The sequence below is a fragment of the Phragmites australis genome, chromosome 22, assembly GCF_958298935.1.
Source record: "Phragmites australis chromosome 22, lpPhrAust1.1, whole genome shotgun sequence".
NCBI classification, from domain to species: Eukaryota; Viridiplantae; Streptophyta; class Magnoliopsida; order Poales; family Poaceae; genus Phragmites; species Phragmites australis.
In genome coordinates, this window is record NC_084942.1 from 17,104,402 (window position 1) to 17,175,682 (window position 71,281).

Below are 71,281 nucleotides of genomic sequence, written 5' to 3' on the forward strand. Positions count from 1 at the left end.
ACTTCTTGCAAGTATTCTCAAAAATAAGGGGAGAACATCCTATAAGACAGTAAATACAAATAAATATTAAGTTGATAAACACCTTATATATATTCTTCATCATCCATATGCCCAACACAAATGTGTACACAAATTCAGGTGCTGAGTCATAGGAACACCCTAATTCCATTGTTTTGGGAAATACTCGGAGTTAACTAGGATAATATTTCCACAAATTATATTGATTCTATAGAATCAATCAATACTAAAGACTACAGATTGTCAATATATATTTCTCCTCAAAATGGCTATACAGATTGTCGACAGAAGGCTTACTCCAATTACAATGATTGCATATGTGTGTTCATAATAAAATCCCAATTGGAATTTGTATCATCTTCAACTACACATAGCAAAGTATGTAATCATCTTATGATAAAATCTAATATGAATGATTTGGTTAAAACCAAATTTCGCTTAAGTCTACAACTTGAGCATATTCCTTTAGGAATATTTATCCATCGGTCTATCAATATCCAAATAATATTGAACAATCATATCCATCAAAACACTTATAATCATTCAATCCCTAAATATAAATCAAGATCAATTCATACATTGGGTTGACGATGAAAAGATATTGAACTTAAAGTTATATATCTTAGTGCCATTAAAGCGCTCATGTATCTTGCAAACCGCAATAGGTCTGATATTGTATTTGCAGATAACTTGCTAGCTTCAATAGCGCAGCTCTAACAACACCATTAGGTGGGACTAAAAGAAGATATCCACATATATCTTTATGACCATAGTGGGATATTCAGATATTGGCTATATAACTGATCCCCATAACACCAAATCACAGATTGATTTTATGGTGATATAGTCTTCTCATAGGGGTCATCAAAACATATTCCAGTGGCTACTTCTACCTATCATTCTGAAACATCACATACATGTGTATGACTTCGTAGAATGATCAACCACATACAACAGTCATATGATATTGGTTCTATTAAATCATCAACCATTATCTATAAAGATAATGTTACTTGTGTTACTCAGATGCAAACATATTACATAAAGAGCAATATAACTAAACATATTTCCCTTAAATTGTTCTATCCTCATGAATTGCAAAATAATGAGGAGATAGAAATCTTGCAAACTAAATAATGTGATAACCTCGCTGATTTATTCACCAAGTACTTATCAACTTCCACATTCTAAAATATATTCATGGAATTGGTATGCAACGACTACGAGATTTGCAAGATTCAGGAAGTTGCACTCTTTTCCTTTATGAGTTTTTTCTATATGGTTTATCATATAAGTTTTTTAATGAGGCAACATATATCTTATTTCTCCTATTTTCCCAAGTGGTTTTCTGGAGGTTTTAATATGACCATAGATCATAGTTATTGTTCTCTAAGCTCACAAATGAGTTTTTCCTATCTAGATTTCTCATATAACCTTCAATGAAGCAATAACCAATATATGTCATATCATTTTCTTCTTATATTTTCTCATTGGGTTTTAAAAGAGTTTTAACAGCATATCAACATATCAACATACTATTTTTCATCATATTTTTTTACAGGATTTTGGAGGAGTTTTCAACAAGATGTTTACAATTAGGAATAATTGATCAAAGGGGAGTGTTGTAATACATAATAATGCTCAATTATCATATAATTAGATGATTAACTGCCTTAAGCAGTTATCCATATGAACAGATGTTTGTTGGTGTAAAGACACATGTTCGTCACCTATATATGTAAACATTCTCATCAATGAATACAAGATTTTTCACTCTCTCTCTATTATGTCTCTATTCTCAATAGATGTTATGGTATATTGAGAAGTAGTTGTGATGGTTGATGATGAGTTGAGATGTTTCAAGTTACATATATGTTTATGTTGTTGATCTCAGGTTAGAAGGGTATAAGCAAATTTTGCTTTTGCATATAAATTCACTTAACCTTATGGTTGATTTCTTGCTAATTCATTCAGATGTATTATCCTAGGAGTCGGGTTATTATATGTACCCATTATGGATTAAGCCTTGCGAGTACCTTTGTACTCACGTTATTTTGATGAGTTTTGCAGATGAGGAAGAGGTAGTTTTTAGTTACTTCACACCCGCTGATGTTGACGACGGGCGAGAGTAGTGCCTTCTACTTGGGTGATGTCGTTTTGAGGTGGTGTCTCTGGGCAAAGGCTCCACCTATCTTTTGTTGTAATAGACTTTATATTCCGCTGCGTAGTTATCTTTTGTCCAAAGGGATCCACATCAAGTCTCCCTTCGGGGCTAGTAGCGAGTTCCTTCGGGTTATCTTCTTGTTAGATTCTTGCTAACCCACATGTTCCTCTTAAGATAGGCATTCGTTCTCTTATTGAAGGTCTTTATGTCGCATCCCTTCGTTTTCAAGGCTTCATTGTATCCCTTCGTCCTCCGGGCTTCATCGCATCCCTTCATCTTCAGGGCTTCGTTGTATCCCTTCATCCTTCGAGCTTCGCCACATCCCTTTGTCTTCAGGGCTTCGTTGTATCCCTTTGTCTTCAGGGTTTCACTGCATCCCTTCGTCTTTAGGGCTTCGTTGTATCCCTTCGTCCTTCAGGTTTCGCCACATCCTTTCATCTTTAGAGCTTTGTTGTATCCCTTCATCCTCCTAGCTAACTCTAGTCCTTTGTTGTACACCGTCCAGCCTAATCCACACAGAGCATATAGGAAACATCTCTGCTCGAGGTTAGTCTTGCTACTTTGCCTTTGGGGTTGGTTGATATGGATCCTCATGCCAGAAGACTAAAACTGACGGAAAACACAATTACTCAAAGGCCAAAAGCAAAGCATGTGTACTCATCTCCCATTGGGTCATACCAAAAGCTTATCAACTTTAGTATCTCCTAGCTTTCCTTCTTCCCAATTATTATGTAACCTAGTCCCCAGGTACAACTTTCTGTGATCTCATGGTGCCCAAAGTCCATGTCTCTACATGGGGCAAGTGGTAGCAAGTAGCAACCAATTTTTCCCAGATCTGAGTGCATGGATTGGATTGGAGGCTATGAATAAAGGTAAACCAAAAGCTGGTAGAAATCACTGAATTTTTTTTCACCACTCACTCACTACCAGACTGGTGACTTCTCCAAGATGATCTGGACATGTATATAGAAGCATGCTCTTCTGTTGCTTTGCTTTGGAATCAAGGAAAGAAGCACTTGAAATGGTGGGCTCAGGATCTAAACAACTGACCCAAATTGCTGGCAACTTTAGGTGACATGTCAGAATGTGGATCTTGTCCTTCAGATGATTCAGCTGCGGTCACTGGAGTGGCTAAAATTATGTACATATTAAATGCCGAAATGCTGCATGATTTTTAGAATACTATGTACCTGATAATTTATGATGAAAAGCCTGCTTACCTGCAAATTGTTTCACCCCTATAAACATTGACTTCTTGTGAAATACCACTTCAAGTATCTGAAGAGCATAAGAAAACAACAAGACAATCTCAATATAGAACATAATGTTGTACTTAGCAAGTATATATACTATATAAAGCAAGCTAAGTTATACATTATTCATACAAGAAAAAAAATCTTATAGACCCTTCTGTTCCAATTATTTACAAATTGGCCCGCTTAGCAGTCTGATGGACCTGATGCACTTCTAAGACTAATTAACAGCATCTTTGTCCCCAGAACCAGCAATTAACCCTTATAAAGATAAAAAAGGGACAAAAAAATCGAGAATTTATCGATGAGCATCACCATCATGAGATGTCTGCGCTCTACGCTCTAGCAATTAAAATTGCGGGAAATTTTTTTCAGACTCTCAAGTCCTCCTTGCTTTCCAGCTCCAGCTCCAAGAGGTCACAAGAATGGCTGACCTTGCAGGTCTGGTAGACCATGCTGGTGACGACAGTGTCAAGGACACAAATCATGGCGTGGATGTAGGCGACGAGAAGCCCCTCGAAGACCATCGCCGCGGTCACCTTGCCCGTGGTCGTGTACGGCCGCATCACCCTGAGCTGAAACAGCGCCTCGACGGCGGCGGCGGCGAGGCTGGCCGGCAGGGACGCGGCGACGGCAGTGGCGGCGTTGCCGGCCCGGAGCAGCATCAGGAGCGCCTTGAGTATGGCGCTGGCGCCGCCCCGGCCCTCAGCGGCCGCGACGACCGTGGCCAGGTTGCACACCGCGGCGGCGTTGGCGAGCGCCACAGAGTAGACGATCACGCCGGCAGCCGAGAGCGCGAGCACGGCCCTGCCACTGACGCCGTCGGAGCCGGAGCCGGATCCGGGGCCCAGCATCTGCAGCGCCTCCGCGGCGTTGAACGCGGCGAGCAGCGCGGCGAACACGACCGCGTTGGCGAGCAGCAGCGCAAGGCAGTTCACGAGCTGCGTCCGCGCCATCGCCGGGTACGACGACCGCAGCACCTCTCGAATGACAATCCCCGCAGGCGCACGCCGCTGCCGCTGCCGCCGCTGCAATGGCATCGAGCAGCAATGCACGGCGCAGGCCTTGGCGAGGAGCAGGAACGAGAGCGAGAACGGCAGGGTGGCGAGGAAGGCGCACGCGCGCTGGGACAGGCGGTGGCTGAGGAGCAAGAGGATCTGGGACGCCGGCGGGAAGCCTGCGGCGGCGAGGACCCGTCGGAGGCGCCGCGACAGGAGATGGGACGGCCCGACCAGTGCCGGGTGCGAGCGCGAGAGGAGCTCGGCGGCGGAGAAGGGCAGCGCGAGGAGCGACGCCGCGGAAGCCGCCGGGTGGTAGTGCCGGAAGAAGGCGTGTAGCGCCGTTCTCGTGATCTTGCCGGCGCTGCCCATTGCCGCGCTTTCCTCCTCGTCTCCTTGCCCCAGGCGCTTGCTCCTTTTGTATCGATGCGTGTGTGTATATCTATCACTGGATTTGTGACGTTAGCTAGTGTGCTTTGATCTTGCTCTTGATCTTTATATATGGTGTTGGGTTGCTATGAGTTTTTGTTGTAGAACTTGAGATTGGTTTGGGTTTGTGATTGTGGAGTGTTTTTGGAGGTGTTTTGGAGCGGTGTGCGTGGTTTGGGTGTTTGAATGTGGCTTCGTGACTTGTGAGTGGAAAGGGTGGAACCATGCATTATTTTTTTCTCCATTTACGTGTTGGTGGGATGTGGTATTTTCTCTATTCACGATTATAGATGAACCATTTATACCCTCACTTCAAACCCACCATAATATTTATGGTTTTATTCACCTAGCTACATCAAAAAATTTCTATATTCGTGCCACCATTACTTAGCTATAGTCGGCAGGAGAGAAATCCCCTCCCCAACCACTCAACCTAACCAATAGCCACTGCCATTGCTTCACCACCATTCAGGATTTTAGTTACCGTTTTGCAAACGGTTACCGGTCCCCGGCGGTAACCGCGGTTACCACAGTAACCACACAGTATCCGGTGGAATTCGGTAAAAACCGGTCGAATTTTGTCAATTTTTTTTTTAAAAAATTCAATTTTAAATTTAAATTTATTTAGTAACCACTCGGTTTATAAAAATGGTGCGGATCGAATCGTTCAAAAACCGCAATAAACAGGCGATTACCGACAATATTTATAACCGTGCCATCGTTATTGGCAATGAGGCGTAAATTGGGAACTCGTCATTGCCACCCATGTTATTCACTACCCATGGAGTTTGGCTCAGGAGCAGGGCGCGCCCTGCACATAGCTACGTGCAGGGCCAATCACCCCCTACCACGTGTCCTATTAACACATGCAGTTAACTCATGATTAATTATCAGGAATTATGGTGATTCATTAAGTGATACAGAAGGTAGCCATTCTTCCCAAAAGCTCGCGCTCTCCTTTTCTATCCCGTTCGTTTCCCCACATGAAGATTGGGAGTTCGCTGGTGCAAAATAATTAATCCAATATTTATAAGTCAATTTTTGAGATGTTATTCACTGTGTTCATTGTGCTGATTGTTCATTCAGTTGCTTTTCCATCAAATCAGTTTCCCTCTAGATGTTTGACCAATCACTAATGCAGTCACAAGGTTCAAAAGTTACGATACCTTCAGTGTTTCATTACATCAATCCAGCAGCAAAACTTGTTTTTGGCTCATTTTGCCATCTGATTACTCCGTCTTGCCCCTGACCTTCTTGTGGAGGAGCTCCACGGCGTCCTACCTTTGAAGGCATAGGCCCTCACCGCTGACGAGGTGAGCTCTTCCCCTCCTTCGGCGACCTCGTGCTTCGTCGGCGACTCCGCTGCCATGGTCATCCACGGCCATGGCACCTCCCTCCCTATCACGATCGATTTCGTGGTTGAGCTCTGCTGCACGTTGCACACGCGCCCAAGCCGCTCCTCGTTGGAGACCTCCCCGTCGTACGCTACGAGATCTCATCCGCGTTGGTAAGTGCAGCACACCATGCAGGGTCCTATCTTTCTTCTCCTCAATCTGGTTCGTTACAATCCAAATCATTCGATTTGGCTCATGTTTATCTAGATCTGTAGTCTAATTGGATTTGAAAGGAGAAATTTTAGGTCTGATTGCTTCTCTTCTGTCGTAAGAGACTTGGGGATTTGTTTCTTCTTATCATTCCAGATGGTACCCAAACAGGAATATTAAAATTTGAATCCAATTTCTGCTGAGTTTGATTCATCTAGAAATGGAAACGAAATCCAATTTTTCAAATTCTTGGCATCCAAACAGGCCTAGAGGTAATTGCTCCGACTTACTCCTACTTTTAATTGGCATAACACGTGGCAAGGGGATTGGACCTAGACGTAGCTATGTGCAGGGCACCCTGCACCTGAGCCAAACTCCTACCCATGTACATGGAAATGGGATCCCCTGACTTCACCAACAGTGAATAGTTGGTGAAGTCAGACGACTTTAAATTAATGTGAACCGTTGGATTTGATGTGGACGAATTAGATCTGATGTTACAGTACCATTACAGTACTAGTGCTACAGTGGTTACAATCATGATACTGTTTGTCCTCCCACATTTCACTGTTTATCTATAACTTCATCGTGCTGAAGTCAGAATTTCGATCCACATAGGAATGGGGAATCCTGGTATCGCCTACCTGCTAAATCAACAACTCCGACAATCCATGCTTGGATAGAGAAAAAAGGATGATTTTTAATTAGTTTTCTATTCTTTTTTCCTATTTCCTTGTATAGGCCCCTCACATTATTTCAAGGCTTTTGATGACTTCGGCCTTTTGATATCCACGAGACGCTGTGCTCTGAAATTATATGAAGAGTACTCTTATACAAAAACTATATGATAAGCTAAGCAGAAAAAAAAAAGATAATTAGTCCTCTAAAAAGAAATGGGAGTGTTCCAAAAAGGAAGAAAAAATGTTGGAGTGGGTTCCAAGCACAGCAACATAAATCTATGCATTGGGTAGCTTCTGTTTTTTTTTTTCAGACAGAAGATTGGGTAGTTCCCTGGCCAGTGTAAGTAGGTGCATTTTCCCAGTCCACTCAACCACACTGAACACTGATTCGGTACCTGATCTGATGCACAAAGGAGCAAATATAAACTTTAAGGGAAGTTTTATAAACTAAAAATGTAGCGCTGCTATGAGAGTTCAACTTTACTGTAAAAAAAGTGGTTGATTAGTTTGAAATTTAATCAAAATTGAAATATTGAGTTTTCATATGTCGACTTTACTTTAACAAAACCAGGAACGGCTTAAGGCCACGCTACTAGTGCCATATCAAGTATTAGCAAAGAAGCCCTACAAAATTTAAAAAGTGTCAACCAAGAATGAAAACAACTGGAAAAAATGGAAATCCCTACCGCATAGAAAAATCTTCAAAATTAACCTAAAAATATCTACATGTAACCAAAAAGACGTTATTGTGTTCGCACCAACTCCTGTTTCTTATAATCTTATTTGTCCTGGATCCTCACCATTTCATCTAATTTTCAACTTTTCTAAATACAGAAACTTCTCACATATTTTACTAGTAAAACAGAAACGATAAACACTCATTAAAAAATATTCGAAATACATGATAAAACTAGACACGCTGCGTTTATATAACGGAATCAAAGAGAGCGAAAAAGTCTAACCACTCTTCTGTAAAATCAATAGCCAATAGCTTCGAAGCAGTGGCGGATCCAGCTAGGTGGCATGGGCCATGAACCATCTAAAAATTTGCACCAGCCTAAGACCCATGTAAATGTGTAAGTTTTTTAAAGCAAATTTCAAACTTAATTATATTAGGATGTTAAATTACGTTAAGTTGAACCACCTTTACCTATAATCCTGAATCCACCACTGCTTCGGAGTTCTTCATCGGTAATGTACTAACGTACATTCATCATTGCATTTTGTAACCACCTAGATTGCACATTGTCTTGCTCTGGTACTTCCTTACGGATTGGCGAGCTGTTCTTGTTAATGAGTTTGAACACCTCGCGACTAAATCACGTCGGCAAACGTACAAATGCACCTCAAGATACGTCCTCCCAAAAAGAAAACGTCCGTTGTAATACCCCGAACATTATGAGCAATATAACCTGAATATTATAAAGATAGACCGTTAGCCGATCAAAGCTCAGAGTAGGTGAAAATTTGACTTCTGATCCGTAGCTTAGATGGCGAAGATCACGGATGTGAAGAACTCATTAAAATGCTTCCCTTCAACTATTTAAACACCCCTTTTAGACGCCGGGTGAATCCGGTGAATGCGTCCGTGCTGTTTTAATAAAAACCACCTAGTTTTTCTAAGGTTGAATCTTGTTCTTTAACTTTGGCTTACTCAAGTTGGGAAGCACTTCTGGGGAACATGACTCTTTAGGTGTGTTATAGCTTATGGGGACACACTTGCGTGTGGCATTAGTGTGGTGTACATGCTAGTCTTCCTTGTAATCAAGAAAAAACTTTGCTGCCCAAGTTTTTGCTAGGCTCCAAAAATGAAATAAGGTGTCACGTAAAATTTTGGCATTGAACCAAACAGGAATAAAATCTGATCAGAAATGGCAAATTTTAGTAAGATAGACTTCGGTTCTCATGGGCATAAAACACAAGGAGTCCAAGAAGACTTCAAAATACACGCTAAATAGGTCGGCTAAAAAACTACGTGAGATGAGCACGTTTTGCAAACAATTAGAAAAACAAAGTGCTGTCAGTTGCATTTCGATGACAATTTAAAAAGAGCTTGATAAAAAAATAACGACTTCAACCAGAAACCAGTGACCAGTCGTTCTCAGAGGCCATCCGCTCAGAAAAGATGACACCAACTTCATTCAATCCCTACGCGACCACAACTGAACGACATGTGCTCTGATCACCGACGCACAGAAGTGTTGTTTTGGTTGTATACAGTTAACTGTTTAATTTTTTACCATAAGTACCTCTTTGAATATTTTAATTGAACTTTTAAAAATAGTATAGCGAAATTTGTCTTGAAAAGTAGTTTCAAAATGTTACAACTTTAGAATATTTTGCATATATCATCTACTAGTATTAGTAGTTAAAGTAGTGTATTGGTGAATGTGTCAATATCCAAAAACCTCTTTTGTGACTCTGAGAGAGTATTAATGTGATAGAAAAGTGTCATTTTGGTACATGACATAATACCTTTGGGAGAACATTGTTCAAGACCCAGGTGCAAATTATTTGTTCTTCACATTTCACCATCACACAACATTCGGTAATTGAATGGAAGAACAACCTAAGCCGTCTGTTTTCGAAAATTAGATGCCCATCCTACGGCTAAGTCGCATAGAAAGTTTCCCAGCAATTCCACGGAAAGATCAAGCGACGAAACAGAAATTTCATGGCTGATTTTTGATGAAACGAATAATAGGTAGGACAAAGACAACAAGATTGGTTGAGGGAAGAAAATTCTATAGGACCTTCCTACGAAAGATCTCCGTGAGACCCTGATCCCACCACACATTCTCTGATTTAACGGCTGGACTGAAGAAAAGAGAAAGGGGAGGGAACACGTGTCATCATAGAGGAGGTCTTTTATAGAACCTGATCCTATAAAATTTGCTTTCTTTGTTAGGTAATTACCTTGCACGAACGTAGGAAAGTAGAATGATCACTTACCTTAACAAATGACAAGCCTCTGCACCCTCTCCAAGCAGGATTTTTATGTCAGTACCATGGAATCTGTTGGAAACCACAACCTGGAGCATGTGAAGCAGCCCATCTGTTCAAGGACGTCCTATAATTCTGCATGGGAAGCCTGGGTTGCCATCCATCCACAGGTTCAAAATGTAGTGAACAAGGAGGGCCCTGCGCCAAATTGTCAAAGATATCAACCAACTTCAGAATGCGACGCACCAGTTGGCGTCGACATGAAGGAAGACATTCTCTCTTGGGCTTGAGCTTAATGAGGGGCTTCTACAGATAAATCTTTGATACTCTGTCATGCCAAATGAACAGTTTTCGAGACAATCATAGATCAGCGTGGCTATTTCAGTAGTGCAATCATTAGAAAGCCAAAGACAAGGGATCATACCTTTCCTTACTGTAGACCCTGGTTGTCATAGACTAAGAAAGGCTAAAAGGCATATAACAAGCAGACGAATGTGTGTTAGTTGTGATCTCATAAGGCTAACTGCCTTGACCAGATCCACTTCGAAGGGAACTGATAACCCGTCATGATTGGTGGCCTAACCAAATAGGTTAGTTGAGTTCTAACCCACCAGCGTTACATTAAAAGGAGAGCTGGCAGCTTTCTCTATTAACATAAATGAGTTTTTACAGGCGATTCCATAAGTTAGTTGAGTTTCAGATAGAAGAGATTAAAAGAATTGTATATGCTATTAGTATCACTAGTACTTCTGTGGTAGGATGGTAATGACGTATCGCACGAGCTAAGAGGTTATAGATTCTAGTGTACAATTGCAACGGGGTGTGTGGTCGGGCCAAAAAAAACATCGATTCTAGGATCAATTACCAGAGACGGTTCGCTTAAGGAATTGTCTATGGAAACCCATTAACAGAGACAGGCTCTCAGGTGGTTCCACAAGTTGGTTGAGTTCCAACCCATCAGCATTATAGTAAAAGGGATACAATTTTAATATAAAGTATGTACTCGTCTGACTTTGTATGAAAAAATTATAATTTTTTTAGATAAACTGTCAATAATTATCAGGGATGGATCACATAAGAAATCGTCTGTGAAAATTATCCTATTTTCAAAGGTGCTTCACATAAAGAAACACCTCTAAAAATAACCTTTTATACATACGTTTCACATAAGGAACCGCATGTGGTAATTATCCAATTTTCAGAGGCTGTTGTTATAAGCAACCGTCTGTAAAAATTTGTTTCCACAAGCGGCCCGAAACCGCAGAGACTTGCTCAGCCGGTTTACCATATGAACCGTCTGTGAAAAGACACTTTAAGTGTTTAAAAAAATAATTTTTATAGTAATGGATTTTTTCGGTTTGATGGGCAACAGAGCTGGCTCGGGTGCTTTAGGGTTTTGGTTGGACGTCGCTGAGCGATTCTAGCTGTCTGATCAGATCTAACTGCCACGTGCACATAAATGGGCTGGGAATGCATAGTGGGCTGGACTTAGTGATTTTGGGCCGCATAAGAATATTAACTCTGAGGGTCATTTTCTCCTTTTCTTTTCTGTCTTTAATTAATTTATGTACTTATTTACTATTGCGAGTTGTAACTATGAGATAATTCAATTTTCTAAGTATTATTTATCTCTAATTAAAATGGAACCAACAATAAGTTTTTATTAGAGATTTATATAATTTTGAGGATTTGTGTAATTTAATTTTTAATGGGCATAGTTATATTCTAATCAAACGTTTATTATAATTATGCATCATTAATTAATTTTCTGCTTAATTAAATAATTCTGGTTCTTTTCATTTCTACCCAACGGTTATGTGAATTTGAATTGTCATTAGCATGTTATTCATTAGACCAATATAGGGTTAATTTCATGCTAGACGCTTTTTATATGATTACTGATTATATTCTATGATTATAATCTAGCAATGAATCCTTCAGCTATCTCTGGGTATCTGAATGGTATTGAGTAGCTTACCGGGACTATCTTTCCCTCCTGGAAAGAGTAAATCTTAATTGTCCTTGGAGTGATGGATCTCGATTACGCTTTACGAGAGATAACTCATGTTGAGCCTGCTTCTAATGCTATGGACCTTGCTAAGCAAAAGAGGATCTATGAGACAGCTAAGAAAAAATAGGAGCATTCTAACAGAATGTCTGTCATGATAATAAAATGCACCGTTACTATAGACATAGTTAGTCTCAATAGAGGAGCCGTTTAGAGGCTCCTCAAAGGTTTATGCCAATACTTTTATCATGAAGATACTGATAACCAAGTATGATAGGATTAGCTGTGTGAGAGAACATGTCATGATGTTGAATGACATGGCCGCTAAACTTAAGGGCATAGATATGGAGATCTCAGAGGGCTTTCTGGTCCACTTTATAATGACTTCCCTTCCTTCTGAGTTTGGACCCTTTAAGATTAACTATAATACTTAGAAGGAGAAATGGACCATGAGAAAGCTCATTGTCATTGTCATGTGCGCTCAGGAGGACGAAAGACTTAAAGCTGAAAAGAAGGATTATGCACATCACATTAGCTCAAGCCCGAGGAAGAGGAAGTTCAAGGGAGAATTTAAGGCTAAGAAGAAGTTGCACTGTACATCGAAGCTTGACAAGTCAGAGCCTAGTAAGCCCAAGCCACATGCAGCATCTACACCTACAACACCTAATTACCCAGAATGTCGCTTCTACAAACAGAATGGACATGTGATGAGAAACTGCAGTGGGTTTAAGGAATGGCTTGCTAAGAAGGGTAAGAATGAAATTTCTATAATTCATAAATCCTTCTTTGCTATTTTTTTTCTTCTGATTCCTAGTGGATTGACTCTGGTGCAACTATGCACGTATGTAATTCATTACATGGATTCCTTTCCATGGGAACACTCCGAATGGGGGAGAAAAGTCTTAGAGTGGCTGATGGAAAGGAGACTGAAGCCGAAGCAATAGGAGATCCTCCATTAGTGCTGCAAAATGACTCTACCCTTCATTTGAATAATGTACTCTTTGTTCCCACCTTAAGTAGGAACCTCATTTTTGTTTCTCTTTTGGATGATTATAATTTTGAATTTACTTTTTGGAACAAAAGATGTATAATAAGATATGGCAATAATGATATTGGCTTTGGTTTTTGTCAAGACAAGCTCTATAAATTTGAGTTATTTCATTCATTTGAAGCCCTGAATGTGTGCAACAAAGTTAATAAATGTAATGAGACCTCACTGAAATCGTGGCACTGTCGATTAGGCCATATTTCGAATGGGAGAATGGAACATCTCATTAAAGAAGAGATGATCCATTCCCTTGACTTCTCTGACTCAGGCTCCTATATTGATTGCATCAAGGGAAAATATGTTAAACAAATTAAGAAAGGAACCACCCGCGGTACGAGATTATTAGAATTGATCAACACTGACATATGTGGGCCTTTTCCTATTCTGAGTGTGGATGAATATGACTCATTCATCACATTTATTGATGACTACTCCTGTTACGGATTCATCTTTTCTATTTGTGACCGTTTTGAATCACTCGCTAACATATTTAAGACTGAAATAGAAAATGAACATAACTTAAAGATTAAGGTAGTGAGATTAGGCCAAAAAGGAGAGTACTATGGTAGACATGCTCCCTATGTTTAGATCCCTGGTCCTTCTACACTGTACCTTCTGAAAAATGGTGTAGTTGCACATTACTCAATGCTTGGCGAACATCACCAAAATGGAGTAGCCGAAAGGCATAATCTTACTCTTATGGATATGGTGTGGAGCATGATTAACAACTCTAGTTTGTCAAATAACTTATGGATGAAAGCATTAAAGACAACAGCTCCCATACTTACTTGGGTCCCCGGTAAATCAGTGTTGAAGACACCTTATGAATTATGGACTATGATGAAATCGAGCTTAAGATATTTATGTGTGTGGGGTTGTCTAGCTAAAGCTAAAGTATTTAATTCACACATTGGAAAATTAGATTCTAAGATAGTTAACTGCCATTTTATTAGGCACCCTGAAAGATCTAAGGGGCATCACTTCTATTGTTCAAACCGTACCACTAAGTTTATAGAAATGAGACATGCTAAGTTATTAGAAAATGCTGAAATTAGTGGGAGCTTTGAGGAGAACCAGGTTTATGTTCCAATCCTGATTATCCGAGAGGCTAATGTTCCTGCACCTCATGTTGTTGCACCTCCAAATGTTCAGCCTCAAGAAGAGGATTCTAGAATCAGTAGTGCAACACCTAATGATTAGCGTCACATAAACAAGCTTTTTGCGATCATTAATGAACCCTTAAGAAGATCACAATGAGAAAGAAAGCATGCTCTTCCAAATGACTATGTCATGTACATGAATGAAAGCACAAATAGCATAGGGAAGGCAGATAATCCTACCTCATTTAAAGAGGTCATGATGAGCGAGTATTCGTCCAAATGGGGTGATGCCATGAAGGATGAGATGGAGTCAATGAGTTTTAATAAGGTATGGGATTTATTAGAAATTCTTGACGAGTCAAAACAGTAGGTTGTAATTAGGTCTACAAAACTAAGCATGATTCTAAGAGAGGGGATCAATTATAATGATACTTTCTCTCCTGTCTCAAAAAAGATTAATTAAGAATTATTATGGCGCTTGTTGCTCATTACGATTTGGAGCTACATCAGATAGATGTTAAAATTGTATTCCTTAATGGTGACTTGCATGAGAATGTGTATATGACTCAACCGGAAGGTTTTGTCATGGAATGCAAGGAACACATGGGATGTAGGCTTAGAAAATCCATATACGGGTTAAAGCAGACGTCTAAGCAATGGTACCTTAAATTCAATGAAGACATAAGAAAATTCGGCTTCAAAGAAAATAAAGTGGATAATTGCATTTATATTAAAGTTAAGGGGAGTAAATTTATTGTCCTGGTACTTTATGTGGATGATATTTTATTGGTCAGCAGTGATAAGGATATGATGTATGAGACCATGAGATTTCTATCATCCAACTTCAATATGAAGGATCTTGGTTAGGCCTCTTACGTTTTGGGCATTGAGATTTACCGAGATATGTCCAAAAGGGTATTAAGTCTATCCGAGAGGGCTTATATTGACAGAGTGATCAAAAGGTATAATATGCATAATTGTTCTACATCACCTACTCCTATTGTTAAAGAAGATAAGTTTAGTTCATTTCAATCCCAAGGAATCAATTAGAAATTGATCAAATGAAGACGATTCCTTATGCTACAACAGCCGGGAGCATTCTCTATGCTCAGGTTTGCACACGCCCTGACTTAGCTTATATAACAGGGATGCTACGTAGATATCAGTCACATTAAGGATTAGAGCACTGAAAAGTTGTCAAGAAGATCTTGCGTTATTTGCAAGGCACTAAGAACTTCATGCTCGCATATAAGAAGTCTGATAATCTTAATGTTAAGGGTTATTCAGATGTGGACTTTGCGGGGTACATATACATAAAGAAGTTAACTTCAGGATATATTTTCACCCTCGTGGGAGGATTCATTTCTTGAAAGATGTCTAAACAATCTCTTACTGCATCTTCTACGATGCAATATGAGTTTGTGGCATATTATGAGGCTACCAGGCAGGCTGTATGGCTTAATAATTTTATCCTGGGACTAAGAGTGGTTGATAGCATAACTAAGCCGCTCAAGATATACTGTGATAACAAAGCCATTATTTTCTTTTCGAGTAACAACAAGTCAAGTGGTGCTATCAAACATATTGTCATCAAGTATCATGTCGTGAAAGATAGAATTAATCTAGGATCGAACCATTGGGGTCGAGCATATAAGTACAAAGCTCATGCTTTCTGATCCACTAACTAAAGGCTTACCACCTAATATATTTAAAGAACATGTTGTTGGCATGGGTTTAACTGATAGACTATAATTCTAAGATTATTATTTTAAGATCTCAATTTCATGATCCTGGGAGTAAAGGACCATAAGCAATAAAACCAACTCCTAAGGCATAAGTAGATCCATATCAAGATGAAATTGTATACTATAGATTATGAGGTCCAGTGACGTTTTTTATAGCTATTGTGATTGCATTATCTTAGTGTGCTATTTTGTTGAGTATGAACTAATGATGTTAGCCATTTGATCAAGTCAGAGAATATTAGTTATGATCTCATAAGGCTAATCGCCTTGACCAGATCAATTTCAAGGGAACTGATAACCCCTGTGCATGTGCCATGATTGGTGGCCTAACCAAATCGGTTGGTTGCGGTCCTACCCACTAATGCTACATTAAAAGGGAGCCGACAGCCTGAGTTTCAGCTGTTTGCCCGTGCTCATTACTCCCCTAACATATCCCGATCAAAACAGTAACGCTAAGGTGGTCAAAGACCGCTGACCATTGCCGGGCAATTCCGGATGATCTACTACGACACTGGCGCGATCAACATCAATGCCAGAGACCGTACTTTGTCATTGCTCTTCACTAACCCGTCATGGCTTCTCCAAATCAAGGTTAATTACTTCCGTTGCTTAATGTTAATTGGTGTTTAGTGTATTAGGTTAAGAGATCAGTGGCTAATTAGGCAAATAATCTTTAACAATGTGACGATCCACCACCCAGGTCTAAGATACTAGGCGCATAGGATGGAAGCATAAATAATCAAGGACAAATAATTAATGAAGAGCCAAAAGCCAGGAAACCATTTACTGGAAATACTAGATGAAGGTGTGTCATCACAGAACACATTTCCATTGAACTAAAAAAAGTCATTTCCATTATAAACCAGCATTAAAACCAGGTTCAGCTAAATATACTGACACAACAATCAGTGCTAGTGCAAAAAAGCATGATCTACATAAACCCTGTCATTTCTGAAAGTGGGGACTGAGCAGCCCAGAGATTTCAAGAAATCCAACATGGTCACGTCCAACAAATATCTTCTTCGGTTTCTCGTCACAGACGATTATCTTCTTGTTATTTGGATCCCGGTTGCAGAAACATATAGAATAAGTAACTGTTTATTCCATTAAGAAAGAAAATTTCATAATGCTATTGAGATATATGTGCTACAAGAAAGCTGCATTGTTAACTGGTTGAAAATTGAAATACACGGGTCATAGCCACAAGCAACAACACATGCATGAAATAGAACCAGGCAGTCCAATTACCATCATATGGCACTGCAGTAAATTGTCTTGCTGAATATACAATTAAATATTGTCTTGGGAAATTTGGAAGTTAATACATAACTCTAAATTCAGATCCAAAATGGTTATTATTCTAATTGTCCAAGGAACAACAATTAATGTCACTTCATGACCAAAACACAAGTGCAGACGCGAGAACTTTCAGGAAAAAAAAATGATAGCTAGATTAGAATGCCAGGTGAGTTATTGATTAGGTATCACAACAAACGGCATGCTGTGTTTGTGGTCCATACAGCTTTTTCTGCAGGGGCATCTGTGATTGTATGTGGCCGTAAAATTGTTCCTGGTGCAGGGCGTTCTTGAAATTTTTACAACCCATATTGACCAAGGATTGAATAGATTTGAAAATTCAGTAATCCTTAGTAGTTTATTTCTGCAGAGAAACTCCACTCCAATCATACAGCCTGCATGCAGATTGAAATGTGCCTCCACATCTCTACAGTATGACTTGGCAATCGCCATACTACACCACTCAATTGTCTTCGACAGAGTGTGTGCCCGGCTACCCGCTCGTAAACAGTTACTCAAGGGCACTGGCTAATGAGCTACCCGTGATTAAGGTTTGAAGATTTAGTTCAGTAGTTCAGATGACCATGTAAAACAAACAAGGGTGTAATCAGATACTATGGAAACATTGGCATTATCACCACTCGATTGTCTTCAATAGAGTGTGTACCCGGCTACACCCTATAGATTAAAAATTAATAAAAATAATAAGGTACAAAGAATAAGAAAGGAAGGAAACAAACAAGCAAAGAAAGAAGAAAAAAGCAAAAGAACTAAGAGCCGAACTGATCTATCCATTAGCGAATGAGTGGGAAGTTGTCGAGGGTTTTCTCTGACAATATATCTGTAAGAATAACGGGATTGTCGTTGTGATCCAGGAATCGAATAAGAGACGAAGCACATACGATGTATATAGGTTTGATCCTCGATTGGAGTAATATCCTACGTTCTGTGTGATTGATGATGTATATGTATTCACTCGAGTACATGCAATGTGTCTAGATCTGTTACAAGGAGTATATGAGATCTAAACTAGACTAATGACGAAGTCATCGAGTATCTCCTGTGGCCCTAGCGCTTGTGTCGAATCGCAGATGAGTTGAGTTTCTCCGAAAAATAGAGTCTCCCTTCGGGAGTCTAGGTCCCCATCTTATATAGGGGCCTTATATTGCTTCCTATCTCGTCGTAGTCGATAGTGAGTCCTTCATCTTATCCACCAAGAAAGATCTGATAAATCCGGCTGAGATACTAGTTGTTCTCTAGTTGGCTAACCAATCGAGACCTTCTTAGTATGTGCCTTCTGGATCTCTAGAAGTATCAGGTACTGCAAATTCGATTTCATAATATACGGAGTTATTAAGCATGCACACGACGTAATTATCCGTATATGGTATACTCTTTATGCGTATATACCCCATAGTTAGATATTCGACAACCCCTAACTCTGCTTGGGAGGAAGGGTTTATGCAATTTTCCACTCGAGTACCATCAAGTCTAAGCCTGGTTGAGTAAGATGGTTCAGGCTTGCAGTCAAGAGAATCGAGTAAGAATGGATCCTATTCCAAGAATCGAGTGAAAACACAATTGGGTCGAGCATCCTACTGTTAACCGCACTCAAAGCTCAAGAAAGGACTAAAGCTTGATTAGTCGACACCCGATTCTAAGTAGAGTTAAAAAACCTTTCGAAATTTGAACATATGGGTATAGGCGCATTTAATGCGTGCAGATATTTGCATGATGTCATCACTCCGCCTTCACGCCAATCGAGGCACCATAGAGACGTGAGTGGTTGCCAAAAGACAGTAAGTTTTTGGGCTATTTACCCGTACTAGCCGAAACTGTAGCAGTTATTCCTTGCTCTTATCGCTAGCCTTCTTGCAAAAGCCTCCATATTTCTCCTCCCATACACTCATCGCCGCCGGGAAACCATGGATTTCGGTTCTCCTTTTAAGACCCCCACTCCCTCCTCACAGGAGGAGGAGTCTGACGTGAAGCTCGCCGATGCGTCACCCAAGCAGTTTGACGAGACAGAGCTCCTGACTGAGATATGGTCGGCCTCCTTGATGCAAGAATCAAGGCTGAAGGAATAGTTCCCCATCGCGATTTGGTTGAATGGAGGCCTGCATCTGGTGAAGAGTTCCCAACCTGCAAAATTGATCACGAATTCGTGGTTTTTGAATCATTTTTCTGTTGTGGGTTCAACGCCCCTCCTTCCAAGTTCTTCTTGAATGTACTCAATTGGTACCAAATCAAGCTTCACCACTTGAACCCGAACTCCATCACCATGCTTAGAGTTTTTGTTCATCTTTGCAAAGCCTTCCTCAGCATCGAGCCAAGTTTGAATATGTTCCAGTACTTTTACCGGATGAAAAGGTTTAAGGAGAATAAAAGTGTTAGGGGATGTGGTTTCCAACTGAGATACGGAAAGAAGAATTCGTACATCATAGTTCTCCTAATTTCCTCCTGGTCGAGAGATTGGAAAAAACTTTGGTTTTATGTCTCTAATCCTAATCCAATCGAGTTCCCTTAATTTGTAGAGGCCTTTTCCCCCATCAAATCCTACCTTGGATGAAGAAACACCACAAGACCAGCCACACCTCCTACTATGCCAATCGAATTGACATGCTCAAGCAATGTGGCCTAACTAGGTGGCATGTAGCCAAAGATTTTATCAGTCAAAGATTGAGTCCCTTGAAGGTGCGGGAACACTTGGCTTGGGAGGACAATGGAGTCAAAGATTGCTCCAGGGATGCGACTAAATGTAAGTTAATTAGCACTCTGCTGCATTTGTTATTGCAGTCGAGCTCATTCGAATGATTTTCCTTATTTCTTTTTTAGCTCTGTCCTTGCAAGAAGTTACTGTTTGTCTGAACAAACTCTTCTATGACAAAGCGCCAGAATGTTACATTTTGCCCTACTCCCTTACGAATCCTCGACCGGAGGTGGGGATTCATTAAGTAGGAAAACAGGGCTATTTGTTGTTTGCTAGATCTGACTTCTTGTTTTTTATCATAGGATCAAGTCTTCCGTCAAGAGTATATCCTCACAAATGAGGTCCTTGATCTTGATGACACTCCTTCAGGTGCTAGCGACAAGAGGAAGGAACCAGTCACTCAAGAAGACAAGGGGTCTCACTGACCAAAAAGATCGTCCTTGCCGTTTGATCCACTGTATGATCCAAACCCTCTCAAGAGCAAGCAAAGAAGTCCTCTGGTATTAAAATAAAATCTTCCAGTAATCGATAGTTTTTCTGTTATCGAGCAAATGCCTGCTAATACCAGGTTTACGTGGATGGTCTTTTTCAGGGGACATCTGGTGCATCCTCGCAATCACCATCCTGAGAGACCGCCATGCCCTATGACTCAACCAAAGGGGTAACTGAAAGTGCATCTAGCCCCTATGACTCAACCAAAGGGGTAACTGAAAGTGCATCCATAGGAGATGCATAAATGATGAAGCATGGATTCTTTGAGAAATGCCATGAGTCCAAAGAATTGCATAAAAAGTCATTGAGATTTTAGTGATGCTCATAAGAAGAAGAAGAAGCTCAACAAGATTAACAATAAGCTTGAATGCTAAGTTACTTGTGGAGATCAAGTAACTAAAGGTATGACTTGTTAATAGAGTTTTATGGACTAATCCGTGTGCTATGTGTTTAAGAATGAGTGGGGTTAGGTATTATATGAAGATTGACAATATGCATGAAGGCTAATAAGTTACTTGTGGAGATCAAGTAACTTAAGATATAAAAGTTGTCATTTAGGTTTTATGGACTAACCCATGTGCTTTGTGCTTAAGAGTGAGTTGGGGTTATGATCCATAAGAAGGTATGGAAGTTGGCAACCCTCAAGGTTTGAAAGAAAGAAATGGTACTTGAAAGTTTTCAAATGCTCAAAGTGGTTCAAACGAGTTTTATATTTGAATTTGAGTATAGGTATGTTGCACTATTAAGAGGGATTCAACGTAAGCTAATTGTCGTGTCTTAGTGCGCAAGAGTTTCTAACTAAACCCATAGTGAGAGTTCTTTTTAGAAATCTGGAGCGGAAAGTATGGAAGTGTCCGAATTGTGTTTTGGAGTGTTTCTAATTTGATCCTATATGTTTTAGGTCATGAATTCATTTGGAATTTGTAGCCCTTTGAATAAACTTTCCATAGAGTCCAAAATCGTCGAAATCGGACTCCAGGATCAAAAGTTATCGCCATTTTTCAGAGGTCAGCTGTGCTGAACCCGGATATTCCGGGTTGGGCCGGATACTCCGGGTTGTCCAGAGTCTCCGGGTGAGGCTCCGCTAGAGAGTCTCGGATTGGGTTGTTTCAGTTGACCCGGATACTCCGGATTACCCCGGATACTCCGGGTCAGGCCAGAAAAGTCTCCAACGGCTAGTTTTTTGGAGGTGGGTATTTATACCCTCTCAACCCCCTCCTTTGGGGACTGCTGAAGCACGAAAAAGAACACTTCTTAGAGCCAAAAGAACTCCTTCCCACTCCATTTTAGTGAGAGATTTGAGAAGAAAAGTGAGTTGGATTGTGAGATTGGAAGATTGGGTGCAAGTGAGCTAAATCCAATCTTGAGCACTTGAGTTCATCGGCAAGAAGTTTGTGAAGCATTTGTTACTCTTGGAGGTGAAGCCTCCTAGCTGGCTAGGTGTTGCCCGGCAAGCTCCCGTACTTGTGGTGAGCCGCGGGAAAGTTTGTAAAGGCTTCGATTTTGCCTCCTCAAAGTAAGAAATCAAGAGTGGAAGTCAAGCTCAAGTGTGACCGAGCTTGGAGAGGAAAGTGGTTGAAAGAGACCTGACTTATTGGAGCTTCCTCAACAGAGATGTAGGATTCACGGTGGTGAATTCGAACTTCGGGAAATAAATCTTGTGTCTCCTCTCCTGTTCCCTTTCTTTTGAGTTCTTGCTCAATATTTGTTCATATTGCTCGATCTACTTGTTCGTGAGTATTTGATTGTAGGTTCTCCGTGGATCTACGTGGAATGATCACTTGGAATACACGATATCACTTGGTTTGAACTAGAACTCTTTACCCGTACTTTAAATTCAATTTCAAGCCCAGTTCTATACAGAACCCGGAGAATCCGGATCAGTCCGGAGATTCTGGAACTGTACAGAATAGTGTTTTCAGCCTCATAAACAGTGTTTTTAGCCTTTTTCAATTAATGTTTTCTTGCATATCTTTTGCTAGAATTGAATAATTGTTGTCACCTTAGGATTGTAATTTCCACACTTATTTAGGGTGATTATGCACTAGTTGAGCCTAGCATATTTAGGTTTTTCACTTGTGAAAAATCCATTAATTTATAATCTGCTGCAAGTTTAGCCCAAAGGTAAAAGGGGAGGAATTTTTGTAAAAACACCTATTCACCCTCCCTCTAACCGACATCATTGTCCTTTCAATTGGTATCAGATCCAAGTCTCTCTTTTCGGGCTTTACTGCCTAGAGAGTAAAGATATCGACTAGCGGATTAGTGCACATAGAGCCACTCCTATTAGATGGTCCTGATTACTTTGAGTGGAGTACTCGCATGCTTAATATCTTTAGGACCATGGGTACTCAAATAGAGCGAGTTGTAGATGTAAGCATTTCTCCTTCTAATGATAAACTCATATCATCCGAAGAGGAAGAGAAATGCATATATCTCAATGCTTAAGCTACTAATGCTTTATTCAATGCTTTGAGTATAGATGTTGTTGAATCAATCTTGCCGCTTGAAGACGCTCATCTCATTTGGACTACTCTTAAATAAAGATATGACAAGCCCAAATGTGATGAAGAAGAACTTCTTTCAGAGACGTCATTTGTAGAATGCTCTACTTCATCATCACACCATGAAGAGCACCAAATGACTTTCTCTTTTATCCAAGAGGATGTCACTCCGTCATCCACTTCACCAACATTTAACAACGAGCAAGGTAATGAAATGGTGAGTGTAGTAAGTGAGTGTCAATCCCTCCGTTGGACTTTAACAACACTTACAATGAAATTTTCATATCTAGTAATGTTGTTAAGCCTTGCATATCATCTAGTGCAAAAATGCCTACTTATCATGATGATATGACTCTTTGCTCTCATGCTGATGCATCTATTTCTACTATTATTTGTGAGACTAATATTTTGAAGGAAAATAGAAGTCTATGAGAGACAAAGCCTAGGTGGAGAAGCATCCACCTCTTCAAGATGCTCATCTCCTTACACCGATTCTCCATTATGCCTTATGAAAAAAGGTAAAAAGAGAGCGGTAAGTGAGGTAAATAATGCTAATGCTAGTTCTAGTGCTAGTGATAGTGATGAGCTCGGGTTTGATCTTTTGAGCAAAAAAAATATGTCTGAAATGATCAAGCTCATGACCACCATGGAAGGCTTAGAAGAAAGCCTTGAGAGGCAAGTGGAATTCCTCATTGAGAAAATTGAGGAACTTAAAGCCTGAAATGTGAAATATGAACCTGCTCCCTCTAGGCGACATCATTGTCCTTTCAGTAACTCCTACCGAGTCATCTTCCTTTAATTGGTTATTCTTTTTTTAAGAATATACTCAATAAATTCAAAATTATGCATTGTTGTTGGCTGATTTCTTACAGGCAATGGCCACTTTGGCTTCATCAGACCCCTTGACCGTCCTTGTAACATAACAGAATCCTTCTGCCGGTATGCCAAGGAGGAAAATAATCAAGAAGCAGAAGTCGAAAGTCAATGTGCTTATCCCAGTCAACAAGAGGTTAGATTTGAGTATTTGTCATGATTCGCAACTTTTGGCTCCATTCTTGATCCTTTTCATCGTAGTTTGCTGCTTCTGGAGAAGTCAAAGGAGCAAATGGCAAGTGACCCAGCTTCGACCTCCACAATTATTCTGCCATCGTCTCCTCAAGCTAAGAAATCCTTAGTGGATGTCTCTAGATCAAGCCTAAAAACCAACAAGGCTGAGGTGCTGACATCAACCTCAACATAAGACCCTTTTGTGGCTCTAGAGGACCTCATCAAGGCTACAAGCACCAAAGTGGTTGCTTTCAAGGCCCGATATTTGAAAGTCGACCATAGCAATTGCCAAATAAAAAAGGATGCAGAGCTCATCTCTAGCTTGGTAAGAATCGAATGTTAGTGCCCCCCTTGATCACCAGTAAATGATCCATTCATCGAGTAACTACTAACCGATCCTTGTCTATTCTTTCCAGTTCTCGAGTCCGTAATTAGGGACAAAAATGCCCTTATTAATGAGCAATAAAAAACCATCAAGAACAAAGACAAATATTTGGAAAAGCTCCAAGGCAACCTGAAGCAGGCCAGAACAAACCGAAAAGCCGTTGCTGATGCTTTGAAGAAGGTGAAAGCCGATTGGGATGCAATGGGCACAATTTCAAAGAAATCAGAGGTTGATCGAGATGCTACAATTGCAAATTAGGGAGCAGCCGTTACAACGCTCCAAGAGCTGGAGGAGTAGACCCTCGATCGCATGACCCAGTCAGTCTCCCTCAGTGCCAAAACAATGCTTGCTTGGTCTCCTCAAGAGCTACGACCCCAATCTCGACACCTCGATGGTGACGGCAGTTTTCGGATGTCCTGTAGAAGAGGCATAAAAAATTATGGAAAGCATCAAACCTCTGATCCCTGCTTTCGTTGAGTCTTCGGGTCTTAGCATGTCCAATGGCGAAAGTGAAGATAGTCCTTCTAGTTGATGGTCCATAGTGTGAGACTCAAAACATTTAGATTTGATCCATATTTTGGGGATGTCTATGAACACTACTATTATTTTGCTTGTCTATTATGCTACTGCTTGCTATTTTCTTATCGATGAAATAGAGCCAACATAAGTAGATTCAAAACTGATTAGCAAGTGTTATTATTATCCTCGAAGATCACTTATCGAATATCTGTTAATTCCTAAAATCTCAACTAAACAAAGAGTTAGAAGCGTGGTCTTCGAGCAATTACCCAAGGCGACCAAAAAAAAGGAATAAGGAAAATACTAGTGTAAAACTAGAAACAAAACATATGATGGACCTTTGCAATCTTTTACTATCATGCGCATTTGATCAGCATACGAATAAGGACTCGTCAGAGAGCACACATGAGATCGACTAGGACTGTCATAACCTTGGTTGGGCATTAGGCGTGAGATGTCTGACAATCTCAGTGTTGTTATGCCTTATGAGGTGTAATTGTCCATCATCGACCCAACACATGCATCTGTTGGTTCTATCCAATGCTATCAACATAAAGCCAGATAAATTTTTGCAAAAATACTTACAAAAGAATATGGTATTATTATGTAGCCCCTAACTCTCTGGTCGATTAGAATATTTCTCGAGTAGAGAGTAAGAAAGAACATACCTATACAATTAAAGGAATATAGCGTAGTCCTCGACCTTCTATTCGATGACAGAATAAAGTGAAGAGTAAAGCCTTAGCAACGAAAGTAAGAGATGTAGCCCATGACTCTCTGTTAGATGTGATAATTGAAACAGAGAGTAGAGCATATGCGTCATACTTGATGTGGCCCCTGTCTCTTACTCAATGACTGGATTCGAGTAGATAATGGAGCATAAGCGCTCAATATTATACGATGTGACTCCTAGCCTTTTGAATGGTGTGATAACTAGAGACAAAAAGTGAAGCAAAAGCATAAAAAAAGTATGATGTAGCCCCCAACTCTACGCTCGATGTGATAATCGAGTAGAAAGTAGAGCGTAAGCAGCAACACACCGTTCTCAACTGTATACTCGATAGGCTTAGCTCCCTGAGCATTGGATTATAATTATATTGTGGTCACCGAGTAAACTCGAGTAGACAGGTAGGTGAGCATTAAAATCCTTCTCTTGTTCATGCTTTTTTCATCGCAACCTTTGATTTGACACGTCATAATGACCATTCATCCCTCTTTGAAGAGATTAGTGTTGGGGCAAGAGTTCGTCTTGCCCCAGTAAGTATGGCGAGAGTTTCTCTTAAGGAGGAGACTCAAGCTTGAAGGCGAAGTTTAAGAGGAAGAAACACCACGAATGTATTAATAGTAGAAAAAATGGATCGCTTTGGGGGGATTATCACAGCGTGACTTGGTGTGTTTTACCCTTGTGTTTTTTTTGCTGTCTAGCTCGTCCCCCTGCCCAGATGATCATGTCCCCCTATTTATAGGGCCAGGCGTAGCTTGGCATACAAGTTATCATAATGTACAAATATCTGGGATGTGACCAAATTACTGGACCTTATCCCGGATAACTACTTTCTACCCGATCGGTGGAGATAAATATCCACCGTGGTAACTATCATGGTGCCTGCCCCTTAGAGTGTGGCGAGCCGATCGCCAATTGCGGCCCCGCGTTGCACTGTCAGGGGTGTCAGGATAGCCACCATTACGCCGGAGTGTCAGAGCGGCATCCATTAGCCTAGGCTTTTAATGCCGGTCACTTCCTTACAGGCAAAGCATGACCGGTGCTCCCCTTTCGATAGATTTTTCCTAAGGCCTGCTGACTCACCTTGTAGCCTTTAGGAAGGCAGCCCGAGCAGCCCGAGATGGGGGTCTCGGGAGGCATTGAACCGAGAGGTGAAAACTTTGGGAAGCAGGACTCCAGAAGGCCGGGGCTCCAGGAGGCCGAAGCTTCGGGGGACTGAGGCTTCGGGAGGTCGGGTTTTTGGGAGGCTGAGCCTTCAGGAGACCGAGCCGGCTAAGCCAAGGGAAGACTTCGCAGGTACGAAGGGGTACCGTGAAGGGATCTGATGACTTCAGAGGTCGAGCCTTTAACTGAGGGTCTGAAGACCAAGGCTCCGGAGGGACCTGGATGGAATCTTTAACAATTATCCTCAGGCTGGTTTATTTTCCCCCAAAAAATTAGATTGGTCATAATGCTCCCACGATGCCTCGACTTCCGCCGAGCACGTAGCGTGACTGAGGCATTCTTGAGCACGCTATAGTTTTGGATCTTGATGGCTCCGTTTACGTAGTACGACCCGTTCCCGTAGCTATAAATACAGGGGACTTGAGGCTGTTTATTTCCACTCTATCTCCTCCATTTCTTCCTTTGCCTTTCTCGGTAAAACTTGTAGAGCTTGAAGCCATGGCCTCCACTCCACCGCCGTCTCTCGAGTCGAGCTCAAGAATTAGAGAAGAGGGAACTTTCTACCCAAAGCCTCATGCTATGGTTCCACCATGCATCATCATCATTTCTTCTGACAAGGAGGAATCGAGTGAGGGGCCTAGAGGAAAAGAGTATAGAAAATCACTTGTGGATGGCCGACCCCTCTCCCGGTGGGTGCAGCGCTTTATTACCGCTTATGCCGTGCGGTGAGTGATGCAAATGACACTAGAGAGGGATAAAGCTGGTGGTGATCATGATGAGATCATTGACCAGGTTGTTGACGAAGTTTTCGGTAATGAAGCCCCTGAGCCCCAAGCAGCGAAGAAAGTGCGATCGTCTTCTCCATCGACAACCGCCAGATCACCTTCATGGCTCACCGATGCCGGTTCGCAGCTCCAGTAGGGTCCTCAGATCGATCACTTCTCCTGGCCCTTATGATGGTCGACGTCCGATTCCTGGGATTATCAGCTGTTGCCTTATGGAAGAGTATAAAAGGTTGCTCGACTCGTTCAAGGGAGAATAGGGCTCCACACGCTTCTGAACTCTTGAAGGTGGTGGATCTTCACTTTTTGCCACGTAGGTCAAGAGAAAAAGAAAAGGAACGTAATAGGTTAGTTAATTCGAATGTAATCGACTTACCTGTAACTTACCTTATCTATGAATGAAACTGTCGGAGTTGATTGATATGCCACGAGTTCTCAAGTATCTCACCGTTTGGAGTAGATAACCGAACTGATCTAGGTCGAGTAACTTCAACTACTATGTAGGGTCCTTCCCACTTAGGTGATAAATTATGGCATCGAGCCTATTTCTGCACCTTTCGTAGGACAAGATCTCCAGTAGTGAGTCTCCTGGGCTGGACTTTCCAACTAAAATATCTACACAACATTTGCTAATACTTAACCACTCAAATGGATGCTCGATCACGGTACTCCTTGAGTAAATTGATGTTGTCCGCTCATAACTACTCTTGCTCCTCTTTCAAGTAATTTTCCATTCAAGGTTATTCGAACTACAGTTCAGTCAGGAGCACTGCTTCTGCTTCGTAGACCAAAAAGAATGGAGTTTTCACCGATGGCCCTGTTAGTCGAGGTACGAATGACTCATAGTACCGAGGCAAGCTTTTTCACTGATCGTTTTGAGTAGGCCTTCAGCCTGTCAAAAACCCGAGTTTTGAGACCCTACAAGATTATAGCATTGGTGCGCTCAACCTGACTGTTGCTCTGGGGGTGAGCTACAGAGGAGAAACAAGTTTTAATGCCAAATTTGTCACAGAACGCAATAAAGGTCCCACTTTTGAACTGGCTACCATTATCTGTAATTATCCAATGTAGAATTCTGAATTGAGTAATTATGCTGCTCATGAACTTTTTAGCTGCTTCTGTGGTTATCTTCCCAATGGGTTTGGCATCAATGCACTTAGTGCATGTGTCAATAGCCACGAATATGAACTTGTAACCACCTTGGGCCATTGGGAATGGTGCTAGGATATCCAAGCCTCAGATGGAGACAGGCCAAGAAAGAGGAATTGTTTGCAGAGCTTAGGCCGATCGAGTGGTCTGCCTTCCAAAAAATTGGCAGCTTTCGCACTTTTGACCGGCTCGGAAGCATCCTTGAGGACAGTCGGCCAATATAATCCATGACGAAAAGCTTTTCTGGCCAAGGTGTGATAAGATGCATGATTACCACACATGCCTCCATGGATATGGAGCAATAAGTTATTGCCCTCTTTCTGAGTGATGCACTTCATCAAGATTCTATTACTCCCCTTTTGGTAGAGATTGCCATCTACCAAAGCGTATAGCTTGGACTTACGAGTAATTTTCTCTATAGACACATCATCGTCAGGGATGTCTCGACCTTTGAGATAGGCTTGGTATAGCGTCATCCAAGTAAGCTCGCATTCGAGTAGTGCAACTATCGTGTCTGTGGTTTCTACCTCGTTGATCTGGTTAGACTACTGGTCAGGTTGGGCAACATCCGTTCGCTGAACTATCAGGATGGATGGTCTGAGGAGTTTCTCAACAAAGACTCGTACGGGCACCGGTGCTCGAGAAAAAGTGAGTCTAGCAAGTTCATCTGCACCAGAGTTATCACTCCTTTTGATGTGGATTACTTCTAGCCATTCGAACTTTTCCTCAAGCTTTCGCACCTCGTACAAGTAAACCGCTATGTTGTCGTCTCAGCACTAGTACTCCTTTTGCACTTGGTTTACGACTAGCTGTGATTCCCCTTTCACAAGAAGTCGCCTTATTCCAAGTGATGCAGCTATGCAGAGGTCATTTACCAGTCCCTCGTATTCTGTAACATTGTTGGAAGCTTTAAAATATAATTGAACAACGTACCTGAGTTCGTCGCCCGTCGGAGATTTGAGTATGATGCTAGCCCCGAGCCTTGAAGCGTGAGCGATCCATCAAAGAAGAGTGTCTAGTAGTCTTCAACCACACTTGGCTTAGTTTCATTAACGCTTGTTCATTCGACGATGAATTTTGCCAATACTCCTGATTTCACACTTGTGCGTAGTGCATAGTATACGTCGAACTCATTGAGTTCAAGTGCCCATTGGGCGATTCGTCCAGTAGCCTCCATATTGCGTATGACATCCTTCAATGGATACGTCGTCATGATAGTGATCTTATACATTTAGAAATAGTGTCGTAGCTTCCGAGAAGACATCAAGACTGCATAAAGCAATTTCTGCACTTGCGGGTATCGTAGTTTCTCATCGTGTAGGACTTCACTCACGTAGTAAATAGGTTTTTGGACCGTTCTTACAATTTGTGGGGTAGATGCAATATACCAAAAGAGTTCCTCTGTTTCATTAGACGGGGTAAGAATTAACGGAGACCATAAATACCTTTTTAAGTCTTTAAAGGCATTCTCCGCTTCTTCCGTCCACTCGAACCGGTCGTTTTTCTTCAGTAGCTTGAAGAATGGCATCCCTCGTTCGCCCGTCCTAGAAATGACTCGACTAAGGGCTGTTATATATCCTGTTAGTTTTTGAACCTCCTTCAGTGTTTGAGGTGACCGCATCTGGTCGAGAGCCTCAATTTTTTATGGATTAGCCTCAATGCCTCGACTTGACACCAGGAAGCTGAGAAGCTTGCCAGACAACATGCCAAACATGTACTTTTCAGGGTTGAGCATAATGTGATACTTCATGAGGTTGTCGAATGTTTCCTTGAGGTTGTTAATCAATGCATCTTTGGTTCTAGACTTGACTATAATATTATCGGCATAAGCTTCTACATTGCGCCCAATCTGGGGTTGTAAAAAATTCTGAATACATCTTTGATACGTAGCACCGGTATTCTTCAAACCAAAATGTATCTTTACATAACAAAATGCACCGAAAGGAGTAGTAAAAGCAGTTTTCTCCTCGTCCTCAACTCACATGCTGATTTGGTGATACCCCGAATAGGCATCTAGAAAACACAGTAACGCACAACCTGCCATAGAGTTGACTATCTTGTCGATGCGCGGGAGAGGAAAAAGATCCTTGGGGCAAGCTTTGTTGAGGTTGGTGAAGTCGACACACATTCTCCACCTACCATTAGCCTTCCATGTAGGATGATGAACTTCTCAAATAAAGCCCGCCTTTAGGAGTTTGTCAACCCCGTTCTAGATGGCTTGTTTCTTATCCTTAGCATATCTTCACTGCTTCTGCACCATAGGTTTGGTGTCAGATTTAACAGCTAGTCGATGCTCGATTACTTCCAGGGACCCTGGATATATCGGACGGTTGCCATGCAAACACATCTTGGTTTACCCAGAGGAAAGCAATGAGCTCGAGTTCCTATTTGGGTCGAGACCAGCCCCGACCTTGACCATCTTGGCTGGTTCAGATGGGTCGAGGGGCACTGCCTTGACACCACCATCAGTTCTTTTGTCCTTAGCGCCGTCGTTGGTCTCTTCCTTTACAGCATCGTCAGACTGGGATGTGCTAGTAAGGCTTACAAGCCTGGAGTGACCGGCGTCTTGTGGCACTTGGACTCTGCACCTTTTGAAGTAGTTGACAATCGATTGAAGTGTTCAACCATATCCAGGCTCTACTTGTTGCACTTGACTGTTGTTCGTTGATCTCCTTTGACAGTTATGACCCCTTTAGGGCTCATGATCTTAAGTGTTTGGTATGCATAGTGCACGACAACCATGAACTTACCTAGCATTGGGTGGCCTAGGATCACATTGTATGCCGTCTCGAAATCCATGAAGTCGAAGGTAAGCTTCTCTATGCAAAAGTTGTCAGACGTGCGAAACGTGACTGACAACTCGATCTGGCCAAGGGGCATCATCGATGAATTGGGGGTTATGCCATGGAAAGGTTCAACTCCCTTCTTTAGCTCTGACCTCTCAATCCCCATCTTGTCTAAAGTCTTGGCGAAGATGAGGTTAAGTGAACTACCCCCGTCAACCAAGGTTCGATAAACTTTGATGTTGAGGATAATCGGTTGTACCACGACTGGATATCGACCAGGATGTGGGACTATAGGCGGATGGTCAACTTGGTTGAAGGTAATCGGAACTTCTAACCACCTAAGGTACCGAGTAGGCCCGTTGAGAGCCAGGTTGACTTCTCGTTCGACCGCATTGTATTATCTTTTGGACTCATACGCGGCGGATCCTCTGAAGATGTGTGCCAAACTTTGGTCAGGCTTGTGGAACTCGAGCTTGTCACCTTTAGCGTCTGGCTTAGCCTATTTTCCATGATGCTCGGCATCGACGACTTTGAGCTTTTCTTTGACATTCTTTTTGAGGACGTAGCATTCGTCGAAGTCATGCTAGTTGGTCCAGTGAACGGAGCACCACTTCTTGCTACCTCGACTCAAGACTTTACTATCCCCGGTGTTGCGCGACTTGCTCCTATCGACTGTGGCCACAGTCGTGTCCGAACTCTTGTGCTTGTCACCAGGCTTGCCCTTCTTCCCCTCATTCTTTGAGGACTTGGGATTGTCCTTGCTAGGCTAAGGGTTTTTGGCATGTGCCTGAGCTTCGACTTTCTTTGTAGATTTGTCAGTCAACTCAAAGAGCTCCTTGACCGTCTGGATCTTCCAGGTAGCAAGCTTCCCGACTAGATCTGTGTTTTTGATGCCTCTCTTGAAAGCGATGATGATCGATTCACCAGAAATATTCGAGATCGTGTTTCTCCTGTCATTGAATCATCGGATGAAGTCTTGGATGGACTCATCCTTTCCTTGGTTCAGTTGATGGAGATCATTCTCCGTTCCTGGGCGCTCGAAAGTACCCTTGAAGTTGGCTATGAACTGCGCCTTCAACTCGGCCCATGATTGGATAGAGTTGGGAGGCATATTCAACAACCACGACCTTGTCGGTCCTTCAAGAGCAGTTAGCAGGTAATTGGCCATTACCTTGTTATCACCATCCGCTGCTCGGATAACGGTGGTATAGATATGCAACCACTCGTTAGGGTTGAGCTTTCCGTCGTACTTCTAGATCAGGCCCGCCTTGAACTTCTTGGGCCACCGTATCGAGCGGAGCTCTAGGATGAAGGCTTTACAACCTCCATCGAATTCCTCAGGAAGCGGAGGAGGAGGACTATCACGTAGGTCCCTTCACAACAGGGGAGTCACGTCGATCGCTCTATCCTGGAGATCTGCGATCGTTGTAGCGTCGATCATCCTCACAACACTCCTCGTGATTGTTATTGATAACCTCCTGTAAGTCATATCTATTGTGAGGGATGCGGTTCCTTAGGTCTCCTTGATTTCTGCGCTCATGGACGGGGCAGTTGCAGTTCAACCTGCAGGACTGTACTCGGGTTGACCTCCCGAGCTGACTACTTGCGACCCTTCTACTCGAGAGCATCCGTGTCCATGGCTCCTCGAACCAGCACCTTGCCAGCTGGGGGACCTATAGGTGCCAAGATTGTTAGCTCGAGCAACTTGGATCTGAGCCGCATCGAGTAGGGTCCTGACTTGATTAACCATAGGGGTTAAAGAATTCATCGGATCCAACTCCAGAAGAGATCTCAGAATCAGATGGACTCCCTGGACATTAGCATCTGGAGTGCTAAAAATGTCATTGCTGAGGCTCGGCTGCGGTTGAGCCGATAAAGCCTCATGATGGCTTCCTTGAGGGAGTTCGTTCCTCGATCTTGGGACAGGTGCTGGTGGAGGCGTGCCTACTGGAAGCCATCGTTGAAGACCAGGAGGCACCGGTCCTCCTGTGGTTCATCTATGATCGATGGTATTAGGAGTGTATAGAGCTCTGGGTGCAGATGTTCCTTGTGGTATATCTCCAACGTTGCTGACGTTGGCAACCGCCACTGCTAGATCCTCGACGATTGCCGTGGCATTATTCACCATGGCATTCGAATCTACCACCATCAGATTGGTAGGTGGGGCCTCAGTTTCTCTAGCCATAAACATGAATTGATCTATTCAGCTACTTTGGTTGTCAATGGAACTGTCATCACCATTCGTGTCACTGTCAGTGTTCATGAACTATAGAACATTGGTCTCCTTGGGATCATTCAAGGTGTCCTACCTTGCGGTATGCATCCAATGGGTTGGACTCGAGAATACAGGTATGGATCAGTCCACCCTAATTGTCCCAGCGAAAAACCATAGTGCCAAATGTTATCTTCGATCCAGCTGGAGACGATTCGAGAGCGATTGCTGGTGACTCAAAGCGGTCGTAGAAGCCGGTGTCAGAGAATCTGGTATGAATGTGCACTTGAAACAAAGTCGATCTTAAAAAGCAGAAGAACCCTACCTGACATGCCAACTATCAAGGGGTTTTCCCTAACAATATGTCTATAAGAATAACGGGGTTGTTTTCGTGATCTAGGAATTGAACAAGAGACGAGGCACATATGATGTATATAGGTTCAGACCCCCCGATTGAAGTAATACCCTACATCATATGTGGTTGATGATGTCTCTGTATTCACTCGAGTACAAGTAATGTGTCTAGATCCATTGCAAGGAGTAGATGGGATCTAAACTAGACTAATAATGAAGTCGCAGAGTATCTCCTATGGCCCCAGCGCTTGCATCGAGTTGCAGATGAGTTGTGTTTCTCTGGAAAAAAAGAGTCTTCCTTTAGGAGTTTGGGTCCCCACCTTATATAGGGGTCTTGTACCGTCTCCTATCTCGTCGTAGTCGATAGGGAGACCTTCATCTTGTCCACCAAGAAATATCAGATAAATCCTGCTGGGATACTAGTTGTTCTCGAGTTGGGTAACCAATCGAGATCTTCCTAATATGTGCCTTCTGGATCTCCAGGAGTATCAGGTACCTTAGATTCAGTTCCATAATATCCGAAGTTGTTAAGCATGCACATGACATACTTTATTCATATACGGTATACTCTTTATATGTATATATCCCATAGTTAGATATTCGACAGAAGTAGCTTGGATTTTCCTGTGAATAACCAGGGTAAACTCATGTCTAAACTTAGCTTGGCAATCTTCCACTGTAGGATCCTTATTATTATAAAACCAGTCGTTTCGTGTAGTCTAGATGCTCCAACTCATTGTGATTATAATTTCCATCGCAAAAAGGCAATTGCAGCATGTTCTTGAAGTGAACTAGAATGTTTAGTGGAATGTCTTGTGGTACTTGGAGTCCCAATAGTGCCCAACATCGCTTTGTAAAATTACAGTGCAAGAAAAGGTGAGCAACATCCTCCTCAACCTGCCAGATACAGAGTTCACAAGAATAAGTCCAAGTGCATGTTTTCTTTCGCGTAAAATAATTCTGGTGCTCAAGCTATCCTTCATTAAGAGTCAAAAGAAAACTTTGTGCTTCATCTGGCAGGAGGATTTTCACAACCATTTGAAGGCAGGGTGTACTTCTACATGCTCCATTGAGTGCCTGTAAGCCTTTATTGAAGAGAAATTACTTGATCCCCAAATCCCACTCATACATAGTTACTCAAGGACATTAGCTAATGAGCTACCTGTGATTAAGGTTTGAAGATTAAGTTCAGTATTTTAGATGACCATGTAAAACAAACAAGGGCGTAATCAAATACTATGGAACAATTGACATTATAGGCTTAAAGTCAGGCAAACACAATGTGGCCAATGGTGACAAGCATGATCATTACACCAGCTGCCCCAACTATATAGTATACACCTATGGAACACCGATACAAATACGTGTATTAGTATCGGATTGATACGAATATAGGGATACACCATTTTCTCAAAAAACCCAATACGCGGATATGCTTTACTATTTAAAAAATAGTAATAAGTTGCTCCCATGTCCTACTTAAGTTTATTACATAACATACTAAAAGTTTCAAATTTAGAACATCTATTGTCACCTTTGGGCACGGCCTGACTCTATGTGCTTATACTCTAGTATAGCTACTAAATCCAACATATGGACAATAATTACATTTCCATCTAGTATTGCCTCCATCGGGTTTAGGTCTCTCTATAATTGTGACAGAATCCCATAGTGGAGCCCTAATATAAGTGGAGGTTGCATCAACACCATTACTTGAAGTTGCTATTGCCATCTTCTAAAGCAACCGATGGTGCTGAGGTGAGCACGATTACACGATGCATTAGCACCACTATGAAGAAGAACCGAGAGGGGAAGATGGAAGACCGAAGAGCAACTGTGGCCATGCTGCCCGTGCCGCCCATGCAGGAGCTAGGAGGAAAAGGGGGAGGAAAGGAACTCACCGATCGATGAGGCTCAATAGCGACTTGTCGTCGACAAGTGACGAAGGGCGTCGCCGTTGCGGGTGTGGTAGCTAGAGGAAGGCGTGCGGGTTTGCATGAGTTGTGGCTCGGAGTCGACTAGGGTAGAGGAATAAGTTAATGATTTGCCACTCAAAAGATTGATGCTTTGATTATAATACCACTCATGTCAATAAAATATAGGTGTGTATCTCTATGGGATAGAGACCATTTGCATGTATCGGTGTTTCATAGGTATACACAGTGATAGGCACAGACATCATTACCTTCTCTTAGTTGGCATTCTACAATCTAACAGGGGGAACAAGCACTGCAACCCAGACATGCATATTTTCGTCAATCAAATTACTGCAATTACACTATCCCATGGTAGCAAATATAGTCGTTACTCACTACACTCCCTCTCCCACTTATTACATAGTGCTGACTGCTGAGTGCTGGCCACAATTGACATCACCATACTTCCTCCTCATACAACCTAAAATGGGAGGACAAAATATTGCAACCGCGCAGCACAATTCTCCACCTAAAATCGCCGCAGGGTGCGTTTTCAACCCCCATCACTTCGCGCAGAGGCCATGATGACGTATTTTCCATTTATGGCACCTTGGAACTCGTGCCCTCTCATTCGGGGTACGCTACCACCGGCGGGTATTTAAAGCGGCCGGCAGCACGGATAAAGACAAGCTCGACAAGCTCTGCAAGGTTGAAGAAGTTAAGGAAGTAGAGAAGGTCGAGAAGTCCAAGCGCACTCAAAGCCCACAGACACACACAGATCGAAGAACACCTTCGTACGAGTATAGAAACCGAAGAACAAGGAGCCCCAAGATATAGGATAGATAGACATTCTTGTAACCAGCACATTTCTGGGAGAAATTCTCAGGACATTTATAGCATCCACACAGGAGTAGGGTGTTACGTCTCCGTGCGGCCCGAACCTGTCTAAACCTTCAGTGCATTTATTCTTTTCTGCATTAGATCATTCCATCCTACCAGCCATCGTATTTACATCCATTTATTTCTCTAGCAAACATATTCAGAATCATCCCCCGACCGAATCTAAAAAAGGATCCCTGAGAATCCCTGCGACAGGAGTTAACCCTTCGACAATAGGCAAGATTGAGTACCAGTGAGAATGGTGTGAGGTTATTAGATAGAGGTGATGAGGGATCGGACGGTCGAGATTGCTACGAGCACGCGTTTGAAAACCTTATCCGTTTCTCAACGTGGGAGACCGTTGGGCCCCACTAGTCAGACAGTGGTTTAGATATGGGCCTACATGATGCTGGGCCAGGAGGGTGGGTCCAACGGTCCGACCCGGCCCGGCTCGTTAAGCTGGTGACGTCACCTCGTCTTCACCACCGAAGTGCGCTGGGTTGGGTTGGCTTTCTCTCTCATCCATACGCCTGAGGGCACGAGCAGCGGGAGGGAAGCCGTCCGCCATCCATGGTTCTCAGCACCTTCACTGGCCCCGGCATCGGGATAGGTGAGCCGCCTGCCCAGCTCGATTCTCCACTCCATCTCCCAGCCGTCAAGATCGGATCTTGCTACTGTTTTTGAATGTAGATGCTCACAACTTGTTAGGTTTCTTGATTTTTCCGTTCTGTGTTGGATTCGGTGCAGGTTTCGGGGTCGGCTGCGGGTTCGGCGTCGGATGGGGGTTCGGAGGTGAGAGTTTACTCATTTTTGCGCATGGGGAAGTTCAGTCTGTTAATCCTTGCCAAAGTTGTAGGCACAAACAATTCTTAATTCTTACCCCCACACCGAATTGTTGATATTTTGAGAGAAAAAGAAGAGAGAATTAAAAATTGTTGGCTTGTAGAATTGAACGCTCGATGATCTTGTTTGGGATTATTTGTTGTGTATGTTGTTAACCTTGGTGTGGCTTCAATTTTGGTCATGACTCATGAGTAGCCTCATTTAGCGATGGCTTCTTGCTATTGTGATGACTTGGGAGAATGGAGTTTAATTTGTAGTGGTATACATGACTTGGTTAGTATCTGTTTACCATTAACCAGTTACAAAGCGGATTAAGGAATACCTTATGCATACCCAACATTGCTCATACAATGATACATATTTGTTCCGGACACTTGCATAGGGGTTTACCCTATCTAAGTATCTATAGAGTATACAGTAATGACTCGCGAATGAACTATTAAGCAGTTGTGAAATAATGTGAAACTGATTGCCCATAACAACATGCTGTTACTATAAAAATGTGTTAAATTACGTTGAGCCACGTCTTAACCTATAGAAAAGGTTGTCGCTAATTAAAACTGCACGACAATCTACGGTAGAACTGTCAACAGTCAACTCCTAAGCCGGGAGCAGAGAGTGATCGGATATTCTTTGTTCCTCAGAAATTATATTGCTGTACTCACTGATCTTTTTGGGCCAAAATTAGATGCATTCTATACAAATGGTGCATTATTTTGCGGAGAGAACAAGGTCATTAGCTAGCTGCTAGCTAATCTTCTCAAATTCTGTGAGTTGAACTTAGAAAGCTATATTTCTGTAGTCCCGGATGATAGAGATTTTTGTAACTGGATTCTGCCTTGTACCCAAATTTATTGAGAACCAAAACTTTCCTTTTGCAAGTTTACATATTCTGCGATAGTTGTTTATGATATGAGCATATGGTCCCATCATGCCTTACTAGCTGTTGTGTGTTTCTAGTGTTCATTGATTATGCCCATGCATGACCATTGATCAGAAGATAACATGCTTTTGTTTTTTGCTTTTCTACCACAGGAATGCCTCTGAATGTGTTTGGCTTGGGCATCGGTACTACTACTAGCTTATCAATTACTATATGAATCTACATCACTTCAATTACTTGTTACTTCATTAAAAATTGTCTTTGTTAATAGGTGGGGGATGTGGAGTTGGTCTTGGGCTAGGATGGGGCTTTGGCAATGCTTATGGTTGTCAGTATCGATCTTCAAGAGTCCAGTTTCAGGGCATTGAATTTCAGAAGAAGGCTGAAGGAGATGAAGCACCGAAGCTTGCTGAAAAGTCTCGTCCTTATGGCTAGTATGCCTGTCGCCATATAATTCGCAGAAGCCATGTTCCGTGTGTCCTCCTCTGAATTGCAATTTAATTACATACCTGCATGTTATTTGGTAGCAAAGTTATGCTACACTTATTTTCTGTTCTGTTGTAACCAGAATGATGGTAATGGACGGGATTTTCAACTAGGAAAGAATAACCCTAACTGGAGGCCTACATGTTATTCACTTTTCTTGGTCGAATGCTCTTCACTAATGTTTATTGTTACTTTTGTGAGTATCTCTGATTTTGTTTACATGTTATACAGCTGTCATCTCTAGACAGTGTTATGACCTTCCATGCTTGCTTCTCCCATAGCAGTATGAGAAACAAAACTTAAATTGATCTCTTTGGGATGAGGATTAGGATAATCAGTAGGGCAAGCTTAAAACTGAGCTGCTAGCTAAGGATGTTCCAAAGGTACAACTGAGGATAGCTTTTATTTATAGAGAACCAATAGGAGTGAGAAATGAAAGGTAGACATTGTTCCTGATCTGTCAGGTGGATGCTGCGCCTGCACGCTGTGAATCAGAACAACTGGTAAGTGTGTCATAGCATCCATGGGCCTGTCCTAGTGATGATGGCTTGCACAACTGTGTCTTTCAGTGATTCTTCCAGTGCAAAGCCTCTCATACATCTAAACAAACGGATGGTCAAGAGATGCGGCATCGCTCAATGTGGGAGAGCTTGCTGTCTCTCTCCCCGGTCCTGAGCCAGTATGACTGCCGGAATGAAGCTGCGCCACTGGGGACATCCTCCATGACCCACTCAAAGCCCTTGGGGTAGTATATCCCTGTCCTTGGGTGCGGCACCCACAGTGCTGCTTCTGCTGACCTTGCTTCTGCTGGCTCCAGTCGCCTCACAAGGTTAGAGCTTTGTTTGTTCTTAAATTCCCTGTGTATGACAATATAAGCAGTTAACTCAAAGGGCTGAAATGATGCTGCATGTGGCAATTCAAGTCTCTTGCAGTACAATATGAGATCTATCATCAGTGTTCAGTCTTGTTTGAAGAGCATCAAGCTGGAAGCAACAAGCACGAACATCTGATCACTGGTTTGTCATTGCAGGTTCAGAGTGGATGACTAATTACCGGAGAAGACATGTCGATTTCGCAAGTGCATGGCGGCCCATTGACGCAGACTGGAGAGGGCACCAAAATGTGCCGGTGGTTGTCCTTGGTATCGACCAAGATGGCTGTTCCTCCTCGCTTGGTACCATTCTCTTCCCCAGCCCTGGTATTTATACACTAGTTGTAGCTTTGCAGGTGCAATGCTACCACCATGGCTAGGGCGATAACATTTACACTGCACTTTTGGTGGATTATGAATGATCGGACAGGCTTATCACACAGTAAAGTTAGCTAGGAGTGGGGTTTATTACTGATCTGAAGGATTATAAATGATTTTATTCGCTGTTGATAGCTTCTAGTTGAGACTCTGATTTGAGCGTCTGAGCCTCCGATTGGACCCCTATGGACAAAACACCATTGGAACTGATGCTCCCAGAATATGGAGTTGGCCTGGCCGAGTACAGTCCTTGGGCAGTACTGTTGCTACTTGTGGAATCATGAGACAGCACAAGTGATGCTGCAGCCAGCATTATTAGCAAAGAGCTTAAAGGTTTTATGAACAAAAAGATGGGAACAGAACACAACTAGTAGAAAAGCTATTACTGAAATCTCCTTGGTGAAGGGTGTTATGGTTTGTTCTTACTGGATGTTGTTCAGTACTGTCCTTAGACTTTCCCATACGGTACTTCTTACCTGATCCATCTTCCCCATACATTTCATCTGATCATGGGATCTGATTCCCCCGTTGCAGGACAACTAGCTGAGGTGCAAAACTAAAGATAAAGCATTTCTTTTGCTTCTTGTATCTTCTTGCTGCAAGGGGCAAATATTTTTTTGCTGCTCCAGATTTGACATTAGTGTCATAGGAACATGGCACTGTTAAAAAATGAGATCAAAAGAACAAAAGGGAAAGGCATAAGTATCACATGCATGTGAGTGGTACTAGGAGATGTCTGAGAGTGGAATAAAGCTCCTGATTTTATTGTCATCAGTTTCAATTCCTCTGTTATCTCCATTGCTTTCAGTGGAAGGGCAGGAAGGATGCAGTGCAGCATGGTCTGCTGCCATATACAAGCTTGTGAGATCCTCAGTTGTTTGCTCCACAGGAAATTTTGATCACCTCGCATATTACTGGCTCGTGTTTTTCAGCGATTCTTGTTCCAGAAGAAAGGGTGCTGGAAGCTGTCTGGTGGAAAATTTTGATTGATACTCCCTCTGATAAGAACGGTTTCGATTTTCACTACACATTGAACCGATAGTTTTGTGTGGATACTGGAACAATACTCCCTCTGACTCTAATGACAAGGAAATATTTTGATGCCAGATTTGCTATTTTCATTTTTCATGTGAAAGATCTATAAATAATTCTGTGTACTTTAATAATCAAACATTCTAAGACGACCACTATTTCTAAATGGGATGGAAAACAAATGCTCAATCCCTTTTTCGGAATTTTATCCTGTTTGCTTGTTTGTAATCATCGGAGACTTAACATGTGATGTGCCCTGCTACCTCAACAAATCGATCCCAGATGGCTGCTAAATATGCAAAATGACCTATGCACGGCACGGCTAGCTCGTTAGCCAAGCAGGCCGTGTCGTGCTAGCTTGTGTACCGAATCTTAGGCTCAGGCACACGGATCATAGATAGGTGTTATTTAAAATCGAACTTGTAATCTTATACTAAGAGTAAAGTGCACTATCATTACATCACAAATTTATATGTAATATTATCTTTAAATAAATTATATATATTCTAAAAACTAAAAAATTTAAACAGTCATACTGTACTGGTCCGATGTACTGGGCCTCTAGCCTTGATCTAGACATGATCTACTATTCGTGGCGTGTTGATCCAGCCCGTTCTCTACAGGACCATGGTGTGCTTAAGTCAGGCCTAAAATGCCTCGCGCCGGCGCATTTAGCGCGATCAGCTGGACACCTTTAAGCACAACCACCAAGTAGCGAAGGGCGATCATAGACGAATTATTTCTCTCTCAAAATTCCAGCTTAAAAACAGGCCTCCGTTCCCAACTTTACAAGAGAGCGAGACACTGACGCGTGGTCCCACCTCCGCTTTCCCCGGACGCCCCCAAACCCCCTAAACCCCGCAACCGCCGGGCGGCCAAGAAACCTACCACTCTCCGCCGCCGCCGCCGCCGCCACCGCCATGGCCACCAGTGGAGCCCTCCACGCCGGCGGCCGCCTCGTCCTCCCTCTCCGCCGCAGCCCCCATGGGACCAGCCCCTCACCCTGGTCCCACTTTCGCTCCCGCCTCATCTCGTCCAAGCCGCCCCTCCCGCCGCCGCTTTCTCCTCCCTCCATGGCGTCCTCGCGCCTCGCCCCCGCCTTCGTGCCCCCGAGCAGGAGGACTGGCGCGGTGGGGGCCGGGGCGGGCGTGGTCGGGTGGTACCTCGGCCTCCTGGACGCGCGGCCTGTGCTGACCAAGAGCGTCACCGCTGCAGCCATCTTCACCGCAGCTGACCTCTCCTCCCAGGTAGGGCTCTTCCTGCCTCCCCCGATCGCACGGAAAGTCCCAGCCTTGCTTTTCCTTCCTCGTGGAAATAGGGACGTGCGGAATCGCAAAGGATCGATCAATTTTTGCGGGGTATTTGCTTGTAAAAATGCTGCTGTACCATTGCATGTAGAATACAACGTGGCAAATTTATAGTAGGATGTGTAGATTTTTATGTTGACCTGCTGATCATTGTAAAGCTTGTGTGTGATGTTTTCTATCAAGAATGTGGTCCTTGCTGGCAGTGGCAGTGGATCTTGAGTACTAACAGAATGATATTGCGCTATTGGGCGGGAGTTGATCCAAAATATAGTCTGGGAAGAATGGGGGAAGGATCCTATTAGGAGCTGGAGACGTGGTGCCCAATTACCACCATCATGCATTTGGATAAGTGATGCTTACTGAAAATGTAACTGCCAGCTCTATTGGCTGGTAAACTTGTTGGCTGTTGTAATCGATGGCATAATTGTCACGGTGATCCTTTGTGAGGTGCAATAGATGTTTAGAACCATTAATCTACCAAAATATGTAACACATCTGTATTGCATACCCTCCTTTTGCTGCAAATATCTAGAATCTGTAAGAAATGGTAGCCTGTTAGCATGTTAGATGATATGGTAATGCTGTGCCACATTCTGAATGTCTCTCTTGATTTGCATATCTATTAAGTGGACAGCCATTGAAATATGTGGTGAAGCTGATCTACAGTTTATGTATTCCATTTGCATGAACTCATAGGTAGCAAGTATTCTATAAGTAAATAAGTTTTTAGTTTCTCCAAACTCTGCATAAAATGGGTGATAGGATTACTTTTGCAACCAGGAGTCTTATGTTCGTTAGCCCTGCCATGTTTACTCTGATCATTTCATTCATTTGACTGTTAGTATCCCTTGGCTGGGACTTCGTGCTGCTATGTGTTCTGGCTTTTTAATATATATGACCAGATGTTGCTTCTTACATGATTTCTTTGGTTTTTGCTATTGCCTTGTCAGATGCTCACACTTGGTCCTGAGGATTCACCTGATTTTCTTAGGACCCTGCGTATGGCTAGTTATGGGTTGTTGATTTCAGGACCTACCCTACATTTTTGGTTCAACTTTGTCTCAAAAGTGTTCCCAAAAAAGGATGTAGTGAACACGTTCAAGAAGATGTTCCTAGGGCAAGCAGTTTATGGACCAATTATTAACTCAGTTTTCTTCTCATACAATGCAGGATTACAAGGTATTATAGCCCGTATGCCACTATATAGACATACTTGGGATACTTTGACTTCTCTTCCTGATATTCATTTACTTTCTCTTGCACAAAAACATTTGCTGGATTTCAATACTTCTCTTGTGATTTGCTTCTCTTACTGTATCTTGATAATGCTACCCTATTAACTCTGCCTCTGCTGTTTCATGTGCTGACCATTACTCTGCTTTGATGATGCTATAATATAAATGATTATGCGATTATATGGCATGCTTGATCTATTCTCTTTCCTTAAATTTGTATCTGTGTATAACTTTTATTTATTTTTCTTAAAAAAGCTAAGAATATGGGATTTGAGATGGCAGTAGTTACTCAATGCTTCCTCAAATTATTAAATACTCTTTCCCTGCTCCAAATAAAAGAAAATACACTTATAGCCTTCCAATAATCTCAGTTACCAAATTGGTCTAGTGTTCAAAATAGCACACCACTTGTGCAGTGAGTGCTCTTTTTTTTCACATATTTTTGTAAGATGCAACTATTAATGTCTCCGGTACAAATTACTGACACTGCACATGTAAGATTAATTATTCTGTCTGCATTATGTAAATGAAAGCAAGGTCCATTTGCAAGCAGGCTTGCACTTCTGTTGAAATGAGCCTTGTCATTTTTCAGTATGATGTGATTGAGAAATGATCATGCATGCATGCATTTTGTTAGTATATTTGATTTGATCTGGTTAGTGTTTTGTTCAGAAAATTATTTTATGAGTATTTCCTATTTCGAACTTGGTGGACAGGTGACTAAGGGTTCAAATTTCATATATAACTCTAACACCGTTTATGTTGGTTGATTTATAATGTAAGAATCGTTATGTAGTTCGAAGAGATAGCTTCCTCCAATCAAACTTTTCCACTGTGTTCTGTTCATGTTTAAATTTCAACTTCTTGCTGGTCTTTGCATGCCTTGCTATCCAATGTGTGCTAAGGCTTTGTAGATCTAATTAATGCAACCAGAGGTACAACTCTGTAGGCTATATAGAAATGAATACATCTGAATGTATGAGATCCATAAACAAATTGAGGAAATTCGAATCTACTGTAGAGCTGAGCTTTTGTAAATATCCACACTATTTTTAAAAAGTGACGATTTACCATTTGTGCTTTCAGTCTGGTACATATGAATTAAAATCCCCAACATGGTGCTCAAATATCAGGTGGTAAAATGTGTCTAGTGTGCCAAAATATGAAAGTGACGATAATAACCAACTTTTTGAGTATAAGTGGCAGTCTGCAAAATACGAAAAACATGGGTGCCACCCTTGCACTGTTCTCAGAGAGCAACATGACTTTCTTGCCTTTTTAGGGTCAGAATTCCTGTAATACTCAGTTTGCTTGTTTGATTGACTAACCATGTCAGATGGAGATAAATTTACAAGTTACATAGGGATGTTCTGGATAAGATAAACCACTCATTTTTGTTTTCTCTTGTTTACATTTCGACATAAGTTCTTAGTTGTCACATGAAAACTGGTGTCTGTCTTTATGGTGCCTGTGTTGATTCATTTTGATCCTTAGAGGTGTTAACTAAGTTTGACTGACAACCAACATATTTAAAAAAAAAACATGGCTAATGCTTTCTTGGTGACCATTTAATGTTAATGTTTCGTGTTTTTTCACCGCCACCCCCTGCCACCTACTTGCCTTGAGATGCTTCTTTGTATGCAGCTCATAGTCATTTCAAGTGAGTTTTGGTAAATTCGGTGTCCTATGGCCTCATGGACCACAGTACTACTGGTCTCAGGATAAGGTTGCATGCAGTAAACATTTATGCCTACTTTGTACTGTTGAACATGATACGAGAAACTGTGTTCAGATAACCTTACATGCAGTACACCCTCACTACCAACTTTAGCGACCAGAAACCTTTCTGGTGCAAACTATTTTGGTAAGCAAACTCATACTCGCTTTAATGGTTTTCTGATTTGATTCACAGGCGAGAGTGCTCCTGAGATCATTGCAAGATTGAAGAGGGATTTAGTTCCAACCATCAAAAGTGGGCTCATATATTGGCCACTTTGTGACTTCATAACTTTCAAGTTTGTCCCTGTTCATTTACAGGTAATTAAGTTCCTGATGTATTCTGTCTATTTGGGATTTGAGCTCGTTTGACAGCATTTCTGACCCGAAGATTTTGTTTTTTATTTCCAGCCGCTAGTGAGCAATTCCTTCTCGTTTCTTTGGACCATCTACATAACATATATGGCCAGCTTAAAGAAAGTAGATGTGGAGGTGGCCACGAGTTCCTAATTACTGTTAATGATTCAATATGGTTGTTATCTATCAATCATTTTGACAAGGCAGTCGTTATGGATGTCTTCTGAAAGTTATATCATTTTGTGTACCAACAATGGAAGGTTAAAACAGAGATGGATTGTTTCCTACGCATCTTTCGCTTTTAGTTAGGGTATAGTGTCCACATGTCTCCTACTTGCCTACATTTTTGGCTGAAACCTTTTTGTCTGGATGATAGAATTATACTAAGCATCTCTTGTATCTTCCCAAAGTCTTCAATCCTACGGCGCAAAAGCTAGCAAATTTTTTTTATATCAAATTCTCTGTACCTAGCATTTTATGGAGCTGTAAGGTGAAATTGTTCTTTCTTTGCGATAAAAGGAAACCAGACAAGATTTATGCTTCTAGATCTTTACATTTCATGCAGCTTTAACAGATATTTATGTAAATCCTCTTTGTTCTTTGTGGAACATTTCATTAACACATTGCTGGAATTTGAGTTGCACATCATGTTGATCACTTTTCTGTTTCTCCAGATTCTTGTCAATTTTTTCAGAAAATGCTTGATTACCTTCTTCTGAGCTCATTCCTGCAGTCGCAATGAATTAACCTGTAATATACATACAACAATGTGTTTGCTTCTGTTTGAACTTTTTGAGTCTTTGTGGCACCCTCATGCCAACCCTAGCTAAGCCATCATGCCATCTTGAGACTTAAACATTGGTAGAGCCAAGGAGACTGCATGACCTGATCATCATGCCTATTGTTCTCATTCTGAAACCTTATGGTTACATTGGACTCGGCGACAAATCGACGCCCCGACTCCGACTCTGCAGAAGTCGATGATGACATTGTTGCTTCAGAGTCCGAGTTGGATGGCTTCTCTTGCTTCCTCCTTCCAGCCCCAGTTGCTAGTGTCAGCTCAAGGTTGAAGTCTTCGACCAACGTAGCCTTCTTCTCGCTCTTCTCACCTGAGTTACCGCTCCATTGTTGGTGATTGATCTTTACTGTTGGTTCGGTTTGAGTCTTTGCAGTTGTGTTTCCATAACTGTTCATCTCGGTAACCTGCATCTGCATCATCAGTTGCTTCTGAACCCGGTATACGCGGTGCAGTTCGTGAACCTGAAGAAGATTGTGATCATTCAACACTTTCTGCATTTCAGAAGGTGCTGCTACCTCTAAGCAGGCACTGCTGGTAACCTGGTTTACCTGTTGTCTGAATATCTGTTCTTGCCTCAGCATGGCCATCTTGATGTGTTCCTTCTCCATCTCTCTCCAAATACTCACACAAGTATCAGCTTTGGCCTGAACAATGTGCCTGCCTCTCACCTGTTTCATCAGAACATAACAGATGAGTACTGGTGGTTGCTGTTGCAACAAACAGAAATGGATGTGAGATGCTACTACATCTACACTGCAATTGTTGAAGCTTTGTGCTAGTGACCAAGTTTTGGTTACATATCTTGTTCATTTGAGCTCTTTTATTTTTTTAGGCTGTGATGGGAATGACAATATCTGGTGTTGACACCTTTCAAGTGAATTTTCTGAATCTTATTTGCTCATCTGGAATGTCCAGCTTGGCAGCCAAGTCAGGTACATGATACGATGAAGCATTTAATTTGCTGCAGTTAGGTGAATGAGTATCCACAGATATTATAATAAATGCTACATTGTCATGGTTTGCAATCTAAGGTATCAATTAACAATTGTCCTATGTGTTTGTACACCTGTGCTCTGGTTTGCAATAACCAAAATTAATTGGGATCAGGCCGAATTTTTATTGGTGCAACATATTCATAAGATGAATTTGAAGAAAAAATGAGCTGCTTCTTCCTGAAGAATTGCTCAAAATTCTGGAGAAAGTTATGCAAATAACATGTATGCAGTCTGTAGACTCTATGGGAATAAAAACTTGATATGTTTGTGCGTTATATGCAGACACTTGGATTTTTAGTAGAACACTGATAAATTTAGACTGCAGTAGGGAAGAATTTTTTTCAAGAACTATCTGAGATGGGATTTTCAATGTTGCACTGCTAATGGATCTTATAGTCTCGTAGTGCTGTTATTCCATAAATATTTCTGGTCTGGCTGTATGCACTTTCTGCAAGTAACCTATGTTGTCATCCACTAACAGAATGATACAGAAACAGAAACTTTTCTCCACATCTTTATCCCTAAAATGAAAGCTGAAAAAGGCACACCCTTAAAACTGCACTAATGCTAAATTCTTGTTGACGGAATTCTGGAAGAAGCACAGGAGGATGTATCATAATTCTGCTTCCTTTTTTTTCCCTTTTGAACAAGCCTGAATGTCATCAAGCTTCCTGAGAGATTACTGACGAGTTTGTTCCTGAAGGAAATTCTGAAAAGTTTTCAGAGTTGAAGAAACAAGAGGAAGAACAAAATCTTGCTTCGTCGCAAACTGGAACAAGACATTAATTTTTTTTGAAGATTAGGGAACAGGACAGTAATTATGAAAGCATGAAGAAGAAACGAAGAAAATAATCCAGAAACCTTATCATGCTTCATGAAAGTTCAACAGCAGTTCATCGAAAGCAAGGATCGTGAGAGAAACAAGAATTCAGGAAGATCACAGGGGCCTTGTGCTCACCTCTGCCTCGTAACTCCCACTGTTGATTCCTCTGATGAAGGCACCTCTCACAAGAACTCCGTAGCTACTGCCAGGCCAAAGGCAAAACTTCTGGTTCTGCTAAGAAGAAGCAACAGCCAGCAGGGTTGGCCTGTATCAAATCTGGTGAGGCAGGGAGGGGAGGGGAGGGGATTTAAGATTCTCTCCTGACATTAGCTTTACTGTCATGGTAGGGCCCTGTGGGCATGCCAAACAAATCCAAGTCACTTAGGCCAATGGAGTTTATATGTGATAAAGGTCCCAAAGATGCTCCTATGTAGTGCCAAGAAAAGGATAGGACCAAGATAAGAAGCCCCAGCTATTATATTCTTGCTTGCAACACTGAAATTCTTATGCACACTGCTCCGGGGCTTGGTCTTCAAGATCTTCGGTGTCGTTTCACTGACATATAACTCGAATCTATATGTTTCTAGTGCAAAGTGCTTATGTATCTATTCATGTTGCGATATGCTAGGTTAATTTCCGTATGGTTTATGCAGTTGGTGCTCTCCATGGGGTTGTGTAGCTATGCTGATTTTGAATGTTTTATGTAGATGAGCACGTCAGAAGGATCACTAACCAGACAACTAGGCATGCAGTGTTTTAGATCTCATATTCACATGTGCATTGGATTAAGATTATCATCACCAGTTGTCTCAAATAATGTATGCACTCACATTACTGTCACTCAAACTCAGAATATCTAACTGAAAAAATATATAAAAAAGGTAACCTACCGATTGCGATAGCATGAGGAAAGTAAGCACAATACATAACCATTTTTTACCAGGTTAAATATTTTCTCACAGTGGAGTAGTACCTGCAGATTTTAATCTGATCTGAACCCCGCAAAACCTAGATCCAGCCAGCAGTCAATCCTGACCAGATTCAGAATTAAAGTTGGATCTTGTGTTGGCTTCATATGCAGCCTCCTCAAGATTGGGCAACGTGATTGGATGATGAGTTATGTGGAGTGGTAACAATAACATGTACTGTCCCCCCCCCCCCCCCCACACACACACAGAGCACACCCTCAGATTTGTGAGGCATGCATGCAATACCAGCAAACTGCTCATTCTCACTGGGGGTTTGGATTCATCCCAGGGAATTGGACGAGTCAGGGACTGAAAAATCCAGAGCTGCATGATTAGTTCCAGACCATGGTGTCAGCACTGTCATTGTCCATCTCATTGGCATCGGATGCAGGTCTCTGTCACCTCTCCCCAGACCATGGATCCTGTAGATGCCTGTACACTTGACCTCTGGTTAAGAGGATGTGTAATTTTGTTGGATGCTTCGGTTGTTCACAGACACAGTTTTTTTTGCATGAATTATTGGAAGCACTGTTCTTTGTTTTCTAGTTGTTACTCCTGGTACACCATCCATGCATGGGTTAATTTACAGAACAAAACGGAAGAGTTGCAACGTTGTCAAAGATTTGTTTCTGATAATGTGTCCGGAATTAGACTGAGGTACCTTTGAGATTAGAGATCGAGCACAAAACAAGACATGCGATATAGATAGGTTCGGGCTCCCGGCTGGAGTAATACCCTATGCCATGTATGGAGGTTGATATATTTGTATTCTCTCGAGTACAAGTAAAGTGGCTAGAACTATTACAAGGAATAAATCGGATCTAAACTAAACTAGAATTAAAGTCACCGAGTATTTCCTATAGTTTTGGTGGTTGCATCGAGTTGAGTTATATTGAACTGCTCTAGGTCATCGAAGTTGTGAGGTTTGCACAAGTTGAAGTTGTCCTTTCAAGGATCTGGATCCCCGCCTTATATAGGCCCTAGCATTGCCCTAAATCCTATAATAATCGATGAGGAGTCCTCTGTCTTGTCGATCAAGGCAAGACAACCGAATCCGACTTGAATGCTAGTCGTACTCAAGTCGGTTAATCCGACAAAGACCTTCCTAGTATGGGCTTTCCTGATCTCTGAATATACCGGATCCCATAGATTCGGATCCGCAATATCCGGGGTCGTTAAAGATGCAAACAAGGTATCATATCCATATATGATATACTCCTTATGCATATATACCCTATCGTTAGATATTCGACAGTAGCTCCCCTCCCCCTTAACTTTGCTTAACAAGGAGGATTTTCACAAGCGTCTACTCGAGTACTACCAAGTCCGACTTGGTCGAGTAAGGTAGATAAAGCCTGCAGTTGAAAGAATTGAGCAAGGAAAAACTCTGTTCCGGGTATTGAGTGGAAACACTATTGGGTCGAGCGCCCTGCCATTGTCCACACTCGAGACTTGAGAAAGGCTTAAAAAACTCAACTTCCCGACATCCGTCTCTAAGTAGAGTTAAAAAGAACATCTCCAAAATTTAAAACATTGGGTATAGGCATATTTAATGCATCAGATGGGCGTGCAGAGATTCACACGATGCCATCATCCCATCTTTCACGCCAAATAAGGCGCCACGGTGGTGCCTCAAAAATATCTTCGAGACGGAAACAATTTTTGGAATCCACTTCTGAGAAGGGGATGTTTTCCGAAATTCATTGTGGAATGAAGCCTATTTATTCTTTTGATGAGAGTTTCACCATCCAACCTTTTCGACTTCCATAGCCTGCTTGCCTTAGAATTTTTCTACTATTGTCCCTTTCTCTAGCACCACCGCTTGTACTCAGAAACTCATCCTTTAGCCTGAATCCAATGGAGGGGATCTCCGACTGGGAGGCCTTGCCATTGGGGGTGTTGGATGCCATCTCCAACAAGTTACTACATCCAGAAGACTTTACCTTCTTTCGTTGTGTCTGCACCACCTGGCGTGAAGTGCACAGAGTAGCGAAATTTGCGCCCTGGATCTCAAAAGGTCCTTTTGTGCACTGGGACGCCATGGTAGAGATACAACACCTAGGAAGAGATACAACGCCTAGGAAGCTCTTGCTGGTGGGTCTCTGCGGTGATCTCTTTCCCCCTCCATATGTGCTACAGATGCCAGCCAACTTCACGCCGCGTCCATGCAAACAGGTGTGCCTTCGGCCGATGCTTCGTGCTCGCGACCAAGAGATGAGCAGGTGTGCCGGCGCGCGTGTCTCTCTGAGCTTGCTGCTGTAGTGTTGTGGTTCGATTTGGTCGTCGACTGTTCTTTTTCTCTCTGTAGTGCTGGCCAGTGCTTCGTGCCTGTGTCCGTGTAGGTGTGGTCCTGGCCGGTGCTTGATCGCGACCATGGATATAGAGGTGTTGTGATTTGGTTCGGCGATTCTTTATTCTATGGTATGCACTGGCCGGCATCGTGCCATGACCGTGGAGATGCTGGACAGGTACCTTTGTGTTCGCTCCGACCGGCCTTCGTGCCATGGCCGTGAGATATGTTGGTCGCCGAGTTCATGCCTGGGTGGATATGTGTGTGTCTCTGGCTGGACACCGTTGATTTCCTCACCACCGGTTGGGTGAGCCGTACTGCCGAATAGCTGGGTGGGTTTTGCCGTCGATGTGCTGTCGTTTGTGTCTGACCATGTTTTGGGTGGCATGGCTGGGTAATCTGAGTGACGCCAGGTAGGAAAGTTGAATACCGTCGTGTTGATGCGTCGTCAACTATGAGTCAGAGTGTCACCGGATCCGTTTGGGCATCTGAGCGCCGCCGTGCTGTGAGTGTCTACTGGCGTGGTGTTTTGCAATTTTCTTTTACTTCCGCCAATGTACGCATGTGCTATTTCCAGCCTTACCCTATTGATGGTTAGTGTGTGCTGTTGCCAGCCTCTACTATGTACCCTTCTGCTGATAAGTCGATCCACTTGCCTATTGTCGCCCACTATCGGCTAATTCAAGAGTGATCATGATGTTGCTGCCCGCTGGTCATTGCTCTGATGTATATTTGCAGTTAAGATTTGCACTTATGTGTTTATTGTTGGCTCAATTGCCCTCTAATACATATGGCTTGCAGTTAGCTGCTAGTATTTGCCTTTCGCTGTGGATAGATCAAGTAACGAGGAGGCTGGTGGCCATGTTTGATTTGGTTGTGATTATGTGAGGAGCCCCATGCCTGTTGCCCCTCATTTGATATATTGATATTGTGTCGGGTATGTGGGGATGAGGCTGGTATGCTCTGTATTGCTGTACACTAGGCGATGGCTTGGTTGTTAATGCTTGTTGCTAAGTGAGGGTTATGTTATTTTGGGCCCTTCTATTGCCTTCGACCCTTGTGGCTCACGTGGTGTTGAGCTCTCTTGTTGCCTCAGTAATACTTGTTGCCTCAGAGAATACTGTCGCCTAAGGGTGCCTATGGTGCCGACCCCCTTTACCGATTGTGCCATGAGCTTGAGAAGGTGTGGCTTGTGTTGCCTCTCTGATGTTGGTCATGGCTTGATACACCCATGTGGCTATCTTTTCTGTTATCAGTGATAGCTCAGTGTGTTGGCCGCTCATGTCTTTCTATTGCTTGTTGCTTCTCTCCATTGGTTGATGAAGTTGGTGAGATGGCCTCGTTTCTCTGTGGTGGATGCCCCTATTGTAGGCCCTGTTTCTCTATTATTGACAGTTTCATTGCAGGATGGTTGAGGCTATGATGGCTACTATGACTTGTTGCTACTTGCCCTCCATTTCCTCTTTGATGCTTGGTGGCTTGATTTTGCCCTGTGGCTGATCCTGCCTTATTGATGGTTTTGTTGATACAGGTTGTGTTCACCCTCTGCCTTTGTGGTTCTTGTGCTTTCGTGGCCTTTTACTTGATGCCTTTGTGGCTCTTTTTCCTTCATGGCTGAGTTGCCTGTGGGATAGTATAGAGGTTGTAGATAGGAGTTTAGAAACACTGCAGTCCACTGGGCTCCGCTAGGTTGTAGCTGGTGAACTGTCGTATAGCTAAATTCTCTCTCCCTCTCCTTATATTACCTGAGGCCGAGGCCGATGATGTGGGACTACAGATTCTGAGGCTATTCAGCCGATGATGACCTAGGATATATAAACAGTCTATAAAGCTCACGATAGACTGTTTGTTCTGTCTCCTGCTTTTATGTTATTTTCTAATGCTTACTTTGATATGTTTTTATGCGTGTCACTACAGCCTTGCAGACTCGGAGACGACCTGACGACGACTAGTGAAGCAGCTTAATCGGAGGTTGTCACCGGACGTAATTAACCAGCAGCCTTGTAAAGCCACGGGAACCAGGAAGATACGATCGCTGGTAGACTCGTTAGATAGTGTGTGCATATGTGTGTGTATGAACAAATTGTAATAAATGAAACTGTACTTTATGATTTCGATAATAAATGAATAAAGTTACGTGTTTCAATTACATTTTGTCTCTTGTTCCTTTCGTATACGACAGTACATTGACACGCTCGTGATATATGTACAGTTATGCAATACAACAATTCGAACACACTCGGCATGTTTCAAATCCGTGAAATAGATTGGCACCCCCGGTGGGACATGGTTCTCCTCCCATCTTTGTTGCGCTGCGCTGGTCGTCAAGATGGTCTCCTGAGTCTACAAGTGCTGCTTGCAAAAGTGATTGTCGGGAAAATACCGACCAAGAGACGCTATGGCTGCAGGTGGATTCATCCTTGCCCGTGACTTGATTCCCACGATCCTGCAGTTCGGGACACTCCTACCTATGGTCATCCTCCAACACGAGGGTGCGATTTACTCCAAGATGATGAAGGAGCCACCTCAAGCTCCTACAATGAACATGGCTCAGAAGAGAGCCTTCTCACAGGTCAAGGAGGAGTGCCACAGCGTCATTGTTGAGGCCAATGCTAGGTTGAAGGGGTTCCCCCTCGGTGAGAAGACAGAGGCTGAGCTAGTTGTGGCCTTGAACGCAATTTGTGAAAACTTGCATCGCAGCATCGCCCTTGCCTGTCCAGATGGAAGAGTACATGCACGCTGAAACTGCCGATGAAAGATAGTCAAAGCCCAGAGGCTCTGACAGCGGATCGCCTCCTGTTTCACTCCAGTCTACAATGCAGAAGAAGAAGTGGCTTCAAGTGAGGCCATTCCCCGCGCATGGACTCACCATGCATCGTGAGCTAGGCTCCCCACTCAGGAAGCCATAGTAGAGGAGTTTTTGTCTCAATGCCTTGGAAGAAGGCATTGGCTCTAAAACCCAGTCTTGCTGGCTCTTAGCACTGGGTGCCTTGCTTCTACGTTGGTGCAACGTCCAACCCATCTTCAGCTAAAGACACAAACCAGTTCGCCATGCTTCCAAGCGAAGTGCTGGAGCCTCGCCCAGATGAGCTACAAAGACAGCTCCAGCAGCTTAAAGACTAAATGAATTATCTCGAGAGGCACCTCTACAACGCTGTTGCAATAGACTCCACGGACTGGGGGCAATCCCCATCCTGCGAATCGTCATGAACAGCAAGATAGGCATGCTGAGGCTCCTCGACCAAGAGGCCCTCCATCTTCATTCTACCGGGCACGCCAAATGTGGCCGCCTGCTAGATGGGAGCCAGAATCACGATGTTTGGAGTATGCAAGAAGGCCTTTTGGGTGCGATCGGAGGCCCTCCTACGAGGCGACTTCTTCTTGTCATGAGGCCCCGAGGCGCGAGGCTTCTACACGATCGGCGCGTCATATTGCTTCACCTAACAGATACCCGACACTGTATGCTCTCAATGAGAATCAATGGAGGTGTGAGAGAAGAAAGAGGAACCATCAAGTGTGGTTCCAAGAGTTGCAAGATCTTGTGACACGCCACGTACAGGTCTGTGTCTAGGCAGATGGCCAAGTCCACCTAGAGAATGGAAGAGTGAGTGTTCGGGTAACGCTGAACCTTGAGCAAAATCCTAGGTATAATTTTCTTTTGGAACGCCTAGCTCCAAGGCCATGCCAAGCACAAGGCGCTGGCACTGCCCTTGTTTCAACAGGGCCTGCCATGCAGCAGCAGAGGGTCGAGTCATCTCGACCCTCGTCCATCATTGTTAAAAAAGAAAGTGAAAAGCCAGCAACGAAGGACAAAAATGCAACTGTCCCCAAAGAAGCGGCACCACCATCTACCACAAATACACCACAACAGCTCGTAGAACCAGGCTCGGACGCTTCGACAAACTACAACACCACGTTTGAAGGTTCAAAGAAATCCAATGATGGAGATGTGATGATGTGCGGCACCATTGGGGTATTGAATCCCGAAGAATCGAATTCTGACTGGGAACCTCTTTCCGTCACACATGAGTTAGGGTACTCTTCTGATGAGGAGATTATGCCAAATCCGAGGGCTTATTTCAGTACGTCCTCGTAGCTTGCTGCTAAGCTATAGAAGGAGGCCATAGTCACCCCTTGGTTTCCTGTATCTGGAAGATGCAAGTCACTTGATGGAGGGTCATCTCCGCATGACCACCGCGACACTTACAGGAGTATTCCATCACATTTGCTGCAAGATAAAGGGCAGTTACACACGGTGGCCACACATTCTGGCCCGATACATGCTTGAAGATGACTGCTCGACAAAAAATAGAGAGTAGCCCTCTCACATCCGAGGATGAGGGACAATATAGTCCTGGGGCTCATACAGTAGACTCTCTTGAAACACGCTCTCAGTCGTCACACTACTCTTAGCTGGTGCATTCGGCTTTGTCTGGGGATGAAGGAGAGCTAGAAGACATAAATGTTGCGCCTGTGAACATGGCCAACAAAAACAAAGGCGCTCATGACGAACCACCCGTAGTGGCAGGTACAATGGGTACGAGTGGTCAACACCAGCAGGTACCCCCGCATCCGGGCGCTCAAGATGAGCAAAATAGCGCCCTTGGAAGACAAGTGAGCAAGTTGTCCGCAAGGATGGATCAACTTTGCACCATGATGCTACACTTCACATCGGGAAGCGCACAACTACCACCATCTAATACGCTACGGGTTTCTCAAGTTGACCACAATTTACAAAGATTGAAGTTGTCTCAGTTATGCAATCCTCCTCCAATGGGGGCAGGGGGCGCACCTATCTATGAAATGGGCGCCACTCATCCACCCGTCATTACTACCCCGGCAAATTCAGCCACACATGCTGTGCCGGCCATAACATTAAGAGATTACCACAGTATTGCAGAAGATGTGGTCAATAGAAGAATGTGTCAACTGGCGGCCGATCAGGCCCAAAGATCATTAGAGAGTGAGCTCAACAAGCCATATGAGGCGTGTCACGATCGAGTTGCATTCCCCGCAGGCTGGCATCTGCCGAAGTTCCGTTTGTTTGATGGAACCGAGGACGCCACTGAGCATCTCGTCTACTTTGAGTCGGTGTGTGGAGACACCGTGAACAACCCATCACTCTTGTTGCGCCAGTTCTCAGCTTCCTTAACAGGGGCCACCTTCCACTGGTATAGCCGTCTACCTGCAGGTTTGGTGCCCAGTTGGGTTTCTATGAAGGAGCTCTTCAAATCACACTTCATCACCATGAGGAAAGACATCTTGATTCTAGAGTTGTCTCAAATCAAGCAAAGGCGAGATGAGAGAATTGAAGACTACATCATCCGCTTTAGAGATAACTATCTTCGGCTTGCAAGGAAGATGCACCCGGAAGACGCCATGCAGATGTGTACCCATGGCATGCTACAACATTGGTTGCTTGGCGTATCAAGACGTGACCCCAAAACATTCAGTTCGCTTGATGATGCCATTATAGCTACCAACCTTGAATTTCAGAAAGTACCCCATATCATGGAGATGTACAAACATGTTGGCTCCATTGACAACACAAGACGGTTCGAGTCTTCAAGTAAGCCAGTCGAGAATGGCAACGAGGGAAAGGCACCTGTTGAATCAAACACTACAAGTGTCGTTCTAGTCTTCGGCCCAAAGAATGAGCGGCTAAGACCAACTGTGCATCCTAATGTTCGGGGGATGCTGAATAAGCAGTACGTCTTCCGATGGGACCTCATCAAGAGCCTCTTCGAACAGATGAACGAGCAAAATCTTGTGAATCTTCCTACACCGGCAAGACCCGAGCAGGTTGCCATGACTGACAACCCTTTGTACTGTCCATACCATCAGTACGTAGGACATGTTATTGAAGATTTCATCGCTTTCAAGGAATGGTTGCAAAGAGCGGTCGATGAGGAGAGGTTGGCTCTCAAGCCAGAAGCCATGAACCCAGATTACCGTGCCGTTAACATGGTAACAGTGAAAATGATGGTTCAACATCCATCCACACAAATGAAGAAGAAGAGTATTGGGTGCCATTCGCCCAAGTAGAAGATCACGCCCATCACTCAGCATGTGAGGGGGCAACGGTGGCAGCAGGTGCCGCGAAGGCGCCCTCCAAGTGCCTAATGATCAAGATATCAAGCCATTCCTCGCCAATGCGGGTTGCATGGTATGATCCAAGTCGACGCCGTATGCCTCCCCGATTCATTTCCGAGTCGGAGGGAGAAGAAGCTTTCCCACGGAGATTCACCATGTTGCCTACACTGGGTCAGTTCTTCCCTAAGACCTGGGGGTAGCCCTCGACATCAAGTGAGGAGCATTCTCTTGATGCTAGTCCATCCTCCGAGGCGGCGCCATGCAACGCCATCACTGCGAGTGAAGATGACAAAGACTCGAGCTCGGGGGTTGCTACTACTCCCGAAGAGCGTGAAGCTCTAGAAGCAGAAGCTACATCCGCTGAAGTGGGAGAAATTGAAGAAGTGAAGATGAATTTGAGGAACAGGATAGAACTTCCTGAACCCACAAAGCTGTGACAATCTCGGGTCGAGAAGACTGATGGGTTGCAGCGCTCAAAGCTCCCCATTCAAGAACCAATGCCTTCATCATCAAAAGTGCAGCCGAAAAAAGATGACGATGTTGAGTACAACATCATTGCTCATTTGAAGTGCATTCCAGCGCTATTGAGCATCTATGATGCATTAATTCTCATTCCAGACTTGTGAGAGGCCTTAATCAAGGCCCTTCAATCTCCTCATGTGTACAAGACAACTATGGCCAAACACCGGCTCCTCAACACCCTTGCTGAAGCCAATGAGATTTTTTTCTCTGAAAAAGACAAGATGGTTGAAACTAATAACCATAATCGACAACTCTACATTGAATGCAACAGTGGGAGCGCACATCTTCGTCGTGTGCTCATAGACCCTAGCTTAGCCATTAACCTTCTGCCTATTCGTAGTGTGACACAAACTTGGTATACAATGGATGATCTCAAGCCGACCAGCGTTGTCATATGTGGCTACGACAGCAATGGGAGCAGATCATTGGGCTCCATCATAGTGAAATTGCAAATGTCCACCTTCAACTTCAAGGTGAAGTTCTTTGTCATTAAGTTTGTGACGTCCTACTCGGCGCTGTTGGGTAGACCCTGGATACACAAATACCAGGTTGCCCCATCTACATTGCATCAATGCTTCAAGTTCATGGATAATAAGGGAGAGCAACACCAAATCATCGGTAACCTCTCCTTGTATATGGTGCAAGAGGGGCACCATGCAGATGCCAAGTATTTCTTCCCAAGTGCCGGTGGAGAGGAACGTTTGGGTCGTTCCACCCCAGCAATGGATGTTGTGATTACACCTGACCTAACATCCTCCAGTTCTAAGATGGAGTTTCTAATCACACCATGCTCTAGGCAAAGAGGCTCTTTCCCTCGTGTTCGCAGCAGTAGGGACCGAGGAAGGCCCCGATCACACGCTCCTGAGTCTCGACGACAACAAGGACCGATGGCAATCAAAGAAGACAATTTAGGCACGTTCTAGAGTTGGAACTCCGCATCGCCTCCCTCCACGATGCCCTTGATTGTGGGGAACCTGGAGGCCTCTTCGTCAATACCATCAACGACTACTACTATGACGAGTTCAGAAGCTAGGCCCTTGATAGAGGTGCCTTCTGCTAAAGACGAGGGGAGGACATCTTCCCCGTTACTTTTTGAGTATAATGCTAATACAGAAAAGCCTTTTGTGGCAGCGCATGAGAGCCCAATAGGCGCCCCTCTAATCGACACACCAACACTCCAGGTGCCTAGTGAAATTGCTGACTCTACACCCCTTGAATATAAAGAAGGGAGAGTAAAGAAGATAGTCGCCAAGATTGAGAAGGTGGCCTCGAGCTACCTTCTTCTTCCACTTCCATCACTTTACACTTCAGTTGCTACACCATTAGAGGTCTGGGTTGTTCCTGATCCTCAGGGATACACAAGCCCGACCCTTTTCTATAAGGTTCCACATACTCAGTGTTGTAACCTCGTGCTAAATTTTCCAGAGCCTGAAGCGGATAAACAGGAAGTTATTGGGACTTTGAGGGTTGCACCAAACAAGGTCCCCTTACTCGAGAAGTATGAAATCAAGTTGCAAAGGAACCAACGATTGCCATCACCGCCCAATGTGTGTGAACAATGGTGGAGCCAGTCAGAATGACTTGTAAAGAAGGGTCATCTCCCTCGTACTAGGTACAGACTCGGCTATCGTCCCTTCGCCTCGTGTGAGAACGATGGAGAGGATGATGATGATCCCAAATTTGTCACATGTAATGCTATTTGTGCAGGTGAAGAATAGGGGCATGAGGATGATGATGAGACGTCATCCGATAAAGAGGACTTGATCGAGATATATGATGTCCCTCATCAGGCCCAATCGTTCTGCGCTGCGGCTAACGCCCGACTTGGCTTGAGAGATGAGCAATACCTCTTGGCCAAGATACATGAAGCATCGCCAGTTCATCATGGAGAAATCCTCAATGCTGCCCCTGCTCCTTAGAGTTGGAGGATGGCGGGTAGCAGACTGTAGACGAGCTTGTAGAGATCAATCTCGGGAGTGAGGATGATCATCGCCCCACTTTTGTAAGTGCTACGCTCTCACCCAAAGGCCGTGAAGATTATAAACAAATTTAATAAATTATCGAGATTGTTTTGCATGGTCATACAAAGAAATGTTGGGTCTCGATCCACGTGTCGCTACTCATAAGTTAGCGATCGACTCGCAGTTTCATCCCATTAAACAACATTCACGACGTTTCCGTTGGAGTTACAAGATGACATCATTGTCGAGGTTGATAAGTTGATTAAAGCGGGGTTCATCAAAGAGATGCAATATCCTCGATGGCTCGCTAATATCGTACGGTAATGAAGAAGAATGGGCAAGTCCGGGTCTGTGTAGACTTTTGTGACATGAATCGCACTTGCCCGAAGGACGACTTCCCTATTCCGATCACCGAGTTGGTGATTGATGCTACCACAAGTTTTGGAGCCCTCTCTTTCATGGACGGGTTCTCCGGCTATAACCAGATCATGATGGATCCACATGATGCCATTGACACGGTATTCAGGACCCCAAAGGGCAATTTTTACTATATAGTAATGCCCTTTAGTTTGAAAAATGCAGGTGCTACGTACCAATGTGCTATGACAGTCATCTTTGATGGCCCCATCCACCAGTCCGTAGAATGCTACATCGACAACTTGGTGGTCAAGACCGGAGAGCGTGAGCATCATCAAGAAGATTTGCGCGTCGTATTTGAGAGACTACACAAGTACCAACTCAAGATGAACCCGCTCAAGTGTGCCTTTGCCGTACAATCTAGCGTTTTCCTAGGCTTCATTCTGCGCTACCGAGGCATTGAGATCGAGCCCAAAAAGATAAGGGTGATCCTAAAGATGCCTTTGCTAGAGAATTTAAAATAGCTCAAGTCTTTGCAGGGAAAGCTAGCGTGCATCAAACACTTTATTTCCAATTTGTCTGGGCGAATTCAACCCTTCTCCAAGCTCATGAAGAAAGGTGCGCCGTTCATTTGGGATGAGCAATGTCGAAACGCCTTCGATGGCATTAAGCAGTATCTGCTTCATCCACCTGTGCTGATGGCTCCCATCAAAGGGCGGCCTCTTATCTTGTACATCGCAGCACAACACGCTTCTGTCGGTGCCCTTCTTGGGCAGATTAATGATGAAGGCAAAAAAGTCACATGCTACTATCTCAGCAAGACCATGGTGGGAGCTAAATGCAGTTACTCCCCCATTGATAATCTTTGTCTAGTGCTAATCTTTGCACTCAAGAAGCTATGCCATTATTTGCTAGCACATGAGGTCTAGCTCATTGCACGAGCAGACCCTGTGAAGTATGTACTTAGCCTGCCCGCTCTTATAGGCAGGGTCGGAAAATGGGTGTTATTGATGATGGAGTACGACATCACGTACGTTCCTCAGAAAGCCGTCAAAGGGCAGGCATTAGCTGACTTTCTAGCGGCGCATCCCATTCTAGATGATTTGCCCTTAGTCACAGAATTACCCGATGAAGAAGTATTCACAGTCGACACGGAAGCTCCTTGGGAGCACTATTTTGATGGCGCTTCACATACGGAGTCCGACCTCGATGGGACTCCTCATAGAAGAGCCGGTGCAGGGATAGTGTTTAAGGGCCCCAAAGGAGAAACACTATACCATTCATTTTTCTTGCTTAAGGAGGAATGCTCCAACAATGAAGACGAATACGAGGTCCTCATCTTTGGGCTACTTCTTGCACTCTCTATGGAGATACGCATTCTTTATGCATACAGAGACTCTTAACTCATTGTGAGGCAGGTTAATGGAGTCTATGAAATGTGCAAGCCCGAGTTGGTTCTATATTGGGAGGCCACTTGCAAGATCATGGAGAAATTCGAGCTCACACATATCGGACACATCCCTCGAAGCAAGAACGCTTTAGCGGACGCTCTTGCAAAGCTAGCTGCAGCGCTCGTGTTACCCAATAGGCAAGCAGAAGTGAAAGTTGAAGAGAGATAGCTTCTACGAGCTATACTCAAGCTCGTTTCTGAAGACCACGAAGTTAATGCCGTGGTAACTACTGAAGTTGATGGACAAGATTAGCGTAAGCCTTTCTTGGATTATTTCAAGCACGGCAGTCTGCCAAGCGACCCTGTCGCAAGACGCCAATTGCAAAGGCTACTCCCCTCATACATATACAAAGCAGGAGTCATGTATCGACTCTCTTGTGGGCATAAGATGCCTCTTCGATGCCTGTCCCGAAGCAAGGCAGATAAAACCCTGAAAGAAGTACGCACAGGTGTTTGTGGTGGTCATCAGGGCGGGCCAAAGATGTATCATATCCTAAAGCTTTCAGGAGGCTATTGGCCCGGTATGATGACCGATTGTATTCAAGTGGCACGGTCTTGCTACGACTGCCAAATACATGAGGAATTCAAGCATCGTAACTACTAAGAGCAACAGTCCAAGTGTTGTTCCTACTGCTCATGTTCCCAAAAGGATTCATCATATCCGTGCTCAAAGCAAACCTTATATTTCTCAGTTCTGCACCAAAGTCATTGAAGATCGTGTCGATGTCTCTCCACTATGGAGAATCGGCAGGGTGTCTTAGCTTTCCATCTTTCTCGTGGCCCTCCGAGTGCCAGCACAACAATTAGGCCTCCTTTTGATTTGCAAATAAACGCTTAAGACACAGAATTATAGGCAAATACCACACCACCTTTGCAGGAATTCCTTTCTTCACCTCGCCATCGTCTGGTTGACTCTTACACTTGTATCAAGATGCTTTGCACACTGGATATGAATACAAGTCTGATAGATCTTTACGGTAGAGGATACAGTCATTCAAACATGCACGTATCCTTTCTACATCCATCCCCAATGGACAAGGAATCTACTTTGCTTCGTATGTGCTTTTAGGCAACTCATTTCCATCTGGAAGCATGTCTGATAAGAGTTCTAATAGCATCGTGAAACTTTTGTCTGACCAAACATTGCTTGCTTTTAATTTAAGCAGTTCAAGCACAGATGACAACTTTATGTATTCTGGTTTGCATCCAGGGAACAACGGTTTCTTCGAGTCCTTAATCAAGCACATGAATTTGTTAAAATCTCTCTAAGTACTCAAGTTCATGTCTGCATTGCACAGCATCTGATCCAACCTATCATTGTCATCTACACCACCACAATCATCATCATCTACACCAAATTCCTCGTCATCTTCTCTTCTTACGTTGATTTCAAGTTCTTCGACGATATCAATGTCTTCATGTAACACATTACGCTCTTCAACATGTTTGGCCCAACACGTGTAGTCCAGTTTCAAGCCCCTAATAATCAAGTGCAATTGGATCTGTTGGGTTGCGCTTTGTCTAAGAAATGATCTTTTGTTTCTATAATCACAACAAGGACAATATATAAATTCAACACCCTTCTCCAAACAATCATCCTCAGTACCTGCCAAAGCTGTCACACCATCAAGGTACCCTTGTTTTGTACAAGAACCGTACATCCAACCATGATCCATCTAAAATGTACAAAGTAAATTAATGTCAAATTAACCTAATAAAAATAAACAACCAAGCTTTTCGTCGAAAAAATGGAGCTACCATGCATGCATGCATGAAACATACAAATGACAATTCATTCAAAAATAATTAATGATTACCATTATAGTATATACATGTATACCTAAAAATAAGGGCTAACATTAATTCAAAACTTATCGTTAAATACTATATAGTTATTGATAATTTTATATTTATATACCAAAAATCTAAAATTTATCTAGAACATTAGATTAAAGTTAGCCATTTATAGTAACACATAATTAAACCTTGATCTATATTTTGAGCATCATATATACCTAGAACAATTAATATATTCTAGATCATCATGACAAAAAAATCTAAATTTAGATGTAGATATAGTTGATCTCTCAAGACAAAATTAGAACACAAATCTATATCATCTAATGAATAGAACAATACAATGTCATCATGAAAAAATCTAGATCTAGATCTAGATCTAGCTAGCTCTCCAAACCAAATCTAGACCATCTAAACCAAATTAGAAATAATACTTACCTTAGAGTAACAAATGTCAATGAATCTTTCACCGAAATCTAACAATTTTTTGGTCAAATCATAAGCCTCTTCCTCCAAAAGTTGTTCACAATAAATCCAAAGCTGCATTGTGTTCTACTTCAAACAAGCTCGATCTAGAGGTAGGGGATGATGCACTATTTTATCATTACAGGCGGCTTCATGTTTGGAGATGTCTGTACTAAAGTGTCCCACCTCCCCCCGGCCATTTTCTTAGACGACTCATAGTTCTCGCCGTCTGTATTAATTTTACGAACGGTTCTAGTTTAGTGCCGTCTGTGCTATTTGTTCTATTACATACGGCTTCAAATACAAGCCATCTATATTAATATTACGGATAGTTCTTTTTTGAAGCCGTCTGTGATATTTGTTCTATCATGGATGGATCCAAATACAAGCCGTCTATATTAATATTACACAAGGTTCCAAATGAAAATCGTCTATATTAAAAGCATCCCACCACTTCTGAACACATCTCATCATCTTTGTAGACGGTTCCTTTTTAGAGCTGTCTGTGATAATCTTTACACAGACGGCTCCATAGAACCGTCTCTACAAGGGCGTCCCACTAAATCATTTTTATAATAGTGTGAGGCCATTACTACTACAGAAATCACCATCACTACCAGTTTAGAATCACCATCACTATCAGTTTTTGAATTGGCACTACGCAATCGACAATGATAGTCTAGGATTATCATTACCAGTTCCTAAACTGTTGGTGATAATAGGCTCCTATTGCTGGTTTGAGCCACAAACTGGTAGTGACAGTCTAATAACACTACCAGTTTAAGCCATGAACTAGCAGTGATGTCCGCATTATCCCTTCCGGTTGAAGCCAAGAACCGATTATGATATTAACACTGTCATTGCTGGTTCGTGGCTCAAGCCGGTTGTGGAGGTGGTGATATCACTACCTGTTCATGGCTCAAACTAGTAGTGATAATTCCACACATTCAAAAGAAAGCACACACCATTCACATGCAGTTCATCATCACATATGGTCAATATAGGAAATCGTCACTTATCATATATGATTGACATGCGGTTCATCACTCAGACGACTCACCAAACCAAAGGCCGGAAGTTCTATTTTTTTATTTTTTTTTAAGAGGAGAACAAATATGTATCAATTGTTAAATCGGATACAACAATGGGCCAAAAAGGCGAAAGGGACAATAAGAACTGCTGTTAAAAAAATGGTAGACTTTGTTTTTTTTATCTTTAGGCTATTCACTTTTCACATGCTCAGGATGTTCTACAGAATTAGGGACTTTTTTCTTCTATTGGCTAATCTTATGATGAGAACTCATTCACATATGGTTTCATCTTAAATTCCTAAACACTATAAATTCAATTTAAATTCCCCAAAAGATGCAAGCATCTGTTGCTATGGATTTCAAATTCAATTTAAATTTCTCTAGTGCCTCAGATTAGGGCAAAAAATTTATAGCTATCATGTATATGTGGACTCATAAGTGGTACAAGCAAAATAAGCTCCCTATCACCATAACAATCTAAAGAGAAACATTAGTTCTGACCGAGGGCGGATCTTCAAGGGGAAGGGGGTAGGGGACTCAAGTCCCCATAACAAATTAGATGAATATATCATCTGATGATTAAAAAAAATTGATTCACAGTAGTAGTATTGGTGCAAGAATATCCAGTTCATCCTAGACCACACTTTGCCTCATCATCATAGGACAACAACATATATCATTGAAAATGGACAAAAGTAGCAATGTAGCAAAACAATTCATTTGCCAATATGAAGCTAAAAGTCATAGGTGAACAAGTAACAAAAAAAAACAAGTTCACAATTAACAAAGGTAACAAGTTGTAATACGCATGAAGATGTGATAATTTAATCATAGTTGCTAGAATGACATACAATTTATACATATGAAAATGTGATAATTTAATCATAGTTGCTACAATGACAAACCTACATAGAGATGGGTCCATCTGTGATGAATTCTTGCATATAGTGGCACACATAGCAACCCTAGCTACCGGGGAGGAGGAAGCCATGGAGGCTCATGGTGGCGAAGGCCCATGAGGCACAATGACATTAGTGCCATGGAGGCCCACGGCAGCATGGGGCTTCGGGATGGAGGAGGTCGGGGAGGTGCAGTGACGTCGGTGTCGTGGAGGCCCATGACAACATAGGGAGTGTTGAAGAAGGGCAGAGAATGATAGTTATATAGGGCAACAAAACTAGCACTGTCAGGTCAAGTAACCAATCGTCAATGATCTACTATCTCTGCTAGTTCACAATTACAACCCAGAAGTCATAGCCAGAAAACACAGAGCATGGGAAATTAGGTGTCGGTGAAAATCTCTTACTGCTAGTTGGTAACCAGAACCAACAATTATACTACAAACATAAATATAACTAAAAATTGCAAATAACTAGCAGTCAAACTTAATATTAAATACAAACAACATATTAACATAATAAATGAAAAGATTCATTACATAAAAGTTATATAACACATATATAAAAGTACATTACAAAAGTTTAAGCAACCCTCCTGATGATTAAATTACACTCAACATTTTGTGCCTCATTGTAGATCTTGATGCAACTCACAATGACAAAATATACACTGTCGTCATCAATAGTGTACAGATGACGATGCAGATACTCTGTGTCTCAGGGTTCTGGGCATAGAATATAGTAATTGTTGTTACTAGGATTAAATGCAGTTCGGAAGGTGTTATTGGGTCCCGGGGCATTCCGAAGAGGAGCAACTAAGTTCACCCACTGGCTTCAGATTGGATGAACCTGGTGTTTGAAGACGACGAGCAATCGATCTTGAAGGAATGCAATGAGATCTAGGTTTTGAGCTACTATCTAGCAGATCCTAACCCTCCTTTCAGGCTGGGAGGTCATCGAAATGACACAGAAGAGTAGATCTGCAAAAAATAACACAAATATAAAATAGAGAACTATAACGTAAGACAAGAAGAACAAAGATCTAAGTAAGGAAGAATGAAGCACTAGATGATGAAAAGAAAACAATGCCCTTCGTACCAGAGGGGATAATGTAAGGAAGAACAAAGAAATCTAAGCTCACTATTGTCAGAGTGGATTATCACTTGTGGGTTGTGGCATACAAACAGCCGCATGAGGATTAAATAGATGTCGTAGTTGTGCCAGTTGAAGTTATCAACGGGCAGTGATAGAGTGATACCACGATTTGCATGCACAATGCAATGATATTGTTGTCGATTGGAGGTAACAATCATCACTGATAGGCCGACACATTGATCTGCATGCCCCTATCACTGCCAGTTGCTAACTCCAACCGACAATGATAGATTACTTTCCCTTTGATGCCTCTGCGTGCCCCTTCATCTTTCACAGATTATTAAAACTCCATGGCACCCCTTTGTCTTCCTCGAGCGGCTATTACAGCTACTGGCCTTCCCCATTCTCCTCATTTCATCGATCACCATCAATCCTATCTAGCTACACCATCATCATCATGGCCTCTCCTCCTCCACCACTACCATCTCTGACCTCTCCTCAGTCGCAACCACTATCATCTTGAGATGACCCTAGCTCTGCCTTCTCCAATGACCCTAGTTCCTTCTCCTCCAATGACAAGTAATCCTCCTCACACGATGAGGACTAGAGGTACTTCATGGAGGGCACTCTACCCTCATGTCACTCAACAACAAGGTTGGAGGAGGATGAGGTCGACACGGAGGGTAACACATCCTTTGAGGAGGAGAAGGGCGAGGAGGAAGAGGATGTGTATGGCTCGAGGGCTCCTCCACCGAGGAGGAGGCGGAGGAGGATGAGGAGAAAGAGAAGCTAAGAAGGCTAAGCTATCATAGGAGTAGGCTAGCTATATCATAGGATAACTTAGTGATCTTTTACAATCCGGATGTTGGTTTCTGTGTTATTTGGACTTCTTTTGTAATAAGGAGACTTTATATATATATATATATATATATATATATATATATATATATATAGGAAAATTAGTCTGTACTCCCGGGAGTACATACTCCATACTATGATATACCATATAAATAAATTGGATATACTCATTTATTACTATGAGTGTACTTATATACTCATTGTAAGATACTCCAATGTGAATTACATGAAAAAATTGAAAATAAGTCCATCAATTTTAATAGATTTTGATAATACCTTCATATTTGTACATAAAATGTAATATACTAAAAAAAATATGTACAAACCACCTAAAAAAGTATACATAACACTTGGATGATCTTATATACTCACATGCTCTATATACATACCATTTATCACATGAGATACTCTCTATGTTATAAGATACGTATGTGAGAGTACATACTCCCGGGAGTACCAAATATACTTCATATATATATATATATATATATATATATATATATATATATTGTAATCAATGAGGACCTTATTTCTTAGTGTAATCATATATTTCTTAGTATAATTATGAACTTATTTTGTAGTTACCTTTTTAGTCTATTTTTTCAATTTCTAAACTTAGTGTCTTATTTTGCACTATCGGCTCACTGCCGGCTCATGACATCAACTGGTAGTAATAAAGTGTATATCCCTGCTAATTTTAACCACTAGTCAATAGTGATGTACCACTGTCGGTTCGTGTTATGACCAACAGTGATAGGTTGTATCACTATTGGTTCTAACAGAATCATCATTTTTTTGGCCGTTGGTGGTTACGAACCGGCAGCGATACCTTATCACTCCCGGTGCTAGCAAGACCAGTACTAATAGACAGTCGCTGATTGAGGTTTATGTGGTATTGTATAAATACCCCCTTCGCCGGTCATTTGAGGTTGTTCACTCTCACCACAAGGCAAACACACATATTAGAGAGTGTTTGAGTCACCTTGGAGTTGAAATTGAAGATCAAACCAATTAGCATAAGATTAAGGACTTGATTAGTGCTAGTTTAGATCTAGTGTACATTTAGCTAGGTGATTAGCCTAGAGTTAAATATAGTGAGTGATCCACACTTATTACTCTTGATGTTTGCCTACACCTAAATGGATTAGTGACGGTGAGTCTTGCGAGACCCTCCAACCAAGTTTATGGAGCGGCTGCAAGCGTTGTGAGCAAGAGGGGTCACCCGTGCCGGAGCGGTGAAGCACTACTTAAGTGAATATAGCAGTGAGCATCCAGGTGCACCTTGTAGAAGATCCATAGGTTTGTGGGGAGCTCTAATGGCAAGAGCCATGGAGTTACCCGATCAGGGAGCTTGGACCTCGCGACGGGCTCCAACATGGACTGGCAGTGAGAGATAACTCGCCCTTACCACAAGAAAAAGTCATCGTACCGAGTTTACACTCTCTATCACATTTACATCTCACACTTTATATTACACCATTTTATCTTTCACATTTACCTTTTCTAAAATTACATGTGTAGTTGTTACCATTGTAACCTATGATGTAAAATTTTGTTACGATATAGTAACCTTACTAGATAAACCTATAACATATTTAGATAAAAATTAATTTAGATTTATATTATTAAATTAAACTGAATAGTTTTTATAAACCCTAATTCATCTCGTCTTAGGGCATCACGTACTGATCCTTACCGTGGTCACGATCTTGATAATGAGTAGCCTCCCTTAGTGAAAGTCACGACTAGCTTCTATCACAGATTTATCCGATGGTAGAAAACAAGGACCAACTTGGATTCATACATTTTAAGTCGTGGCGTGTACATATCATAAGCCTTCCAGAATACGGTCACCAAGCTGGCTTATGTACTATACCCATAGTACTATGCGCTCCATATAAGAGCTGATCCATGATTATTGTGTCATGTCCTCAAATCAGCACATAAGATGCCATGCATGTCAGGGTCAATCTTCAGTGCTTGGCAAAAGAAAACAAAAATCTCTAGATCTACCTACCTCCTAGCTGACCCATCTCTAATTACGAACGGTACACATGGGACCATGCATGTGTACTGTCTTTCATCTTATATCTATGAACATTTGAAATCCTAAGAAAGCCAATTGTGCTTTTCATGCACGTTAAAAAAAATACATTATGAATTTTAGATAGCTCTAGCCGGAACTGATTGCTAAAACTTATGTACTATGATACTTGATTTTCATTATCACTTAAGTATATGAGACCTAGGATATATACACACATGCTCTTTTCGTTAATGCTGATTACTGAACAAGGGCATAAATTTAATTATCAACTTTGTTACATAGTTTATAATGAATACAACTGCTCTTGGACCATATATAGTACATAGTACGGTGCAGATCAACTAACTCCAGCCCCTACGAAATTAAATTGTTTTGGATCTTGTAACAGTCTAAATTCTTAAAATCAACAAAGTTAAAAACTTTTCCAAACAAAATAAAAGAATCTGCCAGGCCAAATAATCCTAGGTGTATATATGTGTATATATTTGATTGCTTAATTTTGTGAGCTAGTATAATAAGTATATATATAGTATATATGTTGTATGTATATAAAAATACATGTGTAAATACATAAGAAATAGAAAAGCTTTTTGAGTTATATAGGCCAAAGCCCATCTGATTCTCTCTCCTCTCTTTTCTCTCTCGGCCCACCGAACCAAACCGGTCAGAGCCTAGCTCCTCATCCCTCTCCTCTGCTCAGCTCGGCAGCTCAGCAGCATCAGCCGGCCACTGGCCATGTAGATGTCGCCACGCCTAAGCCAGAGATCGACCATCCAACCGCCAAACAGGATCGCCAGGACTTCTAGAAGCACGAGCCCGTGTTGGATTCGATAGAGCCCGAGCCAATCAAAAAGGAGAAAACCCTAAGAACAAG

The 71,281-nt window shown here is 42.5% G+C and overlaps 6 protein-coding genes and 1 pseudogene across 8 annotated transcripts; 3 read left to right on the top strand and 4 right to left on the bottom strand.

The window, feature by feature from the left end:
* Positions 1 to 3,595: 3,595 nt before the first annotated feature.
* Positions 3,596 to 5,062, bottom strand: LOC133904541 (uncharacterized). The gene has a single exon (XM_062346033.1). The coding sequence runs from the start codon at positions 4,803 to 4,805 to the stop codon at positions 3,807 to 3,809; it is 999 nt and encodes a 332-aa protein (XP_062202017.1). The 5' UTR covers positions 4,806 to 5,062; the 3' UTR covers positions 3,596 to 3,806.
* A 25,993-nt stretch (positions 5,063 to 31,055) lies between these two features.
* On the bottom strand, positions 31,056 to 31,654 carry LOC133904542 (uncharacterized). The gene is made up of 2 exons (XM_062346035.1): positions 31,353 to 31,654; positions 31,056 to 31,290 (listed from the first exon to the last, which is right to left on the bottom strand). Exons 1-2 carry the CDS (start codon positions 31,652 to 31,654, stop codon positions 31,056 to 31,058), a joined length of 537 nt encoding a protein of 178 aa, XP_062202019.1.
* Positions 31,655 to 37,299: 5,645 nt separating this feature from the next.
* LOC133904984 (protein TRIGALACTOSYLDIACYLGLYCEROL 5, chloroplastic-like) lies at positions 37,300 to 39,212 on the top strand. Its single transcript, XM_062346660.1, has 4 exons — positions 37,300 to 37,459; positions 37,597 to 37,641; positions 38,728 to 38,760; positions 38,847 to 39,212. The coding sequence occupies exons 1-4, from the start codon at positions 37,420 to 37,422 to the stop codon at positions 39,008 to 39,010; spliced, it is 282 nt and encodes a 93-aa protein (XP_062202644.1). The 5' UTR covers positions 37,300 to 37,419; the 3' UTR covers positions 39,011 to 39,212.
* Positions 39,213 to 39,407: 195 nt separating this feature from the next.
* Positions 39,408 to 40,314, bottom strand: LOC133904983 (uncharacterized; annotated as a pseudogene).
* Positions 40,315 to 42,002: 1,688 nt separating this feature from the next.
* LOC133904918 (uncharacterized) lies at positions 42,003 to 46,512 on the top strand. Its single transcript, XM_062346565.1, has 4 exons — positions 42,003 to 42,589; positions 43,600 to 43,828; positions 45,797 to 45,921; positions 46,012 to 46,512. The coding sequence occupies exons 1-4, from the start codon at positions 42,263 to 42,265 to the stop codon at positions 46,108 to 46,110; spliced, it is 780 nt and encodes a 259-aa protein (XP_062202549.1). The 5' UTR covers positions 42,003 to 42,262; the 3' UTR covers positions 46,111 to 46,512.
* A 173-nt stretch (positions 46,513 to 46,685) lies between these two features.
* Positions 46,686 to 48,995, bottom strand: LOC133904919 (uncharacterized). Of its 3 annotated transcripts, none has more exons than XM_062346567.1 (4): positions 48,710 to 48,995; positions 48,300 to 48,448; positions 47,305 to 47,424; positions 46,686 to 47,217 (listed from the first exon to the last, which is right to left on the bottom strand). In XM_062346567.1, exons 2-4 carry the CDS (start codon positions 48,366 to 48,368, stop codon positions 46,792 to 46,794), a joined length of 615 nt encoding a protein of 204 aa, XP_062202551.1. In that variant the 5' UTR covers positions 48,369 to 48,448; positions 48,710 to 48,995; the 3' UTR covers positions 46,686 to 46,791. The 3 variants fall into 3 exon arrangements, with proteins under 3 accessions (XP_062202551.1, XP_062202550.1, XP_062202552.1); XM_062346566.1 differs by having other exon boundaries at positions 48,300 to 48,460; XM_062346568.1 differs by lacking the exon at positions 48,300 to 48,448 and having other exon boundaries at positions 48,710 to 48,992.
* A 7,610-nt stretch (positions 48,996 to 56,605) lies between these two features.
* Positions 56,606 to 57,877, top strand: LOC133904543 (uncharacterized). Its single transcript, XM_062346036.1, has one exon. It carries the CDS (start codon positions 56,606 to 56,608, stop codon positions 57,875 to 57,877), a length of 1,272 nt encoding a protein of 423 aa, XP_062202020.1.
* The last annotated feature ends 13,404 nt before the right edge of the window (positions 57,878 to 71,281 follow it).

Bases quoted from the DNA above. Each gene is read 5' to 3' on its own strand.
- LOC133904984 (XM_062346660.1), top strand. From the start codon at position 37,420: ATGGTTCTCAGCACCTTCACTGGCCCCGGCATCGGGATAG. The intron at 37,460-37,596 runs GTGAGCCGCCTG...GATTCGGTGCAG, and splicing joins TGGCCCCGGCATCGGGATAG to GTTTCGGGGTCGGCTGCGGG. The intron at 38,761-38,846 runs GTACTACTACTA...CTTTGTTAATAG, and splicing joins TGTGTTTGGCTTGGGCATCG to GTGGGGGATGTGGAGTTGGT.
- LOC133904542 (XM_062346035.1), bottom strand. From the start codon at position 31,654: ATGGGGATTGAGAGGTCAGAGCTAAAGAAGGGAGTTGAACCTTTCCAT. The intron at 31,291-31,352 runs GTGCAACAAGTA...CTACTTCAAAAG, and splicing joins GATCAACGAACAACAGTCAA to GTGCAGAGTCCAAGTGCCAC.
- LOC133904919 (XM_062346567.1), bottom strand. From the start codon at position 48,368: ATGATACATCCTCCTGTGCTTCTTCCAGAATTCCGTCAACAAGAATTT. The intron at 47,425-48,299 runs GTGTGCCTTTTT...CTGATGAAACAG, and splicing joins GCATTAGTGCAGTTTTAAGG to GTGAGAGGCAGGCACATTGT. The intron at 47,218-47,304 runs GTAAACCAGGTT...AATCTTCTTCAG, and splicing joins AACAGATATTCAGACAACAG to GTTCACGAACTGCACCGCGT.
- LOC133904541 (XM_062346033.1), bottom strand. From the start codon at position 4,805: ATGGGCAGCGCCGGCAAGATCACGAGAACGGCGCTACACGCCTTCTTC.
- LOC133904918 (XM_062346565.1), top strand. From the start codon at position 42,263: ATGGCCACCAGTGGAGCCCTCCACGCCGGCGGCCGCCTCGTCCTCCCT. The intron at 42,590-43,599 runs GTAGGGCTCTTC...TTGCCTTGTCAG, and splicing joins CAGCTGACCTCTCCTCCCAG to ATGCTCACACTTGGTCCTGA. The intron at 45,922-46,011 runs GTAATTAAGTTC...TTTTATTTCCAG, and splicing joins TTGTCCCTGTTCATTTACAG to CCGCTAGTGAGCAATTCCTT.
- LOC133904543 (XM_062346036.1), top strand. From the start codon at position 56,606: ATGGGGGCAGGGGGCGCACCTATCTATGAAATGGGCGCCACTCATCCA.